This window comes from Periplaneta americana, chromosome 17 (assembly GCF_040183065.1).
Source record: "Periplaneta americana isolate PAMFEO1 chromosome 17, P.americana_PAMFEO1_priV1, whole genome shotgun sequence".
Classification (NCBI taxonomy): Eukaryota; Metazoa; Arthropoda; class Insecta; order Blattodea; family Blattidae; genus Periplaneta; species Periplaneta americana.
Genome location: NC_091133.1, coordinates 101,839,427 through 101,907,932, shown reverse-complemented (window position 1 = coordinate 101,907,932; position 68,506 = coordinate 101,839,427). Strand labels below are relative to the sequence as shown.

Below are 68,506 nucleotides of genomic sequence, written 5' to 3'. Positions count from 1 at the left end.
AAATATCTTTTAGAAAATGGGTACCATTATGTTCTTACTAGAGCATTTTCAAGTGATCCTGTTGAGTCGCTCTTTAGTACATTGCGCCGTATGTCCGGATCAAATGACATGTTGGATGCAAGGGCAGTGAACTTCAGTTTACAAAAGATATTGAAAACGGGTATTTTGTGCATGTCAAACTTTAGCAGTGTAGAGAACCATGCATCTGACATCACAGATGGACGACCTATTCAAGAACTAGATATGCCAGATACCGCTGCTGCACCATATAGTATTCCTGAGTCAGTTTTAAACATCTTGCAACAGCTACTAAACCAATCAGGTAAGCTATAGGCATATTCAATGACAATTAGTCATTTGATTTACTAGTAATTGTTACAGTGTTTCATTAAAATTTTATGTGGTTTTTATTATTTATTATTGCAATTTTTTTGTAAACCAGGAATGGATTTTTTTACAGACATACCATTACCAACAATGAGAACAGCAAGCTTGACATACATTGGTGGCTATATAGTACGAATAGTGGAAGAAAGGGCCTCCTGCATGGGATGCTTAGATTGTATAGCTGAAAACACTAATAGCTCTCCATTGATGAGTCTTATTGCAAATCAAGATTTAGGAGCTCTGCGATATCTGAAACCTACCCTTGTTTCAGTGTTATCAGTCATTCATCGTTTTGTTGAACGGGCAGTACCATTCATACCAAACAAGAATATATTAGAAAATTTGTGTTCGGAAATTGAGCTGTTACTGTGTAGATGCCCTCTCTTGCAATGCCCAATTTGTGACGAAGACGGCCAAAAACGACTTACTAATATCATTACTGTGAAATTTGTTAGGCCACTTCTAGATAACATTGCAGCAGCTTTAACTGAAAAGCTTGTTCCTTCGAAGAATGTGGCTTATAATCCACTGAGTCGCAAAATCTTGAAACTATGATTCTTGAATCTGCAATATCAAGTTGAATGTACCAGTGCAGTGAGTGAAATTATAAAACTTAGTGCAAGTTATGGTAAATATTTACCCTAAGTGATTATTTAGAAACATCGCAGTTTAGGCTAGGGGTGCTACTCAGCGAATGAACTACAAAATTACACCTCTGTCATCATGTTACTTAATCTAAACAGGTTACTATGTGTTATCTTCCCTGCTTTTAAACTCACGCTTTTACCATAATTAACAGAACTGAACATAATAACACTAATTATTTTCTTATTTATTATTTATAAGTGTTATTATTACTCTTTAATCATTTATTTTAATTCATGTTGAGTTTTTCTTCTGTAGACACCAGAGCTTGGCAGATAGCGTCGTGGCTGTGGTTATGTGATAGTGGCGGGAATCATTTACATTATATTTTGATTATCCTGTATTTTAAACATAAAAAAGTAATAATGTTGGAACAGTCAAATGCTTTCAAATTATTCAAATCACCGCCGTCTGGATTGCAATATACTGCCTGCTCTATGAGGTCCATTTTGCGTATATAGTCTGCTGAGAAATCTCCGCTGATGGCAGATCATACAACACCAACGAGTTAGAAAGAGAAAGATATAGAGTGGTCATTGCGCCGCCGTGTTTGAAGAAAATTGAACGACCGTCGGTAATGAACTTATGCGCCCAAAACAAAGTGGGCGTGGTGATAACTGACATTAGAATCGTCAGCTGTCTTACGCAACGAGTTAGAAAGAGAAAGATATAGAGTGGTCATTGCGCCGCCATGTTTGAAGAAAATTGAACGACCGTCGGTAATGAACTTATGCGCCCAAAACAAAGTGGGCGTGGTGATAACTGACATTAGAATCGTCAGCTGTCTTAATTTCGTTTGCATAAATCAGTTAAACTGAAGTGGAAAAACCTAGTAATTCGTCAAATACGTGCTAGGAACTTATTCTAAACTTATGTACGCTAAATTTAAAACACTTGATCTATTCCTAGAAGGATTGCTTAAAAGAATAACCTAAGCAAAATTGTCACGTATGACAAGAAGTCCTAGCAAATATACTGAAGAAAACGTTAATATTCCTAGGTTCTTTTAAATGCAACCTGCAAGATTGCCTATAAAATGAACGAGTATGATTCGGATGATTTTATTAAATTGTTTTCCCAGTCTCTACACGTTGCAAAACTATTTACTATACCATAAGATATAGAATGAAAGTAGACCCTATCTGTAGTAAACAATCTTTTCCTCCAAGCTTGTAACGTGGGTGAAACATGACAAAACACGCTTTCAGTTTTTTTTGTTACAGTAAAGTATAATTATTATCGAAATGTGAACGTGAGGCCAACAGCCGGCTGGTCTGTCTGAGCCTTTCAAGGGCTGTGGCACCACAGATAATTATTAGTGTATAATTGAGCACCCACGTACAATAATGGGGTAAGTAGTTACGAAATATATTCATACTTACCCCATTATTGCACGTGGGTGCTCAGTTATGTTCTTTCATGTCCTTCCAGTCAAAATACTAACAACAATACGATCTACCCCAGAGTTTTGCGTTATTTTGGGTGCGAGTGTCGAAATACAATTTTAATATTTCATTGCTATTACTAGGTTTGAAACGGAATTGTAGCGGTTTTATCCGTATTTAGTTTAACTTTATTACTAGTGAACCATTTATTTGATTAATCATTTGTCTTCGAAATAGGCCTACTTATTATAAGCTACAGCTCATCGTCTTTTTGTATAAGCAGTAAGGACAGAAGGAGCAGAAATAAAGGATGCCAGTGTCGAAATACAGTTTTAATATTGTATTGCTATTTGCTTTTCACTGGATCTGAAACGGAATTGTATTGGTTTTATCCGTATTTAGTTTAAGTACATTACCAGTGAACTATTTATTTTGTTTATGCCGGGCGTTGTTACACATTTATGCATGAAAAAAAATGCTGCTAATTAACAAAACTATGGACTTAACTTCATAAAATTTACATTAAATATGATATATCAGTTGTCTTTTTCCTTTTGACATTGCAGTTATATGCAGCACACACAACAGGCATATTTTTTCTTCGTTTTTTTTTTTTGTACTTCTTATCTCCGTTATACAACATTGTAAGCAGACGAATTTTTACAAAGGTGGGCGCTTAGCTCAGAACTGCCGTGTTTCGCGGTGACACCGCAAAGAGCGCTGTACAGGACAACATGGCCACTCTATAGTCTTCTCTTTCTAACTCGTTGGTCTTAAGCCTGGTTCATACTGTGCGTGTTTCTGTGATGGATTCCAAGGTGGCTATACTAAAAGCCAGGTTATGAACCGACTAAACCGGAAGCAACGTTCTGTTGGTCGCTTTCTGAGCTCTGTTGCCACATAGTGGGGCGAGATTCAAAGCGTGTTCAGCGTTTGTCACCGATATGTTTAAAATAACTACTGTATATAGTTCTCGATAACACTTTCTACAATATTAGTAATTAAAATTACTGTTTTTAAGAAAGCACGAGCTAATGACGCTGTTACGAAATGCGACTCGTAATGCACGTGGTACTGCAAGTGAACTGGCTACACTGTCTCCGTGATTCCGTTGCCAGATTTTCGTTAGCAGACGACATTTTCACGTGAGGTCCAATGAAAAGCTCCGTTCTCGTTCTCCCCTCCATCCCCCACACTCAACGTGTCATCACTGCACAGGCTACCCCTCTAACCCGCACTTTCCTCTCGCCATTCCAACTACTTCCTGTTTCGTCGGTTCATAACCTGGCTTTTAGTATAGCAGGCTGGGTGCCGTGGTGGCTGCGGTGATGGTTTTCGTTCACACGGAGCGAGCTGCCTTGCATGCTGGATCCAAAGAGTTTGAAGTATTACAAACTCTTTGGCTGGATCCCAGTTTGGAAGTTGGAGATGCCAAAGACGTTTTATAGTTTAACCTTACTTACTTACAAATGGCACAGTCTACTATATACAGCCACGAAGCTTAAGTTTTGAGGGTGCTAGAAACAATAGACTGTGACGGTACTATTTTGCATTGCCTGTAATGAGGCGATATTAGCGATCCTAGCTGTGAGCAACTACCTAATGTTTGCATATTTACTACGTATTGAGCTTCGCGACTGTATATACTAGACTGTGGTTTAACCGGAGATGCTGGCGCGGTACGATTTGTAAACATCAAATATGGAAGCTGTATGTGAAGCTGTACGAAGAAGACGTTTAGCAGCCTCTGCTGTTTTGCTAGCTTTGAACGCTGAGAAGACGGATCAAATTAAAAAGAGTAGAATGTGGAACCAAAATGGTTACTGCATATAAACATGTTTCTTCTCTGTACGCCTCAATTAAAGTTCTGACTTGATCTTTGGTCCAACCGTAGGAATTCATAATCAAAATTTTCGACTTGCTCTCTTAAGGTGAGAGGATGGTATTTTTCAAAACTTTTTTCCTATTTGATGTAAATTATTAATTTTTTGTATGTTGAGAGCTCATAGCTGTGGCAACTCAACCAAATAAAAATATTTTGAAAAAAAATATATATATTTGGGGGCCCAAATTTGAAAAAAAAAAAAAAAAAAACAATGCAGCATTGTATTAAAACCGATATATCTAAACCGTTTTTAAAGATAGATTCAAACAGTTTTTGCAATGTATTTGCAAAAGTATGTTCTACAAACTGTCTGTAACATAATTTTGATATTAGTCCCTACGTTGGTAAAAGGTAAAGGTATCCCCGTAACATGCCATGAAGTCACTTGGGGGCATGGAGGTAGAGCCCCATGCTTTCCATGTCCTCGGCACTAGAATGAGGTGGTGTGGTCGGCACCACGCTCTGACCGCCTTTTACCCCGGGAAAGACCCGGTACTCAATTTTATGGGAGGCTAAGTGACCCTCGGGGGCCGTTCTGAAAGTTTGGGAACGAGAAAAAATCCTGTCACCACCTGGGATCGAACCCCGGACCTTCCAGTCCGTAGCCAGCTGCTCTACCATTGGTAAAATAAACAATTAAAATTTAATAACAATTTTCTGATTTCCTTTCTTGCAGACAAACGCACGTATTTTTAAAATGAAATCAATTAACAAAATTCTGTTACAGAGAAAAGTTTCCTAATAGTCTAAGGAATGTGTGTTCTAAATATCATGCATGTATCTTTAATAGTTCAGAAATTATATTCATTTTGTCTGGCAATGTAGCAAAAAAATGAAGTTACTGGAAACCAATAAAAGCGGGCGTGTGATTTAAAAATCCATAGCGCAGGAAGTTTAAAAATGACGTCTCTACATCCGATAAGGGCACAAATACCCACAAAATGTTATGCAATGTATTCCACACATATGAAAGGGTATTTTAAAGAAAAAAAATAATTTTTTGAAAATTTAATTTACCGGAACAACTATAAAAGTGGGCGAGTGATTTAAAAATCCATAATGCAGGAAGTTTAAAAATGGCGATCCACACATATCACAGAGTATTTTAAAGAATATTTTTTTAATTTAGTAATTTTTCATCAAAAATACCATCCTCTCCCCTTAAAATAGTAGCTTCTGCAACCTTCCCGAGGTTAATCCACACTGTTACTTTCTCGCTCCCAAGGTCCCAGAACAGTCTAGATATACTGGGGACAGAACATCTAGAAGCTTGGAGACGGTTACTTTTACTGTCCGACCACCCCCTCCTCCCGCACTAGCAGGTATACGGTACCATTCAGCTGCAAAACATTTTCTGAACAGACGTTATTGTATTGTGAGAGCGCAGCTGGATCAGTGAAAGTAGATGGTCAACGTTTTCAGTTTGTAGTGCAACGAACAATTCTGCTGTGTGTGGGATCTTCTTTAGTGACGTCACTGAAGCCTCTAGTTGTTCTGTCTCCGGTATAACACTCATGATAAATAAGAAACTAACCATAAGTGGAAAACAACTAAAATTCTACATTAACAATAGTAAATGTTGCAACAAAGCAATTAAACAAGAAGTTTAAAACAACTAAAGTTCTATATTTGATTATTCTATCGTTAGAAATTAAGAAATACATAAAAAAAAGATTTAGCTGGAGAACAACTATTTTGGTGACACTGAACCAGCACAGAAGCACGCAGGAAAAATCCAGCAAGCTAGCCATCCACGGAGCCACCAGAGCGCATTATTAACGGTGAGTGACCACGCAGGCGACCCATCCGCGCAGCCACCTTGGAATCCATCACAGAAACACGCACCGTCTGAACCGGGCTTTAATTTCGAAATTGTTTTCCCAGTCTCTACACGTTGCAAAACTATTTACTATACAATAAGATATAGAATGAAAGTAGGCCCTATCTGTAGTAAACAACCTTTACCTCCAAGCTTGTAACGTGGGTGAAACATGACAAAACACGCTTTCAGTTTTTTGTTACAGTAAAGTATAATTATTATCGAAATGTGAACGTGAGGCCAACAGCCGGCTGGTTTGTCTGAGCCTTTCAAGGGCTGTGTATAATTGAGCACCCACGTACAATAATGGGGTAAGTAGTTACGAAATATATTCATACTTACCCCATTATTGCACGTGGGTGCTCAATTATGTTCTCTCATGTCCTTCCAGTAAAAATACTAACAACAATACGATCTATCCCAGAGTTTTGCGTTATTTTGGATGCGAGTGTCGAAATACAATTTTAATATTTCATTGCTATTACTAGGTTTGAAACGGAATTGTAGCGGTTTTATCCGTATTTAGTTTAACTTTATTACTAGTGAACCATTTATTTGATTAATCGTTTGTCTTCGAAATAGGCCTACTTCTTATAAGCTACAGCTCATCGTCTTCTTGTATAAGCAGTAAGGACAGAAGGAGCAGAAATAAAGGATGCCAGTGTCGAAATACAGTTTTAATATTGTATTGCTATTTGTTTTTTACTGGGTCTGAAACGGAATTGTATTGGTTTTACCCGTATTTAGTTTAAGTACACTACCAGTGAACCATTTATTTTGTTTATGCCGGGCGTTGTTACACATTTATGCATGAAAAAAAATGCTGCTAATTAACAAAACTATGGACTTAACTTCATAAAATTTACATTAAATATGATATATCAGTTGTCTTTTTCCTTTTGACATTGCAGTTATATGCAGCACACACAACAGGCATGTTTTTTCTTCGTTTTTTTTTTGTACTTCTTATCTCCGTTATACAACATTGTAAGCAGACGAATTTTTACAAAGGTGGGCGCTTAGCTCAGAACTGCCGTGTTTCGCGGTGGCACCGCAAAGAGCGCTGTACAGGACAACATGGCCACTCTATAGTCTTCTCTTTCTAACTCGTTGTACAACACCATACGCAACATTAGTTATAATGGAAACGTAAACGCATTCTGTTTAATAAACACGATTATTCTCAAGTTTTCCTTTAATTAAACTAGATATTATGTGTAAATGTATACCAGAGATAAAACCTTACCTGAAAAAAATTATATCCATCGCTTGAAGTCATAACTTCATAATTTTCTTGGACTGAGACTTTGAATAGCACACCGGTCGAAATGCACGCTGTGTTTTATTCCTTCCAATATTTGCTAGTAGTGGTCGTACAAACTTTGTTATTATAACCTGGATAACCATCTGTTAATGATTTGGCATACTGAAATTTAATAATGCTCAGTCTGAAAGAGGAAAATGCGCAAATGTGCGAATTGTTCTTGTTAGTTGAGAAGACTTCGTACAATATGGTACTGCGGTTTCAACGAACTCCTGCAAATGTTTTATTAAGGCAACAAAAGTCGATTTTAAATATCTAAGCCCTCCTTCGTCTTGGTCATTTATTGGCGTCGAAGTTTTAAGCATAGATAGGCCTATATCCCTAATAGACCAATCACAACTTACTTTCTCATCAATTACGCGTATTAAATGTCTGCAAATCGAAGCTTGGGAGACAGTTTCTAAATTCATGTCTATTCTGTAATTTGGTACTCTAAGCTTGTCCAAAAGAATCAAAACATGATCAGGAAGAACAAGGTCATTTTCGGTACCGGTATCTGTGTTACTATTCCCACCAGTTGGAAAGGTCTTTCCGCAATATACACTATCTCCAGTGACAATGGCTGCTTTGGAAGCTATTATAAGTCCTGATTTCAATATTCTTTTGATAGCTTATGCTGCTGTGTACGTACATTTGTTATATCATTACTACCACCTCCCATTCTAACTGTGCTAAAAGAACCTCTACTGGATCTCCAGAAAATCTTCTAGTGAGAACGTAGAAAAATCCATTTTTCACAAGATGTATGATACAATGAACTGAAGAGTTCACAGTGAACAGAAGTGCCTCTGTCGTCTCTTTGGCTAGCTCTTTCAATTTAGCCCGTTTCGATTCAGCCTGAATCCTTCTTATATATCCGACGAAGTATTCCTGTAGCCACTGCAGTCTTTCATCAGCTACAGAATAAAACTGCATGGAATTCGAGTTGCATTGCCTCATATCCTATGTTTTGTCACGTCATGCACAGTGAAAAATTTATATATTATACACTTCATGAAATGTACAGATGGGCCAACTTCTGAGAAGTCTGCATTGGTATTGATACGGGCATTGTTATTCATGAAGTCAACTGTGGCAGTTACTGCAGGGGAGAAAACTTGTACAGCCGTTAATACATTCATTTTTTTTTTTCGAAATTAGTAAGTTAAATGCTTAGTATAACACCAGGCTTTAATTTTTTTTTCTTGCAGTTCTCTCTATAGTCTTCTGAACGAAAATGAATACTACACACACGTGAGTAATCGGTTGGAACCCACCTGCTACCATTATAGACATTTTGTCTGGATATAGACGCCATCCACTTTTCCCTAAGTTCTTTTGCTGAGGAAATTTCATGATATTTTATTTCTTTTGAATGTGAACTTCCTTGTCTAGATTTACAAAGGAGAACACAACAATTCACCATTATTAAACATGAACACAGCAGCTATTTTATATCGAAAATTAATTTTATAACTACTGACTTAAACGAGTATTTAGCTTAGTCAGATGTAATCACTAACAATCGCCTCAACACTTTAACATCTGCAGATTAGAAATGATGCGGTATGGTGCAGTCACAGTCGCGCTCTAACGGAAAATTCTAGAAACATTGCTATACGTCGTTTCCCATGTTAAATTATTTGTTCATCTTGGTTATGACGGGAGTGCAGCATCATAAATGAACTACCTCTCAGCAATAAGTAAAAGTAATTAGGAACAGTCGGGAGATCACCCAAGATTTCGATACTATATCCAATAGTTGACGAATTTTAAAAAAATATATATGTTAAATTGTACCGAAGAGCAGGCAGTATTATTACAATCCAGACGGCGGTGATTCAAATGCTCTCACGCATCTGCGTAATTGCAAAGATAATATATATAATTCTATTCTCGTTGGACACAGGCAAGGAACATCGAGAATTTGTATCCAATCCTTCCAATCTTTATTACTGGCATTGGAGGTGTGACATTGGGTTATAAGATTTATAAATATAGTTGGTGTTGTGCTTGCTTGAGAATATGTCAAGGCTGATAAAGATTCTAAAGTAAAGTGCGGTGTCCCTAAAGTGCTTATGTTTTGCTACTGAAATACATAACCAAACAAGGTAACAGTTAAGTACTTTATTTTATGGATTGAATATACTTAAACATGTTCTTTGAAGTTTCAAGAAGACTGATTTTACGTTCAAGTTGTTCGTAAGTTGTTTTATTATTTAACTCAAGTGAAGTGAGCTGTAGTGGTAGGAAATAAATATACATCTCGTAGTTTTCCTTCACATAATGCTAAAAACTGCTTTTGCAGACTTCCTCAATGAGACATGAACGCAGCTGATGTGGGCATGAATGGAGAGGCTAGTGCCAGTAATGTGGAGCAGAACAGAGACAGCATAACTAACAGCCCCAAACATAACGACTGTGGAAAACACTGCAGTCTAGCTGTTGGTGGTGCTCGACCGAAAGTTAGAAATCTAGTCTGTAACATTCCTAATGGTATCAATCCTCTCTTGGCTGAAGATGCAGCGAAAGTGAACAACAATGTACTGCCCCCAGAAAGTTTGGACTCAGATTTGGACGATTCTAACGCGTCAGGTTCAGGATGTGTTAATAAGCTGCACAATGGAATGAACTTGAATTGTACAAACGGCGTGGAAAATACAAATGGCATAGATTCATACTTGCGCAACAATGTTAATTGCCATGCCACTGTGGATAAGTGCCCATTAAAGGTTAGGAGCTGCTCAAACAAAGACAACAACTTGGACGTATCAACTAAATCCAATGGCTGCTACCGATCAGAACCGCAACATGGGGGTGTCGTCGGTTGGTGGGAAGAGACAGATTCTCCCAGTGAATCGGAGAATGAAGGCGAAGATGCCCTTTCGGCAGACGAGTGCTGCATCTATACTTACAAGGGCGACCAAATGGCCGACCTTCCTAGTTCGTTCTTTACGCTGGACGTGTTAGCACGCTGTGGTGACCAGGGTCCCAGTGGGGAAGGGGCGCGCAGGGAGGACGGTGATGAACACGGGAGGGATGGGGAGCGCAACGGTGGGGGCTCGTCTCCGGAGATGGATTTTCTAGAGATGGACTTCGACCCAGGTCCATCATGTGGCCAGGACTCCGAGGACGATTCTGACTGCTGTGATATTCAGGACGAAGAGGCCACTGTCGCTGTGTACCCAGGGCACAACGTCCCCGAGCCCAAGCCGGACACGTCTGACGGCGGGGCGGAAGCCTCTGGTCACAACGATTTGAGTGCCGCATCGCGCAATGCGCCTGCCTCTGCCCCCAGCCCAGACAGCACTCCCGAAGAGAACCCCCCAGTCCAGCAGCCCGCTTGGGCCCTTGCCCCCAGCCGGAGTGGCGACGCGAATCTGGTGCACCGCGATTCGTGGGGACACCACAGTACGAGCGGTGACCTGTGCTCTCCTGGAGAGGCCTCGGAAATGGACTGCGACACATGGGGCGAGACCCTCGTGATGTGGAACGCGGGCAACTTGCGCGTGCAGAGCGAGGGTGGCAAATACAACCTGCACTCCGCTCTCTACCACTGCATCATGGCCAAGCGCCTTGTGCTGGACAAGCAGGCGTCCCTGCCTGAAGGCGATGAATCCAATGTGGTGAGTGTGTCACTGTATCTACTTAACTTCATCATCATCATTGGCATTACGGCCCTTATAGTTTAGCCTTAGTCTCCCTCAGAACATCCGACCAATCACTTCTGTCTAATGCTCGTGTTCTCCATCTTCTAATTCCAACTTTTGTTAGGTCAGCCATCTCAATTTAGGTCGTCCGACTTTCCTTCTTCCTACTGGCAATGCATCTAGTAGAGCTTTGGGTGTGCGATTGTTCTCCATCCTGGCTACGTGTCCCAGCCACTCTAACCTTCTGAATTTTATGTCAACAATAATGTTGATATCTTTATATAATTCATATAACTCAGCATTTGTTTTGATTCGCCAAAACCCTTGCTCATAAGTAGGCCCAAAAATTTTCCGTAATACTTTCCTTTCCCAGGCATTTAAGATCTTTATTGCCCTTTCAGATAGAGTCCAGGTTTCACTTCCATGTACTACTATTGGTTTAATAATAGTTTTATATATTCTTATTTTAGCTTTTCTTGAGATACACCCGGACTTCATAGTTTTATTCAGTGCCCAAAGACCTCGATTCCCAGCTGCAATCTTCTCTTTTATATCAGTCATAACATCATTATTGTCTTTCACCATGGAACTCAGATACTTAAAACAGGAAACTCTATCAAAATTAGTATATCTACTTAACTTACCTATATTTTTTATTGCTTATTTATCATTTCACTATTAATTAGATTAGTAATCTTGGTAAATAACTAATATATCGTTGTATGAGTAATGACTCGACAGATCAGCTGATCAATACTTTCTTACAATTGCCTCAAGAGTTTGATTCATAGCTTCAGGAAGTTTTGTAATAGATGATGTGGCTGAATATAGTTTCTCGAATTCTTTAGTTGCTGTAGAATTAGAATACTTAGAATACAAACAGAGAGATTAGGTTAGCCCTGGACACTTGAATCCCGATGATTTCGTTGTGCCCATCACCTTTATGTTCTGCGTCTGAGCTGTAAAACACTGAGATGTGAAGTGAGGGATTGAATGAGATTCACCGAACAGGAAGAGTCATATAGGCTACTTTATGTGGTAAATTAAGCTATTGTATACATTTATCCATAAATGCTGACCTAGTTTTGATTTACTCGATATTTTGTGTAACACGTCGCATCAACATGCTTTGAAATAATATACTACAATGGTCACAAAGAAAAATGAAACTTCTGACATTTCTAGTAAAGCACATGGAATATACAGAGCCAGAGCATGATGTTGCAACTAAACAGCATTCCCTCTTCAGGCAGTCAGCTACAGGTTGGATGGGTGTAAAAGCAGGGAAATAAGTGTGAAGGAAAATTAGGGAATATATCTATGTGGCAACATCGTGTCCAATTCGTCTGTGGCACCAGAAAGATGAGTAATGTATCCAGTTCCCATTGGGCAGTTGAAAGAGAGTTAAAAAGTATACGTTACGGAGCTGTCAAAAGTTGCTCCTTTCCCAGTGAGAAGCTGGCCAATGTCATAAGGAGTTAATTAAACAACCCAAAAATGTTAATGACTCTTTGTCTTGTACTTACTTATGATACCAAGCAATTGGTATCTTTTAATGTTTTATTTATTACTAGCCATACCTGTGCGCTCCGCTGCACCTGTTAGAATTAAATATAAAGTAATTACATAATTAAAATAGGACGTTTGATCCAGGGAACAACTTTTACAACAGCACAAGATAATCTGCTTCGCTCATTACCCAATTTTTTTTGCATTGCATTTATTGCATATATATTTAACACGATTCAATTGAGCATAGTTAAAATTTGAATTATAAAATAATGGATTGCTAACCTAACGTACTATTACTGCATACTAAATCAATACACTATCGTTATTCGTTAATTCTCTGAGATTAAAATGAGTGTACATAAATATTATTTTAAGAAATACAGAAAACGAATGTACAAAATAGCCTATCAAATTTTCTGTGCATAAGAATCTATTTTAATCTTACCTGTCCTCGATTTACTCAGACATTACTGTAATAACATTATAGCATTATGTCCATCTAGAGAAACTACACTTTCCAATGGTGAAATAATAATTAATTATACAAATCGGTTAATTTAGCTTCTGATATTACTTCATACAAACACAGAAACATTCTCTGTAGGCTATGTTTAATAGCTTTCGATTGTTGATGTCCAAGGCTCCTGTTTCGATTGTTGTTGTCCAATGCCCCTTATAGACGAAGTCATTTGTTCTTAATTCATTGCACCGTCTTAGATGGCGTTATTTTAATTTTAAAACTCATTTATCTCATTAAATATCAGTCCTATAAAAATTTTGTAAAGAATAAAACTTATCGGAAATCATTTTTAAAGAAACTTTTGTTATGTAACATTTTTCACAAAAATCAATAAGCGAGATATTTCGATTTATTTAATTCAGGCCCCCTTATAACCCCCCTTTTAAAGAAAGTATTTTGAATGCCATATAGCCTAAAATCTAAGTTACACGAACTTAATTTATATTCCAATTTTCATATAAATCGGTTCAGCTATTATCGCGTGAAAAGGTAACAAACATACAGACAGACGTACAAACAAAAATTTCAAAAATACGATTTTCGGTTTCAGGGTGGTTAATTATATATGTTAGGACCAATTATTTTTGGAAAATCGAAAATTACCAGAAAAATTTCGGCTACAGATTTATTATTAGTATAGATTACCGGTAATTATGTTATGTTATGTTTTCTTTTAGTCTTCACAAGTTGACATGTTCTGAGTGGTGTGGTTTTACTGTTTTTTTTTTTTAAATGACAGGACATATATTTAGGAATGAAATCATTGAAAAAAAAAAAAGTAGCACACAATGAATGGCTTATGCGTATTTAGGCTATTTTGATGTTGAACAATTTAAATAAAACAGGTAAATGGCACACTATTTTTGTATTTGGTGTAACAAACCACTGTAACTTAACAGACAGAGACTAAATATTTAACTACAAAATTTGAAAAGATAGAATCCATACAGGCCTACTTTACATCTAGATTTTTACTACCACTAAATTCTATGTTCAGTGCATTTATGTATTTATTCACACTACAATGGGTATATACCCGGTGGCAGTGGTAACTAATTACACTCAATAAAGACAATAATAAACACAATTAATAATGTGGGTCATGCTTTGATTAAAATATATAGACTATGTGTATATTTGGTAATTATGTGCCCTGGACTTCTATAGCGGGAAGTTGGCCTGGCTGGTGCTTACTACATAATTACTGGTACTATATTTATGAAAAGCTTTCATTTCACTCTGTAAAACCAATACTGTTGCCAAGAAGGGTGGTTCCTCATACAAAATCGACTTTCATGCCTCAAACTGTTCCAAAATAAAATAATGTAATACCGGTATCTCTAATTACACAGATCCTTTTTTTTCCTTTGTCTTCATATTTTCTACATTTCCCACACAGTTTAAGCTAGCTTTGACCACTGTTTTATTCAGTGTTAAAATTTATTGATCTTTTGCCATTTCTGAGCTCTCGAAAGTTACAGTTGGAGTTTCCAGCAAAGAGTTCTATTCTGTACATATGTCACTTAAGGATACAGTAGGCTTGTCACAGTCCCGAAGCTAGTTCTTTTCAGGACTGAGTCCTGCATAATGTCTTTAAAAATATTTTACTCTTATGTGATATTTCTACTTTCTGTACTGTACTATTCTGTATTGCTCTATTAGCATCTTGTCAACAATTTTATTCGCTTCGATAAAAAGAGAGTTGTGAAATGAAGTTTGTATTGTCTTTGCTCCTCTTACAGTAGGTATAGGATGATGTTGTCATTCAACTTTGGATGTAGATTACAAAATACTGAATGTAATATCAGATAGACTATGATACTATCATCGCATGATATGTAGGCTGCTGTTTCTGTTTTACAAACTTGTGTAGGATGCTGTAGGCCTACTGTTTACACTCATAGCAAAAAAAGCGTGAAACACTTCAGTTTTTTAATTTAATTTTAAGGTATGGTTGTATGTCTGCGAGTAGAAAACAATTACATTTTTAATTGTTAATTAAACGAAATGCCAGTAAAATGTCGGTGTATTACTGTGGTAGACCTAACCAAAATATTTTCGGTAGGTATAGTTATCAATAGCATTAAATTATGATAAAAAATAAGAAAATCTGCTTTGCTTTTTTTTTTTCTAGTGAGTATAAAAAGAATAAATAGGCCTATTTCAATATCGGCTGTACAGCCCTAAATATGAGAGATTTTAAATCTCCCTCCTGAAGAAATTTGTGGGTTAGGCATATATTCTTTACTTCCATATCGTGTATCAGAAATTGTTACAATTCGAAAGTAATGCTGTCCAGTATTTGATGTTGAAACTATCCACCTCACTGATAACAAATTTCGGGATTCTTTTATTATAGGATATCGCTTAATTTTCGTCAAGTTTCACAAACGATTCTGACGTCACAACATGGCCGACATAAACCAACACAACGAGTAAATAAAACTCACTGAGATATCACCTCAACTAACCCACTAACCTTCTCACATACGTCGACCACATGACATCACCCCATTCTCCAATCTAGCCAACATATATTCTCATAAACACACTACCGATATCCTATAGTCATATAGACCCCAAATTTCACTTCGTTTTGTTTACTTTTTGGATTATTTTGTAAGTTTTAGAGCAAAAAACCTAATTAACGTAGAGCCATCTTTACAGCTTACTCTGACATTTGTAAAGTAAACTAGAACACTATGTGATTTTGTTTTATAATATTTATAACAATTTGTGTCTCCCTCCATTATGTAGAGAAAATATCCAGAAACTAAAACACATTTGAACAAAACTGGATTCTTCAGATTTTGAGTAAATGATGTGGTGCACTTTCTGTAGGAAGGACGGCATGATGGCAGTCCAGACAGAGCGCTGTTCCCCTTGGAGCGGATAATGATTTGGTCAGAGCAAGAGGCCTGTGTTAAGCAAGTGACGCAGATATCCACATCAGCTTGTGGTGCCACTGCTGTTATAAATGTCCTGGTAAGATTCGTATTTATTTATTCGTCATTTCGAGGCCTAGGGGTTCATTTCTCTTTCCTTCCTCCTCTTTCTACTTTTCTGTTCCTAGTGCTGACCTGCTATGGCACTAAAATCGTCCTCCAGTGGCTTAAGGAGGGAAAGCTGGTGATCAACAAGATCTCCCAGCTAGGTCCAATGGACCCGTCGACCAACAGCAGGTGTAGTCCTCCAGACATTCTGGGGGTTGTGTGTGAATGAAGTAGCCACCAAAACGTTAAAATATGGTGTTCACTTAAATCGGCTACAACTTGCCATTTAACAAATCTGTGCTTCAGTGGCTAGTTATGATAATATCTTTGAAAAATATTGGAGTGCAAGAGGTCAAATGACTTTATTGTCAAATGCCTGGCATTAGAAAACAACAACAACATTTATTCGTCATACCTACTTACAGTCTATAGTTTATTGCACAATACAACTTTTTGCAAGTGACTGCATACTCTGTGAGAATTGTTTTCAAGTTGCAGTCTCTTGATACATCTTGTTGTTTAGTCAACTGTCCGAAGACAGGTCTGAACCTCACAAGTGATACCAAGAAACACCACTTATGAGGGAAGGAAAGGGAATCTCTTCTCGTCTCTTGTCTTCTCTTAGCTCACTTCTTTCTTCTTCTGTAAAATGCTTTCTTAGCTCTATTATGTTTACTTTTCTATTTGTGTACGATAATAATGCCAATGTAACAATTTGAAGGCACTGGATAACAATTGAATGTACAAAGCACTCACGTCTAGCCATGTTGCCATATTTAGCCTATTTTCATGTCAAGGAAATGCTCAGTGCATAAGAAAGAGTAGCATCTCTGCAATATGATCCAAAATAAGTGCTAAGGAAATGCTCATTACTTAAGTGTTTTCTCATTTTATAAATGACTATTAATTCGACCCTACATCACAGTTGTTCTCTTCCTGTGAGAACTTCAGAATCCTTTTCCAGTACAAAAATTTGTTTTTGTCTAAAATAATTATCCTTTCTTCTAGAAGATTAGAAGCAGCTGTCTAAAAAATAGGGAAGTGTTGTGATCATGTAATAGTGCCATTTGCCTTATTGTTTTCAGCTGGCGTGTAACCTCCCATTTTCATTGGATCGAGTCAAGGAAGGAGTTAACACGAGGTTGCGAGCTGAGACAGCCCCACTCCCCGAATATCTCTTCTCTCGGTCAATGGCAGGGGCCTCCCATGTAGATTTGATTCGTGGCCTGGAACTTGCCTCAGATGGCTTGTTGTATGGACGGTTCTTCTCCATGTACCCAGAACGTTTTGTTTCTGTGACTCGTTGGCTTTCATATTGGATGAAGAAAGGTAACTTCTGTTAGATTTATGACTTTTGCAATATATTTGGATACAATGAGCTTGACGATATAAGACTGATGTGGAACCTGTATTACCAAAACCTCAGGATAAATCAGTAACAAAACATAGTTGAAAAGCCATAATTTCTATTTTTCAAGATGATTTTTTGTTCTTTCTATAAAGTAAAGAATATTATTGACCTTATCAAAGTTAGGAGATATCTAAATACTTAGAAGGTCAAAATACAACGGTGTTCATAAGTAAAGATTAAAAATAGTGGAGATAATTATTACAGTTGTCTGAACACTATTTATTGATAAAATAAATAAAATAAATGAAATTGGTTAGGAACCATACATATTTCGGGGGCTGTGCCCCCCCCATCTTCAGTGGTTGTATCACGACTGCAACAAGAGAATGGAATGTATAAAGATCTTGAATATACTACAAAATTATAAAATTTATAAAATACAAAGTCTAAGACAACATCGTTGAAAAGTAAAATGATCCAATGTGTTGAATTGAAATTTCATTATAAACTTAATTAAGAATAAATTTGAAGAATAGTTATTAAATATTTTTAAATGATGTCTTATGGAAGGAATATATATAATACAATTCTGATAATACAATGTATAAAACTTAAGTAATACTGATAGTGACCCTAGAATAATGTTAAAATATCAAAATATTATAGAATATGAATGACAAGATGTGAATGTTATTCATTCCAAAATACCTGAAATTAAAAATTAACATCAATGAAGTTAAAAACTGATGTTAAAAAATTTTTTAAAAGAAGTTTCAAGAATAGAACATATGTTCTTATACTATAAGTACAATAAGAAATACATTAGAAGAATGGACATTACTACAATTTAGATGCTGAACTCACCTACGGTGTAGATGTTCTACCGCGTGTCGTATCTTAAAGAGGACTGACTATGCTGAAGAGCAAGACCAAGAATAAGTAACCAATACTACGTTGATCTTTTTAGCAGAAACATTTTATAAAAGTGAGATTCCTTTTATTTAAACATATTATAGATTTCCGATGGGTGAACAAGAAGTACAATGAAAGTACTATCAGACTGTTCAGTTTTAGTAAGAGATAGTGCATATTAATGTATTAATATAGACACATCCTGCCAGAGCCACATCTCATAATAGACATACCAGTTAAGCACGTAATAATGTTACCTTTATTCAGAGGGAGCGCTTTAAATGTTCAGTCATTTTTTCTTTGTATGTGTGTGTGTATTCCCAGGTGGTGACAGGATTTTTTCTCGTTGCCAAACTTTCAGAACGGCCCCGAGGTTCACTCAGCCTCCTATAAAATTGAGTACCGGGTCTTTCCCGGGGGTAAAAGGCGGTCAGAGCGTGGTGCCGACCACACCACCTCATTCTAGTGCCGAGGTCATGGAAAGCATGGGGCTCTACCTCCATGTCCTCCAAGTGCCTTCATGGCATGTTACGGGGAAACCTTTTTTTTTTAACTTTATGTGTGTGTGTATTTCTACCCAAGGGCAGATCATTCACTGCAAACCCAGCATTCTCCAGTGTTCCTTCTTTTCCGTCTTTCCGCATATGATCCATATATCTTAATGTTTTTATCATCTCATATTTTCTTCTACCCCGAACTTTTCTCTCTTTCACCATTTCTTTAGTAGACCGTTTCTTCTTGGCTATTGACCCAGCCATTTCCTTTTTCTCCACACACTTGACATCCCTCTTGACACCCACTTGACATCCCAAAGACAAGGCTAATAGCCTAATAGTCCTTGTTGAGTGGAAGTTTATTAAAATGTATCGGGAGCTAGAATGGTTGGAATATTTAAGCAGCTTGACTGTCAGATGCTAATTTCGAAATTGAATTGTGAAAGAACTTGCTAATTGTGGAGTTGTTTGCAGGTGCTATTCCCATAGCAACACTGAATCTGCAGAATGGCATTGCACCAGGAAACCCAGTGCCTGATGCTTGGCATCATCAGATGGTGTTTGGTGTGGGTCCACGGGGCATCTATCTCACAAACCCTGTGGAATGTGTGAGTGAGGCAGCTCTTTGGCCGCAGCTATCCAGTCCCTCAGTGCTGCTGGTACGACGGAATGACATCCTCAGTAGATGGAATGAACACACCAACCTGCGACCCCTCATGACGCATCGAGACCAGCGCTGGAAATACATGAATGTATTAGGTATGATCTACTTATTTCTTTCTCTGTCTGTACCTTTCTGTGTTCTCAGCTTTCTGTGTTTCATTTACAATGTTGGTGAAATATTGCCTTCTTTTTCGGAATGCTTCAAAATTTTAGTTGATTCTATACAATATTAATATGTTTACATTGGTTGCATTTTCTATATTCTAGCTTTTCTATCAAAAAAATTTGTGCACAGGCAGAAAATATGCCAAGAACCACTTTTTTTTTTGCATGTGTTTTTCCGTGAAACTTCTAAATTAGCTTTTTTGGGGAGGCGAGGGGGCATCATAATCCTCCCTTCGTGTTTCGTGCTGTGAGACAAATGAAGGAGAGACAAGAAGCTGAAGGGGGGAAAAAGAGCAAGAAAGATAGAGAGAAGGGAAGAAAATTAAGTTAGTGCACTTGCACATTTGTGAAAAATACTTTTGAACCTACAACATTTTACCCATAGTCTACATGGCAATTTATGCTATATTTGTTTCATTTGTTCACTTTTCAAAATACATGTTCACTTTGCTTACAACAAAACACTATCACTGTAAAATAATTCTAACTAGAAAATAAAGACGTGTTCTGGAGCCATCCACGAACCCAAGAAATAAACATGAAAAAAATCAATATATAATTAAATACTTAAAAGGTCAAAATACAACAGTGTTCATAAGTGAAGATTAAAAATAATGGAGATAATTATTACAGTTGTCTGAACACTATTTAATCGATATATAATTACTAAAATAATCAAGGATAGCATATCTAGGTTACTGGAACATTTCGAAATATATGGATGTAGATATTAACAATAAAAGATGGTATGGGGTCAGAAAAGACCCCAGATAAGTGTCGAGGTTTAAATCTTCTTATTCCTTCTTTACCATGCCATTGATCTTCCCTTTTGTAAAATCCATTCCTAACTCTTCATCTATACATCTGTAATAGTGACTGAACGACCTGACCACTTTGCATCAGTTAGACCAGTAGTTAGCATGGGTATTTTCAAACTTTTCAGTCTACTCATAATAGAGATGCTTTAATAACAGCAAATCTTTAAAAAATTAAATGATTAGGAAAACATAGTCGTTGATTAATTAGAGGAGCAATGCAACTAATAGGTCATCAGTCTCTTATCGAATTGTTTGTTGTTTAGTCAACTGTCTGAAGACATGTTTGAACCTAAGTGACACCAATAAGGCATCACTTATGAGGCAATTAAACCAAAAGATAATGCAGCAGGAAATATTAACTAGAAAAGCATGCTATTATTCAATACGAAAAAATTGTTGGGACTTTCATTTGGCATTTGGGAGCAAAGAAATTTTATAGTTAACTTTAAGTCTCAGGAAAGCTTTCTCTCTAAAGTACATGAAATGAAGAAAAAGATAAATCTCCCAACAAGTAAAGAAAATCTGATTCATAAAACTAAACCTACACAAGCAATAGAAATAGAGTATTACCTGGACCTGGTTGAAGATACCAAAAAAGTGACACTTTCTAAGATGTCCTAAAATTGCTATAATTGGAAACTATTCATGGTGAGTTCTCTGACAATGATTGGCTTCATATTTTGGATCCGTAATGTCCAACCATATTGAAGCATGTGCTGATGCTAGGGTTGCCAGGTCTCCCTATTTTATCCACATTTTCGCCAGTCTCCTATCTCGAGTATTTGATAATATTTTCTCCAGTAATTTATTTATTTATTTGTTTATTTATTTATCTATTTATTTAAATGGTAAAAATTTTTTTTATCTAATGCCACCAGGTTGTGTTTTCGACATTTCTGGTCAAATGGTAAATATAAATAGTGCTGTAATGCTATGAAAGCTGTTCTAATTACATATTTTTAAATGCAATCTACAATGACAAATTCTTATTAATTTTCAACCCATTTTGTTAAATGAAATTTCAATTTATTGTAAAAGTTTCTGAATGAATACAAAGCAAGTAAGTATGAATAGTGCTATGAAATTCATTTTGAATTGCTTTTGCATACAGTTATACTGTATATAATATCTTCCTAAAGGTAAAACATGTCGATAATGCCTTGATAGAACGATTTTGGTTATTATTTCCAAAATCTCCCATATTTTCAGTTTTAAAATCTGGCAACCCTAGCTGGTGCTATGATGCTATATGTCTACTTTCTCGTTTTATAAATGCTTAGGTTATGGAGGCTATGGGACAACAGATTTTGGTGAAGTTGAATCATCTATTTCACACTTCAAAATCTGTTGTACTGGATCTGTTATTTTCAACAAGCTGTTATATTCAGTGATTCTAAAGCAGCTACTACTGATATAACAACCAGTGTGTCACCTAATAGTATATTATGCAACGAGCCTATAATGGTAGTAATTAAGACGCGAGTATGTTTATGAAACGAGTGCAAGCGAGTTTCATAATTTTCATACGAGCGTCTTAATTACCATTATAGGCAAGTTTCATACGACTTTTTATGCTCGACTATATATCTAACTTGAAATTATTCATAAATATTCATGTTATTCTTATCTGACTGGGGAGCGGAACTGACCTTGTGCAATATCTCGTAAATTGTGAGATGTGCGCAGACGCGAAAGTATTGATTTTTTCCCGAGAAACAAAAGTCATTGACCTTGATATAATCTAGAGAGTAAAATAAACATTAATCTTTATATAATCTTGAAATTGATTTAGACATTGAAAAACGAGATGACAAATCGTGGACATTTGTTCGCCCATTCTTGAACATTTCGCACCATTTGCTCACATTTCTTTCATTCATTACAGTATCACCATACACCTCTTTCAATTGCCGGTAAATTTCTGCAGGTTTCAAATGTCGGGCATTCAAAAATCGAATCACACTCCTCACCTCACAGTCGGCGGGATTATCAATCACGTCGTTCATTTTGAAGTAACACAAAATGCACAATGGCGACTTGTTGCAACCAGTACTCACAACATTATGAGAACACATGTTAAGGAAGCCAGTTGACCTTCAAACAAGGAAGAGGAGTCAGCTGCGCGGCGGGTATGCGCGAACGGTCGTTATTTCCTGGATCCCCCTCGTACATAGAAAGCAATGAGTCTTACCAACTTCTCCTGTAAGCCCAAGAAAGCAATGAGTCTTACCAACTTCTCCTGTAAGCCCAAGATTAGTACACCTGATACACTTTCTGCCCATTCTGATCATTCTTCCTCTTCCGTGCAATTGTCATCGACAGGCATGCTTTGCCAACAAGTCACATGAAACCCTATAATTCCCACCTCTCTGCCATCTTTCCATTTCCTGCGAAATGCAAGTGTGGAACCTTGTTATAAATGTAAAATGTGGGACTGGTTTGTGGGTTACAGGTCAGGTGGTGAACATGGTGAGAGAGTCAACATGTGCCCGCATGCAGACACAGGGCTGGGTGGTGACACAGCATGTGTCTATTCCAGCCTGCTACAGTTCAGGCATCACTCTTGTCATCCGGCGGGAGTCCCCATCGTATGAAGAGCTGAAGAGTGCCCCCGAGTTGCCCCTCTTGCAGCAACAACAGCAGCAGCAGCAGCATTAACTCCTACTCACCTTTTGTGCAACCCCTTTATCCATATCTGTGCACAGTATTAAGCCCGGTTCAGACGGTGCGTGTTTCTGTGATGGATTCCAAGGTGGCTACATGGATGGGTATCTTGCTGGATTTCGAGGGTAGGTTCCTTGCTATTTTTCGTGATGGTTTGCAGGCTGGAAACCAAAGATGATCATATAATATCACCTCTGAAACCATGTCGCCATGTTCGTTGTTTTCCAACTAAACTTGTTTTTTTCTATATTCTTTAGTTTCTAAGAAACAACAACTATATCGGACTTTAGCTGTTTTGCACTTATGGCATAATTACTTTATTACGACATTTACTACTGTTAATGTAGGACTTTAGTTGTTTTCTGCTCACGGTTTAGTTTCTTTTTGACCATGAGTGTTGGCAACAGATAAAACAGCAGATGATTTTCCAATTTGAACTGTGAAAAGAGCCAGCTCCGTGTGAACAACTACCGTCACCGTAGCCAACACGGGAGCCAGCAAGTGACCACGCAGGGCAGACATCAGCGTAGCCACCTTGGAATCCATCACAGAAACTTGCACCGTCTGAACCAGGCTTTAGTGACATTGACATCGAATCCTAAAGGAGAATCTAGTTGCTGCATTCTCCACTAGTTTTATACTACATTAGGTAAATGCCCCTTTCAATATTCAGTTTCTATATCCTTTTGAGCACACTGTTTTTTTCTCTCTTTCTCTTTTTCTCTTAACTTTCTGTTCGAATTAGATGGTGCTTTTCTACATACTGAAATTAAACCATGTTCTATTAGACAGTAGGAACAGTGGTTCATTGATGTTTGAATTTATTTGGACATTGTCTATCATCCAGAATTTACATTAATGGGAAGAAGAATATATTTCAGAACAGGTTTTAATACACTTATGAAAATAAACCCAGCATTCATAGATACAACTATCTTGTTGTGTTTTATTGTCTGGTGGTGAACAACAATTCTTGAGGTAACAGTTCAAAATACGACTTTCCTATTCATCTTGATTACACAACTTTTAACACTGTATCACTTCGGAATATGTATGATAAGACTTTCCTGTGTTAAATTTCAACGTACCTTGTTTACATGTTTCGACCTATTTATGGGTCATTTTCAGAACTGGTCGTTGTTGGTCTTGGCACCACTTGTTCTGTTTCCTGTGAGGGTATGTTCCTGTGGTATAGTGTAGAGTCAAAGAGTGTGTATGTTTTGAAGTTGAGTTGTGTGTTGAGAATTTCTTTGGGGTGTGTTTTTGTGTGTCTGTATATTTCATATTGTTCTAGTGTTAGTTTCTGGCTACTACACATCCAACCAAAAACCCAGAAACTAAACACACTAGAACAATATGAAATATACAGACACACAAAAACACACCCAAAAGAAATTCTCAACACACAACTCAACTTCAAAACACACACACCATAGGAACACACCCTCACAGTAAACAGAACAAGTGGTGCCAAGACCAACAACGACCAGTTCTGAAGATGACCCATAAATAGGTCGAAACATGTAAACAAGGTATGTTGAAATTTAACACAGGAAAGTCTTACCATACATATTCCGAAGACTTTCCTGTAATTTTTGCACACCTTACAGTAATAACCTTTTCTAGATACAGCTTTCTAATGAAGAGGACCTGGCAACTCTTTGTGTCTTTAGGCAGAGTTTCTGAGATATTTTTTCCATTATTTTTTATAATTTCTTGTGGTAATGTAAATTAATATTCGTCTGAATTCCTTACATCTTGAATGAAGAAAAGGAATGTGCAGTGAAAGTTATTGGGAATTATGAAAAGAAATGGATACTGAATTATTTTGAGTTTCTTCATAACATATACGAAAAAAATACCTGTCTGTCCCTTCATTTTTTGCTACTGTTTTTGTAAATATGTGACTATTCACAATGCAGTCATTTAGTTGTAAACATAGCAGTGAAAAATTACAATGTTGATAGCTCCAAGTCCTTATAGTTACAACTGTAATTAAGAAAGCAAATTAACATATGTAATTTTTTTTCTAAGTAGCCAGCGACATTGCTGTCAGAAGTGTACATGCCACTAATTATATTGAAAGAAAATGCTCCATTTTTATTATTTTGGTCCACGGTAAAATACTAAATTTTACTCCATTTGTAGTGTATTTTTGATCCAAGGGAAATACTCATGTTTAGGAAAATATTAGTCTTTTATTTACTGATTTATAGTATAATTTTTTGGTCCACGAAAAATACCCTTTTTGTTGTCGAACCATCGGATCTATGTCCCTTCAGCGCTGTCGTCGTTCTTGGAAAAGTTAACGCCTTTACTCACCCCATTCCACCCGTTTCTCTCCCACTACGTCAAACAGCAGACCACGAACCTTGCCGAATAGGGATGTTGCCAAACTTCCGTCAAACAGTATCATGTCTCTTGAATATTGCTTATAATACTGTAAGGTTAATTATTACTTATTCATAATTTAATTTAAGTAGGTCTAATGACGCTGATTGACTTATGCAAAATGCTATTACTTGCTTAATAATATTTCTTTCACCACTCCGTGCTACAGTATTCATGTTGAGTTGACAACACTAGACTGCAAGTGCAAATAAACTGTCCCGCAAGAAGGCTCAAAATTGTTAGTGGGGGAGAGAAAGAGAGAGGGATAGAAAAGAGAGAAATAGGAATACAGGGAGAGAAGTGAATTGCCGAGGCTGAAAAGGAATTAAGGTTCAGTTCGCATATCTTACAGGGGCACAGATCCGATGGTCGGCCTATAACACAAGAAAAGCCTAAATGTTACCTCGTTTGTACACTTTAACCTGTACATTGAAATTTTCATAGTGAAGATAAACTAAGTTTAAGTATAAAATTAAGAATTCAGCCAATCACAAAACAGAAGTGACACAGTAATTGAAGATCGTGAATTGAATAGACATGCATAGAAAAATACAAGTACTACCAACATGGTTCTGTTTTATGAAAGATGAATAAAATTGTTCTCCTTCAAGAAAATAGCCCCAGACGGTACATGGCAGTGATGACTCTTCTACTCCATGACAAAGAATGTAAACAAGATATATTGCCTTGGCAATAAGATACAATCTACTCCTCTCAGTTATTCCATCTATTGATAATATTATTGAAGAATCTAGTTTTCATATAAAATTTCACATTCTGAATACTCATATTTCCTTTCTAATTTTATTGCCTAAGTAAGAATGTATAAGTTTGTATTGTGAATGAGTCCCTTAAGAAAAGACAACATATATAGTTTTTTAACCTCTTCCTAACGAAAATTTTCACAAACTTTTCTCCATTAAAGACGGATAGGCGGTTTAAATGTCCTAGCTGTATGGTCGACTTACTTCTAGAGTCTCGTAAGTTCAGTTTTTCCCGAATGCTGAAATCTACATATATTTTCGAAGTACGTCTTCTGATAATGCCTTGTAAGTCTACAAATTCTTTTATATGTTATAACAAATGCATACATAATATGCCTCTTGTAGAATGTTGGATTTGCAGTGAAAGAACTGCCCTTGGACAGAACACTATGAATGAATGAATGAATGAATGAATGAATATGCTTTTCTTAATTTTATGAAAGATACTCTAATTTTAAATCATCACTGATTCAAAATCTTTCCACGGATATAGAGAAATCCAATAAAATATTATTGTAATGACAAGATATTTCCAAAATGATTTTACTTCACATGTACATTAGTCTATTGTCTTTATGTTTCGGTATAACGAAATTTCATTGTGGAAAGCTAGGTCTTGTTTCTTTTAGAAATTACATTCTTCTCTAACATTTCGTTACTTCAAATCTATATCTTTGGCGAACAGGAGAAAGAAAATAGGTCATAATTAAATATTATTTTGCTATGAAAAATTCTTTTTAGAACTCATAACAACCTCCATCACCATCTTTTATTAAATTTTAAAAGCTAAAATATCTTTAATATTCCTTAAAAAAATAGTTCATATTATCAGTATGCCGGTGAAAATTTTTCAGCAGTAAACATCATAAAGTAAGAAAACATCTACTTCCTCCTCCCCCCCCCCCCCCACCCTCGCCACTTCCTTTTCATGATAGATATTTCAAAGGAAACCTTTGACTGTGTAATAATTGGATGGTTCAGGGAGAATGTAATTTCACGTATACAAATTTTGCTATAGTTTTGACTTCTTCCTGATCACGAGTGTCACAGACTTTTCTGCATTGAAGATGGAAAAGCTGTTTAAATGTCCTATCTGTGTTTGGTGTTGTCAAAATTCATCTTGGTGGGGGAGGGAGAAAATATTTTGACAGACCTACAAAATGCTAGAGAGAACAATTTTAAAATCAAACAGAAGCTTATGAAACTGGAACAGGCCAGTTTATGATATCTTAATTTATTTTTGTTTATATGTCGACAAGGAAATGGTTGTTTTGTCACATATAGTAAGTAAGCAATGAAACATGTGTTTGCTTTTTATTAGTCCTGGGATATTACAATAATTTTTGCAGTCTATAATTATAATTAACCTCTTCTGGTTCTTTTTTTTTTTTTTTTTTTGGTAATCTTTCTTAAGCTGGTGGTCTAGTGAGACTTAATATTTTGTGTGGTGAAAAAGTGGGATAATTTGTACGTGTTGAGGTTACAAATCTGAAGCATACTATTAAAAATTATTAAAATCCCCTGAAACAGCTCTCTTCATAGATCGAAATCCTGAAAAAGTTTGCTTTGATACTAAAATTATGGCAATCACGAACAGTGTAACAAAAATAGCATTTTGCATTTGGTCTGTCGATTACCTCACAAAACTACTCATTTACCATCATGTTCTAGTTTTGTTGTTTCAGTATTGCCTTACTATAGTAGAATTAATGTTTCTTTCGACTTCTGACAGCTCGCTAGCTCTGTAACTTACAGATCTGCTGTCATAACAGTGTTGCCAACTTGCTGCTACTGCTAGGAGCCAGTCAGTCATTTACATGTGATATGTTCGAAAATGCGGCAGCATTGCCTGCAAGCTTGGACAAAGAGAGCAGGAGGCACCAGATCTTCATTGGCAACTTTCAAGGTTAACCTTGGTTGCCATGATGACAACTTGTAACCTATACGGCTAGCAAGCTATCAGAAATCGAAAGAAACGTTAATTCTACTATAATAGTTTTGTTTTCTTCTTGTTCAGCGACTAGTCTGTCACTTGTGATAATTTTCACACAAGTGGAACCAAAGTAGATTTTGGCTGTAATGTGTTGATGGACAATGTTCAAATTTATTGCAATATCATTTGGGAGTAATCTGTTCAAGAGTCCTATCAGAATATTAAATTCTGTTACCGTGCATTACTGGTTGTGTCTTGCAGAAATAGTTGAAGCGTATGAAGGCTCAAACTATTTTTTTTAATACAGAAGTTTCTTGCATGTTGGATTCTGGTACTGAAATGAATGAAGACTGCAAATAACACGTCCTGAATTTAAGAAGGCAGGGTGAACACTTAAAATAGATATAGATGATTAGAATTGTAACTAGGAAATAAAGATTATTTCTAAACAAACATGTTAAATACTAGATTTTGTGTTAAAATATAGACCTGCCATCTATCCAGAAAGTATTGCACCTGGAAAAATGTGCCCTCTGTGGGCATGACAGTGAACCACAGTATTGTGAAGAAATCCGAAAAAAAATGCAGGTTCTTTGAAGTTGTTTTTATAAATAGTAGTTTTTTAGTTTTCATAAGATAGTGAAATCTTGATCAGAGTTAGTGCTTCTTTTCTTCTCCATCATCATATTCATCATTATGTATGGGTCATTCGAAAATTATATTATTTTAATTAAGCTCAAAGCTTATTTATTCACAATTGATATATAGTGAAACCTCATTTATTCGGACTAACTGGAACCGGAAGTCATCCGGATTAATGAAAATCTGGATAATCTGGAAATAAAAGAGAAAAAAGATGGAATACACATTTATACTGTACTATATGTCCCTACTTACATTTATTTCCATCAAAAGCAAATTATGAAACACTGTATGCACTTAAATGTTGTTAGCTTTATTAAAATAATTAGTAATTTTCTTTTGCGTTAATTTCAAATGACAGTTACGTGCAGCACGATTGCGCAGGTGTTTTACAACCATGAGTTCGGTTGATGTTGTTTCAGTCTGGTGTTCCAAAAAAGCCAAAACTTTGTCCATCTGACAAGCAAACATTCTGATGGGGGCAGATAAAAAAGTTAAATTTTTTTCTTCCACCATGTTAATAAAGTCAAAAGAAGTGCTTATACAAATTTTGGCCACTCGACCGCAATTACGAAGGCCGTAAAAAAATAAGTTCGCCAGGGGCTGCTAACAGAAAAAAAAACAGTTTCATTGGACAAATTTATTGGAACGGACACAGCAATTGTTGAGCTATTTTTCAACATATTTTCCATCGGAAATGAGACATTTCTCATATCATAGGATCAACAGAGAGAGGTGCAGACGCAGTCAAACGCTCGTTGCTATCTGAGGCGGCTGACTTCTACGACACAAAAATTGATCCCATGGTATGACAAATGTCTCAATTCCAGTGAGGGATATGTTGACGAATAGTGCAACAATTGCTGTATCTGTTTCAGTAAATATTTCTATGCAATTGTGCTTTTTCTATAAACGGCCCCAGGGAAAATCACTTTCTGGACGGCCTCGTAATTGCGGTCGAGTGGCCAAAATTTGTGTAAGCACTTCTTTTGACATTATTAACATGGTGGAAGAAAAAAATTTAATTTTTTATCTGCCCCCATCAGAACATTTGCTTGTGAGTTGTTGCCTCGGTATGAGACATAACCTCTTCCAGTTGTACACCAGCCTTGTTTTCGGACCCACCATCACTATCGTCATCTATATTTGCAGAGGAACAAGCAGGTATAATTCTATCATCCGTAACTTGTAGCCACCATCATTATCTATTTCTAACCAGGCATTTATGTCAGATCTACATCTGAACATCCAGAAATGTTCGCAAATGTTTGAATAAAGTCAAGCATCGACATCATCGCAAACTTCTGCATTTGAAGCACAAATTTCATTAATAGAATCTGAAATAGCAGTCATATCTTTTTCCAACACTTCTTAATTGTCAACTCAGCAACATGATCCCAAGCAGATGCAACCATGTAAATAACGTCTTTCACATTCACTGATTTCAAATGCGAAATCACACCATTTTCCCCCTTTCCTTCAATCAGCTTGCTCAGTAGCTGCTCTTGTACACATGCTTGATGTTCTCCAACATGCCTTGATCTGTCAGCTGCAACAGTGCCGTAACATTAGGCGGTAAAAATTTAACTTTAATGTTGCCACTGATCAGTTCTACACCAGGATGTGGCAGGGTATTATCAATTAACAGTATGACTTTCAAAGGTAAGCCTTCGTTACAAAATATTACACTTGACACAAAGTCTTATAGAACCAATTTTTTAAAATTACACTGTTCATCCAGGCACTTCTTTGTGATTTATAATCATAAGTAACTGGCAGTGATTTTCCTATTAAAATAAGAGGCAACTTATGTCTCCCATATGCATTACTGCAAGCCATTACTGATAGCCTTTTGCCGAGCCGTCTTACTGGGTAGCATCCGATGAAGTCCAGTTTCATCGGCATTATACAGGGTGTTTAAAAAATACGGGGCATAATTTCAGGTATGTATTTCCCACATGTAGACAATCAAAATAGTTCATTACAACATGTGTCCGGAAATGCTTCATTTCCGAGTTATGGCCTACACAACATTGAAATTCACCGGAACGTTTTTCTTTCCGCAGGTCGTTGTCATTACAGAAGATGTTCAAAATGTCCACCTCCTGCTTGAATACAGACCTCACATCGATGTCTCATTGACCTGCGAACACGATCCCAAACTCCAGGAGTATTGCGTATGTCCTCAGATATGATAAGGATACAATTGATACTCTTTCAACAGTCTCCAGACAGTCGTATGAGGAACATTGACTTGTAACGCTACCCTTCGTGTGCTGATAGAAGGAGTCATGTTCACAGCCTCCAGAATCTCCTCCTGTACTTCTGGAGTTGTAGATCTTGGTCGTCTCCTTCCCAAACCAGGAGAGTTAAATTTTCCATACTCGCACAGACGGTAATGGAGACGTACAAATGTCTTCCGATCTGGACATTGTCGCTGTGGGTACCTCTCCTGGTACAAACGACGAGCCAGCGCAGCATTGCCGTCCGCCTTACCGTACATGAAATGTATCTCTGCCAGCTCTTGATTTGAATACATGTCGCACAGTCTAACGCCTACACAACACTGAATGTAACCTTCGCCTCGGAATGAACTGTCAGAGTGCCCTCTTAATGTCTCCTTTGACGACAACGACCTGCGGAAAGAAAAACGTTCCGGTGAATTTCAATGTTGTGAAGGCCATAACTCGGAAATGAAGCGTTTCCGGACACATGTTGTAATGAACTATTTTGATTGCCTACATGTGGGAAATACATACCTGAAATTATGCCCCGTATTTTTGAAACACTCTGTATACTTGACAAATAATATTGGAGAAGAAAAATTCATTCCAGTACCAGACCGAATTTTTCTTCTCCAATATTAATTGTTACTATAACAGATATATTCTGTAGGAGCAAAAAAATAATTTTTATAAAATTATATACTTGATCTGATTTTAGGTTTTCATAGGAAATCATTTTTTCGAAAACGTTCATGAATTCCAACCTGGGCCCATAGTAGATATATTCTGTAGTACCAATAAAATAATAATCTTTATAAAATTATATACTTGAGCTGATTTTAGGTTTTCAGAGGAAATCATTTCTTCGAAAACATTCATGAATTTCAACCTGAGCCCAGCCCACGGGCTGGTTCAGGCCTAGGCTCATGGGCTTGTTGGGTTCGAGTTGAGCTCGGGTCTTAAAGAAACACAAATAAATTTTTATCCTCGAATTATATGCTGAGTAAATAAGTAATACGAAGATTTTAACGCCTGCACAATTAGATGTCCATCTGACACCCATCCAGAACAGTGGACTACCGTTATTGTAAATTATTGTTTAGTTCAATTTCGTAACGGCATTTACCTTGTCTCTACTCTGCCGTACCCAGAGCATTGATGATTATTTGTTTTATTGGCAGGCTGGTAGATTACTTTTTCTCATGTTCCTACTGAGTGGTATCTCTCGCAGCTGTTCCTGATCCCTGTGACCTCTGGCCTCTATTTTATCTGCTGGGCTTCGGGTTTCTGTTTGGGCTTGGGTGATAATTATAAGCTGATCTCTGTTCAGGTTCGGATCCATTTCAGATCAGGCCGGGCCTAAGAATTTTGTCCCGTGCAGACCTCTATTATGTAAGTTAACCATTTGGGCAGCCATGTGACAACAAACACCGTCGTGAAGCACAGTGGGCTGGATATTCAGGAGATATTGGCACTTCTGACACATTGCTGGTCGTAAATGGTGTTCGAAAAAGTGACTATAATAAGCAGCATCCACACGCATTCCAACTGGAAGAGGATGAGCGATTAATACATTTTCATAATCAAAACGTAATTTTGAGGGCATGCTGCTCTTGTTTACATTTTCTTGTCATTAGGGAGCTGCAGATAAATCTTAGTCTTACAGTCACTGCATATATATATATATATATATATATATATAGTGAGGGTCACATAACAGTTCCTAAACATCAAATATTGTCGTCTTGTCAGTGTTGCCAATTGTTACTAGATATCACATGATCCATCGTACTAAATGACTTATTTACTTACTGTACTTTATGTTGGAAGGTTATTCTAAATAATTCAATAATTTGTAACATATTTTCGTAGGCAAAAACTATACGAGAAAGGAATCAACATGTCAAGTATTTTGTCTGGCAGTACGAAATTCATTGGTTTGACTAAACCATTGACTCACAGACCTAACCTAAAAATGTATTTTGTTTGACCACATGAAATTATTGGTACCGGTACTAGCTCCGAAAACTTACCTGACTGTAGTCTTGAATTATAATCACAACACAACACATAAAATAACTATTATGCATTAATATTAATACTGATATTAATAAATTATTAATACCGGTATGTTCAAATTTCATTAGTTTTCAGTAACAGGTTCCGAAATCTAGTACAATTTCAATTTCATGGAACTCCAGTACCGACAAATATTGTCGATATTTGTCTCAGCTGCCAACATACTAGTTACAAAATCACTACTGTTTGTAGTATTTGTCAGTATCGAAATTCGAAACGAAGTTGGCAAAAGAAAATTCAACCTGCAAACTAGAAAATCGCCATAATCCACTAGCATATGTAGTAATGGGGGGAAAATGGTTAGGTTTCACGCTTAGGGTATGAAGTAAGCTGACCCGGACTATATAGTATGTTATTATAAATGCAATTATTAGCTTATAACTTGCAGATAACACATATCAGACATCATTCCATCTCATACTACCAGCTTAGATTAGTCACTGCTAGGGGAGCTGAATACTAGCAGTGTTGCCATAATTTTTCGAATGACCTATATAATCATAATCACCAAAAACAGCAGCAAAGGTTAGACTTTAAGCCTGTTCTGACTTAAAATTATATTGTTCAATTTTGTAAGAGGTTTAGTAGGTTTCTGAATCTTCAGTTTGAAATATCATAATTTTAGGTGGTTCCTTTCATTTTCCATTCTGTGAATATATATACAAGAAATTTTCTTGTAATCCGTCATTTTTTATATTGTCTTATTGTCTGTTTTAATACAGTAGTCTGTGTCCAGTGACAGTTCCTAAATGATTCATCTCTGTCACTTCCATTTCTTGTAATTTTTTTTTTTAAGTGCACAGGTGGACTGAAACAGTATAAACCTTGTGGTAGTTTGTCATTGTATTTTTTCTCATTCTGTTAACAGCCCCCTTATTGTGCTACAGTTACATTGAACTTAGTGTATATATTTTTAATTCTGCTGCATGTTAGAAACGTTCTGAATAGTAATTAAAATCCATATGCTGATCAAGTTTCTAAGTTATATTCTGCAGCAAATGGTCAAAAGTTTCGAAATTAACTTTGGTAATTAACAGTGCCTTCAATTTGCCAACCTTAAATTGTATTGTCCCCAATGTTCCTATATATATTTTTTTTCATTCTGACAAAGAATTTCTGTAGGAGCACTAATTCCAGGCAGGGATAAGCCATATTTCACAACTTTTGCAATGTTTCTGAATAACAAATGTTGAAAAGAGAAATGGTAGAACATTCTGCCCATCTTGTATAGATTTCCTTTTCCTCTCGATTCCATTGAGTGACTTTGCATTAGCAAATTGTTTCACATAAACAAATTCACTGAACATGTCTTTGTCATCAGTGTTGGAATCGCCAGAAATGTTTGTAGTGATATGTAAACACATTTCAAATAATATTCCATTTTGGGACATTGTTCAGCAAGATTCTTTTTTGCATTATCCAACAAAACAGGACTAATATGCATCCCAACAAGAACTATGAAGGTCTGGGCACATTATTTAAGAATGAAATTTATTAATAATTTATATTAAATGTGAATTAGCACTTTTATAAATGAACTGTCTTGAAGAAGGTGCCATACTCGTATGTTATTGAAATAACCGGAATTTGTCAAAAGTATGTGGCACACTGTCTTTCATTTCTAGAAGAAGTAGATCGATCTAGTTTATGTGTCATTACATCCGTGTTACTTTCTGCCTACTTACTTCTTTGTGTAGAGAGATATTTGCCCGGAATGGTTACAAATCGATCAATTTTCTGTTACTGATGTGTTTTTGAGGGGAGACTCCACTGAAAATCATGAAAAATTTCCAAAAAAATTTTATTGGCTATTTCACGTCTTTAGAATGTATATTTTTATACCCCAAATGGATTTAATTAAATTATAATTACAAATATGTATAATTTTTTTATAAATTAAAACTGTAGAGGGGCGTGGCATTTAAAGAGCTGTTAAAATTATTTTTTCATCAAAGAATTCTTTTTGTACAAATTTCTGATTACAAATCTAGTAACTTTTTGTTCTAAAGTTGTTTCCCTGAAGTTACTAAATGAATATAGCGGAAGAGAATTTTAATAGGTATGTGTTACATAAATATTCATTTTTCTTTCAAATCCATTTTTCCATTAAGTTTATTTTTGTTCATTTAACCCCAATTTTTTTACGCCAAATATTAATCAATCTGGATGAAATTTTTACTGCAAGTACTTATGAGGTAACTGCATGCGTCTTTGCATTTCTTTTGTAAGAAATGCTGCTAGTTTATTTTCTTTTTTTTTTTTTTTTTTTTTTTTCATAAATTATAGAAAAAATAACATTTTCAAAATTTCGAAAAAAAACTTCAAAGTGAATAAATGAGAATGCATAGAAATGTTTCTCTATGTCTTGTGAATGTAACCAAAAAAAAAAAAAGAAAGTTTAAACATTGAGATCTTCTACTAAAAACTTGGGTTTGAAAATATTTATAAAAAAATCAAAAGCCATAAACATTTGGAAGTTCAAAATTTGGATTTTGTTAATCCTTTACATTGTAAACATGCTCTCAAAATTTGGTTGAAGAACAAATGATTATGAAAAAAGTTGTCATTTTTAGTGGAATGTCCCTTAAGCAGTAATCTAATTTGACAGAAAAAACATTTTGTCCTTGTCATCTTCCTGTAGCCTGTAGTAGATGTTAATTACCTATCTTTGTTTGTTTGTTTCTTTCGTATTCTTTCTTCTTCTCCCCCCTCCCCCTCTTGTTTTTTAGCTTCATATTTTATCCACTCTAAATATAACCAAACTATACTACTGTCTAATGCTTAAGCATACAACCACATTCAGTTTTCATATTTGCAGCTGAACTAGTTACCCATGTATCTTATAAGTTGTAACAAATATAAATAGTGAACATAAATGTTAAATGAATATACACAAAATATTTTGGAAATGCTTTTCATGAGCACCATCTGATTTTGCTTTAACACTTCAGCTGCTTTCCTCAACTTCCTAGTTAATCTTTATACTTCTGTGAAATAAAATAATATCTTATGCTGTTGGGTCAAGATTTCACTATGGTAATGTTTCTTTTCTACACAAGTTTGTATCTTGTCATTAGTGTCTTTCAATTTATGGCAACTCAGAGAAGAGCAAAATGACTGAACTGAAAACACACAACATGTTGAACAGAGTTACTATTTTGAATTAATGTGTGTAACAATGGTTGTATTGGAGATAAACTGACTTATATACCCCAGAAGGTAGCCTAGCTTATATAGCTTTCTTGTATATTTTATTTTGTCTTCTCCTTGAATTTTGGAATGAAAAGATGTCGTAATGAATACGTCACTTACCTTGGAATTTTAGATACTGTGGAGGATACAGCAGTGTGCTGTGAGAGAGGGGTTAGTTAATAATGGAATATTACATAGACCTCAACTGTATATTGTAATGTCGGATATTGTTCCAGATAGCATCAGTGAAATTTCTTGAAGCTGAGACCAAAGATCAAGAATGACTTCTGCAGATTAAAAGCTGTATTTTATTTCGTTTTCTTTTTAATTACAGGAAAAGAAAATCTTTCACACATTTTCTAAATGTTAACCACGAAAATTTTTGGGAAAAACTCTGATTGGACGTTTTAATTCCCGTTTACAAATGATTGAAACTTGCTTCCCTTTCTAGTTCAGGAAGTTCCTCGTGTTCCTTCTTTCCTGAGTTAAAATTAAAGAATACTCAATCTTTAAATCAGGCATGTCAAAAATCAGACACTGAAAGTGCAGTGTATGTGCGGGGAACGCCGGTCTGTGCAGATTGCGTCATTCAGTGTTGCTCTTACCAGTTCTTAGCGGGAGGGATGTACAAGAATCTATTCTGTGCTTCTAGTGTTCAATTAAATTGAGATTTGGACATTATAAACATACTTAGCAGAAGGAAAAAACACAATTATTGTCAGTGTCTATATTTGACAATAATTGTAACACAAGAAACAATAGACTTACTCACTTACAATTCACAATGCAGTCGTTTGTAAAGAATAATTTATTTACATGATTTGTATACAGTATTTGAAGAAAATATAAATACTGCAGTAATTTCGAAACAACAAAAAACGAACACAATATTTCATTTTACGTAATAGGTACTGATTATTTCAAAGTAATACTCTTTCATTGTTCCTCAAGCATTATTGGGACCATTGGTGCACAAATGCTAAGAAAGAAAATATTTTACTCCCAATTACATGCAATAGGACATTGTGAGGCTTTTACACTGGAATCATTTCCTTGCTGTATATTAATATAAATTCACATTATTATTAATAAATTGGATAAATTAAGCTTGAATTTAAATTTATATATAGTTTATTTGTAAAACGTTGAGAGCAAGTATTAGCAAGTTGGGAGCGTTACTGAATTGAGTTAAAAGAGTACTTCACAAGCTGTGAAGTGAGGACATTTTCTTTATGTCAGGTTTAAAGATTTATTAACGAGTATATTAGATAATATAGTAACGTGAGGTGGAAAATTCGCCATTATGTATTATTTTTCCAGAAAATTTTTCCGCCTTACAAATAGTTGCTTTCTTCCTTCCCTTACAACCTCAAGAGTCACATGTATTCCTCACTATATTCTCATCACTTATCAGCTTATCAAATAAAAGTTGTAAGTCGTCTAACCATTGATGGCTGTGTTAGTACAGACTCCAAAACAACATCATTGTCATGTTTGCCTTGCCGTGAGAGTACTAATTAAGAAATAAGAGCAGGCGAATATCATATTTTGAGAACTTTACTAATATGATTTAAATTCTCATATCACTATTAGGTCCACATGATATGATGAAAGCCTTTCATTTTAAAATAATTACTATTGGCTGAGGAAAACATCATAACAGTTATGTTATATGATTCATGATTTCTATTCTTCATTATATCTGTGGACTCCTCACTTTATTTTTCATAACGCATTCACAATCACAGCTCAATGAGCACCCGTACTGATCTGTGTTACTGAAACAAAAGCTGATCTGCTACTATAGGTACTGAACAGCCCTGTCGCGTTCCCCTCCAAGCCGATTCACTCCCTCCAGGTAGGGGAATAGGAACTGCACATTGCACGCAGACCAGTGCACAATGTGCAGGGTTTTGACATGCCTGCTTTAAATGAAGAAGAGGAGTGAAAAAACGCTTTTTTATTATTGAAGTCATTTAAATCAGGATTAGTCAGGTAGATTTAGGCATATATAGTTGCTTTTCTTTCGTTTATTTGGCCAGAATTTGACCAGTCCAATCACATCATCTCCTTAATTACTCACCATTGCTTTCTTTTCCTTCTCCTCTTGAGACTTTTTCGTTGAACTTTTTACATTATGTTGTATTGTAGAGAATTGAAACCTTTTTCTATGAGATAGGTTAAAGAAAGAATAATATTCCTGATGTAGAAACATTAATGGGATCTGCGTTAATTTGAGTGCAGAGGGATGCATCAGCTTCTTAAAAGAGGGAATTCTGAAGCCCAGAAGTTTGTGGTTATAAGCATATTGATGGAAGTGAAGGCATAGCCATTTTTGAACTCTGTATATGAAGTACTTTCTTTAATTATAATAGTTTTGACAGGAAAAAAAAATTTAATTTAGTTCATGAGAATGTTTTTCTATTTAATAAAATAAAAAATGAAAGGGTTTAATCATTAAAATTAAGAATTCCCACAGTTACCGTGTAACATTACATGCATATTTTGTTTGCAAATGCATTTGTGAAACCTTTGATTGCCATTAGTATATAAAAATTGCATGTTTACTATGATTTATTTTCTTGTGCAAATATGATACATTAAATTTTGTTTATTTCAGAGTGAATTACAGAAATGTATGTATGTACATATAGTGAAAATGCATCACTAAATTAATATATTTTGTACATTGATAAAAATCAATTTCAAATTCATTCATAGACTATGAAGGTCTCTTATTAATAATTGTTAATTTGTAGTGTAAACATCACTATTTATTAAGGAGAATAATGTAATGTAATGTAAAATTTGGTATAAAATTGATGATAGTATTTATTGAGAGTACACATTGGCTTATGAATGATGGTGGCCACTCAAACTAGGTCTGAGCCTTGTGCTTGTTCGATTTGCCGTGGGGTCACATATCAGATACATTGTCATCAAGGTGCTGTGTCTAAGCAAATGTGTCATTTGTGAGAGGGAGAAAGTAAAGTTCTCTCTGTGGTGTAGTTATTTGGTATTTTTTTTTTATCATCTGCTGTACATCTATTAGACTTTACTTTCTCCACTGAAGTGTGTATGAATCCTTGTCATCTATTCCCTCTTGAATTAGACAGTGTAAAAACAATATTTTTTCAGCAGCCGTGCAGTGTGTTTTATTACAGAGGAACAAAGTGTAAATAATTGTGAAAGCTGATGTTGGAGACGAGTGTAGGGAGCTTACCATATCTAGTTGTTTTACATGTTGACATAGTCGGCAGGAGTAGACTTCGAAGTATTGAGCAGGGTTAGTATTTACACTTCTTAATTAGAAAGTGATGGAGAAAAGCTCTGTCTTGTGTGTAAAACAGGAAAGATTTATTTACGATAATAAATATATACTTAAAAAAGAGTAACTATTGTTTTTATGAAACAAAATACCTTCATTTTTGAGTTGAGCAATGTTGGCATGCAGATATTCTGTGCTTAATGTGAGTTGTGTGAGTTGAAGGGGGAAGAAAAATCGGCAGACACACAATATAGATCAGTGGTACTTATTATGTAGTCCATGGGACACATTCGGCTCTTAAACACATTTATTGCAGTTCCCCCCTCCCCCCCGTTGTTGGTAACTCTATAGCATCTAGTAGATGCTTTATGGTTGTGCTAACAAATAGATGCTTTATGGTTGTGCTAACAGATGGAGTTACTTGTCAATAATGTGATGCTGAAACGTGTGTTCAGGTTACTGCCCAGCGACAGTCCTGATGTATTTTTATATTTTGTGATGGTTGGTTAATTAATATTAACCCGGCACACTCACATTCATACAAATTTCCAGACTCTAGACACCCAGGTAATTATTCTTCATCATAATCATCAACAACAAGATTTGGCCTGTTTCGTCTCAGAAGTTGTCTTCCCAATGACGCCTAGGTCTGCCAATATCACGCACCCCTGTTGGGCGATATTGCAGAACCTGTTTTACTGATCTTTCATCCTGCATCCGGGATATATGTTCCTTCCACTGAACTTGATTTTCTTCAATTCTCTTATTCAAACAAAAAATATTCAGATGTGCTCTTATATCTTCACTTCTAATGTGATCTCTAAGAGCACAGCCAGCAACATATCTTAAGAATCTCATTTCAGCTGTCTCTACTATTCTTTTATCACTTCTGTTCATGGCCCAAGTCTCTGCTCCATAAGTCAATACTGGTACTGCCATTGTTTTATAACATTTTAAAACCGTGTCTCTTCGTGTTTTGTTTTTTAATGTTCGTTTTATGGTGCCACATATACTTTGAAATTTATGCACCTTTTGTTTCAGATCTCTCTCCTCATCGAAAGATATATCACACCCCAAATAATTAAAATGTCACACCTGTTCTAATACCATATACTTGAGGATAATTTTGGAACGTATCTGATATTTCCCAATAAAGGCCATGACCTTCGTTTTTTCATGAGAAACATTTAGATTGTACTTGGACATTGTTTTGTTTAGCTGAAAGACAGCTAGCTGCAGTTTGTCCTCCTTATCAGCAAAGACTACTTGGTCATCGGCAAATAGAATAGTATTTAAAATCGTCGATCCTACTTTAAAATCATACTTCAACTGCGCTTGCCATTCGGCTATTGCTGCGTCTAAATAAATATTAAAAAGTGTAGGCGACAATAGGCAGCCCTGTCTTACTCCTAAATTGACAATTTCTTTTTTGGCATTTAAAATATTTTTAAGATTTCCTTTATCTATACTGATAACCGTCCCTTCATACATTTGCTTTATCATTTCCACTAAATGTTGTGGGTATCCTTTATGTAATAAAATGTCCCATAGCTTTTCTCGTAGTACCTTATCAAAAGCGGTGGCCGGGTAGCTCAGTTGGTAGAGCAGCTGGCTACGGACTGGAAGGTCCAGGGTTCGATCCCAGGTGGTGACAGGATTTTTTCTCGTTGCCAAACTTTCAGAACGGCCCCGAGGTTCACTCAGCCTGCTATAAAATTGAGTACCGGGTCTTTCCCGGGGGTAAAAGGCGGTCAGAGCATGGTGCCAACCACACCACCTCATTCTAGTGCCGAGGTCATGGAAAGCATGGAGCTCTACCTCCATGCCCCCTAAGTGCCTTCATGGCATGTTACGGGGATACCTTTACCTTTTTTACCTTATCAAAAGCTTTTATATAGTCTACGAATAGCAGGTGTGTCTCTTGATTAAATTCTCTTCTTTTCTGAATTATTTGCTTTACTATGAATATGCAGTCTGTACATACTCGTCCTCTTCGGAATCCATGTTGTTCGTTATTTAATATTTAATTTATTTATTTTCTTCTTCAAGAAAAATTCACCGAGAGCCGAACCCGGGACCTCCAGATCTGTAAGCCAGCATGCTGATCAACAGACCACGGAGGCAGTCTTTGCAGCTCTTGAACTAATATTACTATTCTTTTTCTGAGAATTATTTTTTAATTGCTGTAATAATGTGTAACTGGATAAAGCTTTGGTTACCCTCCATCGTCACTGCCAGTGAAGGTGTTCAACAGTGACACGTATTTGTTTTCTTTAAAAAGAATCAGTGTTATGTCTCATGTGATTATTATGTCTTTGCATGGAATTCTCGTCTCTATTTATAAGTGTCGGTTCTTAAGAAAATGGCTCCAGTTATGTATTTCAAAATTAAAAGGGAAGAAACTTCACAGTCAAATCAAAGAACTTATAAATAATGTACTGGTGTTTATGTCTAAAGAAGCTTCTCAAGGACTTGAAATTTCTCTATACAAAGTTCAAGAGCGAGTGACTTTAGCTACAGACGTGCCCCACAATAAGTGTCCAAAACATTGTGACAGAAACGAGAAAAATAGAGTGGCAATGGTACATCTTTCGAAATACCAGATAAGAAAAATTTAAATTAAAACTAGACTCATTTGATAGAAGTATAATGCGAAGGATAATGTATGATTTTTATATGACCGAGAAATGTGTTCCAATAGTCACTGCTTTAATAATGGAACTGAAAGATGCAATTGGCTTTAATAGGGACAATACTAGTGTTAGAACTCTGCTAAAAAAAACTTGAAATTTCTCGGAAGAAAGTGAAAACAAATAGGTCACTATTTGTTGAAAAATACGATATTAGGCAAAAAACCAAGGCGAATTTCTAATTATCGAGCTGAGAGAAGAAATATTGTATCTCATTTCCTTGCTTTTCGTGAGAAAAAGCGAGTTTTCGTAAAGTCTAGGATCAGTGACCTTACGAAAACTCGCATTTTCTCTGTGACGAGTAAGGAAGTGCACGGAAATGAGATGTATAAGCTCTCCTTCCCTGCTGCCTACCTCTTCTACCTCGATGGAGTGATCCTGTCTGCTCATACCTCTCCACAGGCCCCTCTTTCACAGGAACTTTTCACCCTTATTTCGGTGTGAAATTGATGTTGGCACCCAATTTTTCTTTTACTTACAGTATACATGACTCTACTAGAAGCCAAGTACGTAAATACATGTGAAGAGTGGAAATGGCAAAGATTGTAAGTGCCATCTTTGTGTATTGTACATTTTTTTATTCATCATGCTCCTTGTGCCATTGTGAATAACCTGTGCAAGTTTCATGAACCTAAGGCCTTTACTAGTAGTTCAAGCATTCACCATTGGTGCATGTTCTAACTCCGGATTCCTTTGCTATGTTCCATATGCCATCTCCAGATGTATTATCTTTAATTTGTACTATGCACAGCTCCTACAACTTTCAGCTTAAGAAGCTGTGACCTTGATTTTGATCTTATTGAGGAGAGAAAGAGAGTCTGCAAGGTATACCTTCCAAGAGATTGCATCACGTTGTGGTCCCTTTCAAGATCATGGAGATGGAAACTTATCCTAAAATATGCTGCAGATTCTGTCATTACGACCTCGAAATGTGAGATCTCAAAATTAAGTATGATTCGTGTAACCAACGAGTTACCAGGAAAGTTTCTTACCAAGAAGATTCACAGGAACCTAGAGGAGTGGAACATTATGAGGAAAAGAAAACGTCCTACGAAGATAAACACTTTTCTGCACATACTCCCACAACCTATGTTATTGGTTGCTGAAACAACAGATCTGAAAAACATGATACCATTTCTACCAGACTATGCAAAGTTTTTTATTTTTAAGAACTTTGCAGAAACTGAGTATCGGAACAGTAATCCTAAAACTAAAATAAGACTTTTTTTTAAGTCTGCATGAACTTATATTACCACCCCTTTGTGGTGTACATGTTCAATGTTGTAATGCGTATCTACAAAAACATGGCACTTGGGACACTATGGATGAGATGGACAAGGTACTTAGAACGTTCTATCATCATCATCCTTCACGAATTAGGCCTCTGTAGACCTGTTTCGGCCCCATCTAGCAGTCTTCTAAAAGGTCTTCCTGGTCGACGATGTCCTCTAGGTTTATACTGCATCATAATTTTTGGGATTCTTGAATTTTCCATTCTTCTTACATGATCTAGCCAATTGAATTTGTATCTGCTGATTTTTTCTTCTACTGACTCTATTTCTAATTATTCTAAAATTTCTTCATTCCTTTTTCGGTCTAAAAGAGTATATCCTGCTGTCCTCCTGAAAAATTTCATTTCCGTTGCTTTGATTCTGTTCATGTCTTTTTTCTTTATGTCCAAATCTCGCTTCATATAAAAGGGAGGGTAATGCTAGTGTATTATATATTTTTATTCTGTAGATATTTGTACTAATTTAGCTTTTAATGTATTGTTTATTATTCCTAGAATTTGTGAAAATTTAGTAATTTTCTTGTTCATATCTTTTTCATTTTGATAAGATATTTCACAACCCAGATAATTGAATTTCGTTTAACCGTTGACTTGCAGAACGTTCTATAAGTTTCATTTTTTATATTCTATACTACATTGCAATTACTATCAAGGAGGTGTGTTTAAGTCTCGTACTAATATGTATTTTGTATAAATATGTGTCTGTTTTGAACAAAATGTCAAGTGCAGAAATTGAAAAGTTTTTGTCTCCTGTGAAATTTTCTGAATTGCACTTACAACTTTTGCCATTTCCACTCTTCATATATATATCTTAACATAGTAACGCAATTGTAAATAAATACTAATTTCGGAATCATTCAAAACTGCTGGCCAGCCTTCATTATAACCTCTAGTCGTAATACTACTGGTAAGTTTCAAATCACAGAGAAGGAAACATAGTTTCAGTATATTTCGAAGCTTGTGTGGTTGTGATTACACGTCCTCAGGTGTGTGAACTGTCTTCAATGTCACTCTTGCTAGCAGCTTTCATTGTCCCAAGAGTCTGCTCCTCATCTGTAGTGTTTCCAGCATCTTCTCTTGGCGCACTGGCTGCTGCCCTTAGGGTTTCTTTGGTCACCAACTTCACCGGTGTTTCTGTTCGTTCACCTTTTGTAGAAGTAGTAGGGGTTGACTCCTGAGGATCACAAAGAGAGAAGTAGGTTTATGGGAAAAGGAGCTAGTAAACAGGAAAAGTGATCAGATCATGCCCATGTCAGTTTTATGATGTAGAAATATTTTGTATGAAACAAAGTTATTAAAACCAAAACAATCACTGAAACAAAACAAATTTCGAAGCATAGCTGTAGCCTACTATGCTGCAAGCTTTTACATGTAGAACTACATATGGGACTGCATAGTAAATGGAATCTATGAGTATTGTTGTTGTTTTCTAATGCCAGGCATTTGACAATAAATGACCTCTTGCACTCCAATATTTTTCAAAGATATTATCATGACCAGCCACTGAAGCACAGATTTTGAGGTGTTCCGAATCCATTTCTTGGTTTGAGTTGCACAATGGGCAGTTAGGGGACTGATATATTCCAATTCTATGCAGGTGTTTGGCCAAACAATCATGGCCTGTTGCCAATCTAAATGCAGCTACAGACGATTTTCGTGGTAAATCGGGAATTAACTGTGGATTTTGATGCAGGGAGTTCCATTTTTTCCCTTATGATTGTGTTATCAAATTTTGTTTGTTGAAGTCTAAGTATGTAGATTTAATAAGTCTTTTCACAGAGTAATATGTAGATTTAGTAACAGATCTGTAAGTAGCACTGCCGCCCTTCTTTGCTAGTGCATCCGCATTCTCGTTTCCCAGGATTCCACAATGGGATGGTATCCATTGGAATACAATTCTTTTATTCAGTGATATTAATTGAGAGAGCATTTTAGTTATTTCTACTGTTTGAGATGAAGGTGTGTGTTTAGAGACTATTGATAGAATAGCTGTTTTGGAGTCTGAAAATATAACTGCATTCTTAAATGTATTGATATGAAATAGAAGATTCCTGAGACTTTCACCTATTGCAACGATTTCTCCATCAAAACTTGTTGTTCCATATCCAAGAGATCTATAAAGTGAGAAGAGACAGCACTTAACACCTGCACCGGCACCTTGTTCTCTGGAGATCAAGTGTAGATTATACATTTAACCCTTAGAAGCCGGAAGACTTATACCACTATTGCACGAAAATGTCTAACTCTCAACCAGGGCTTCGTATATCTGCATAATTGGGTAAATTCGTGTTGGGTTCGTTAGCCGAGTGGTTTAAGACGCATAAGATATGTCCGGCCAGCATATCGTGCCTAAGATCGCAGGTTAGCATCCTGGCCTGTGGTAAAGGATGGGGAGTCCCATGTAAAACAGTTGATGTAATGGTACACATGAAACCTGACGGGGTTTCAGTTGATTGAATTGAAATTAATTTGCTCCTTTTTTAAGAGAAAAAAAAATTACCATATTTTTTTATTGTTTTAATGAAGTGCAATGCCCTATGTCATATGAAATTAAAGAATATCAACGTATTTTATATGTAACATAAATTTATAAGATATTATATCACGTCATGCCCATAATACTAGCTGGCTACTACAATGGACGCACTGCTCCTAAGGGTTAATTTCTTCCTAGTCTTAGATACAGTTTCTATAGGTATAGCTGGAGTCAAAAATATATATAAGAACAACAAAAATGACCATCTTCGTCTATAAGAAATGGGCCACGGACCTATATGCCCTTCCCCATATATATTCCACCCTTATTATAAACGATGTATGCCCTAGTTCAGATAATATAAGTAGTCTATTAAATATACGAGGTCACTCAATAAGTCGCAAATTGAAAGGACAGGGACCTCTCAAATTGCAGATTAGATTTCACGGCGCTTCTTCCGACGGCCTTCACATGCTTTGTCATCGAACAACAGTTGACGGCGTCTTGCCATCCTAACGGCAAACACCAGCCAACTCCTCCTCGCCCCGTTCCGTGATCACTTGATCAATCTCAGCCCCCCTCGCGTATGTGGTACCTAAGAGGTTACGTCCAATTTCGGCTTCCCCTTCAAAATTTTCTAGAGCTCCTTCAGAGGAGCAGCGTAACCCGGAGTGAGACTAGTGGCCAACAGGCTTGGAGCTCACATATTTAGTTTTGTACAGCCCCCAACCCCTTGCAAGGACGCGTTTTGCGTACCTTTTAAATTTTCCTCCCAATTCTCCTTCGATTTTTCGACCATCTTCGTAGTCTAGTGGTCAGAGTTTCTGGCCACAGTTCATAGGGTCCCAGGTTCGATTCCCGGTTAGGGGACGGGTTTTTTCCTGAAAAATATTTTTATCGTATAGCATATAGCAGAAGGACAGTGTTTTACACATACTAATTTTCATTATTGTACAATATACAATAATGGAGGAAAAAAATGTTGAATATTTCCAAAATTTTACTCGTTTAATAGAAAAAGGAGCATCTTCTGCGGACCTTTGGAAAAAGAACTAAGGCAGAGACTAGTGAAGTGCTTTGTTCGAAGTATTAGACCTATATCGCGTGAAACAGAAATACGGACGTTACGACGCGAAATGAAGAGAAATGACTAGAAGCATTTGAAATATGGATATAGAGAAGAATTGAGCTTGTGAAATGACAGACAAAATAAGAAATGAAAGAGCGGCTGAAACTGATCAAGAAAAGAATAACTGGCTAAGAAGAAACTGGGTCCACGGCTGTGGAGTAACGGTTAGCACATCTGACCTGAAACTAGCGGACCTGGACTCAAATCCCGGTTGGGAAAAGTTACCTGCATGAGGTTCTTACCGGTATTTTCCCCCAGCCCATTAAGAGCAAATACTGAGTAACTTTCGGCGCTGGACCCTGGACTCATTCCGTTGGCATTATCACCTTCATATTACTCAGACGCTAGATAACCTTAGCACTTGATACTTACTTACTTACTGGCTTTTAAGGAACCCGGAGGTTTATTGCCGCCCTCACATAAGCCCGCCATTGGTCACTATCCTGAGCAAGATTAATCCAGTCTCTATAATCATATCCCACCTCCCTCAAATTCATTTTAATATTATCTTCCCACCTACGTCTCGGCCTCCCCAAAGATCTTTTTCCCTCCGGCCTCCCAACTAACACTCTATATGCATTTCTGGATTCGCCCATACGTGCTACATGCCCTGCCCATCTCAAACGTCTGGATTTAATGTTCCTAATTATGTCAGGTGAAGAATACAATGCGTGCAGTTCTGTGTTGTGTAACTTTCTCCATTGTCCCTAACTTTATCCCTCTCAGCGCCAAATATTTTCCTAAACACCTTATTCTCAAACAGCCTTAACCTATGTTCCTCTCTCAAAGTCAGAGTCCAAATTTCACAACCATACAGAACAACCGGTAATATAACTGTTTTATAAATTCTAACTTTCAGATTTTTTGACAGCAGACTGGATGATAGGAGCTTCTCAACCGAATAATAACACGCATTTCCCATATTTATTCTGTGTTTAATTTCCTCCCGAATATAATTTATGTTTGTTACTGTTGCTCCCAGGTATTTGAATTTTTCCACCTCTTCAAAAGATAAATTTCCAATTTTTATATTTCCATTTCGTACAATATTCTCGTCACGAGACATAATCAAATACTTTGTCTTTTCGGGATTTACTTCCAAACCTATCTCTTTACTTGCTTCAAGTAAAATTCCCGTGTTTTCCCTTATCGTTTGTGGATTTTCTCCTAACATATTCACGTCAGCAGTTGATACAGCATCGTAAAATAACCAATTAAAAACTGTCCACTAAAGGATGCACTGGAAGGAATGGTGAACGGGAGAAACGTTCGGCGCAGAAGGAGATTTCAAATGATAGACAACAACATGATCGTATGCGAAGGTTTGGAAGGTTGGAGAATGCTTGGTTTGCAGTGAAGGACCCGTCCTTGAACAGAAAACTATGAATAAATGAACGTGGTGAAAGGGCTTAATTCTTTGAAAACAATTTAACTAGATTTTTAGCATGCCGTATCAAAACGTCATTAACTGAAATAAATAAAGACTACTGGTGATACTCATACCGATTCGGAGCCGCTAGAAGACGATCTTGCACTGGTCTTGGTTGTCTTGGTGATTTGCATCCAAGGGTCACTACGGATGGCAGGGAGGAGCAGTCGAACGCGCTGGGGTGCTAGGATCCGCGAGATGAGTGATCTGCAAGCTGCGGACACCCTGGGTTCCCGAGGGAATGTCACTTTGCTCTGGACTTGCTGCAAGCACAAAAATGACTTTGACAGTGGATACTTTGAAGAAAAACAACTGTGACAGTAGTACTAACAAATCTACCAATTAGATCAGGTCCAAGACATATACAAGATGCAATCAAATATTTCCGAACTGTATTTGTATTTATCATCGTCATCGTCCTTGCAGGTATTAGGCCTAGTGGCCTGTTACGGTCTCCGTCCATCTTTTCAGGAGGCGTCCCAAAGATCGTCTTCCATGTGGTATATAGCGGAGAATTTGTCTTGGGAGTCTGGAACGGTCCATTCTATTGGCATGGTTAATCCATTTTTGCCTATAGTGGTTGAGATGTTCATAAATAGGTGTAATTTTCAATTCTTTTGTAATTAGTTCATTCCTTTTGTGGTCAAGCAAGCTGTAGCCGGCAGTCCTCCTTAGAAAACTCATTTCCGCAGTTGTTAGGCGTTGAACATCTGAGTTTCGGACAGTCCAGGCCTCACTACCATACATGAGGACAGGTCTTCTAGAACTTTATATGCTTTTAACCTGGTATGTTTTTGGGTTTTCGTGGTTGTAAAACCTGGTTGATAGTTCTTAAGGCTCCATTAAAATGTTGAATATTTTCAGATATATGTATTTATTGTACCGTTAAACATACATTCGCATATCACTGAAGGTCATTGCTTCCATGCATGTTGAGTCAGTCAGTCAAACAGCGTCAGATTGTCTTTAAGAACTGAGCTTCTACATACACATGATTTTGTGCAAACATGACAAGGATCTATTGCGGTCTTTCCTGGAATCTTTCCATATAAGCCTTATGATTAGTCTTCTTCTTTGCCTTTAAAGTGATGCATTTAGCATAAATTCCAGGCGTTTCCCTGGTTCTAAATAACTTCTCCGTTTCCTATGTCCTGTCTGTTGTCTACATTCAGGGCAGTCCGGAAACTTATTGATTGCCCCTTGTAACATTTGGAGTAAGTAGTAAAACTTTATTGTGCATATCAGTGCAGGCACAGATCCGCTCTTTCTAAAAGTAGCGGCTTTGTGAAAGTTTTCAAAAACTTCACGGCAACCGTAGGATCTGATTTCAATTTTCAGTTTTACATTATCCTAAGTATCAGAGATGGCTGCAAACTCATAGACGTGCAAGAACATGTGTTCGAAAGAAAGTAAAGATGGACAAAAATTGGGCGTAAATTTTTTTTCTGGAGCCCTCCTCCCACATTCACGACACGTGAATCTCGGCTTTACTTCCTAACTGAAAGAAGCCATGTTACGGATTTGTATCACTAATGATTTGTTAAATTTGTTATATGAGCAACTTTTTTAACTTTCCTTAAATGAAACTATTATGGTATTTTTCTATTTTATCTTTTTTAATGATAGTGATTTATTGATATTAGTTCACAAAAGTACAAAACTTAATAATTTAACAAAAATATCTATATACTAAAGTAGTTATACATAATAAATATACAATTTCCTAACCTAATTAATTTATCGCAAATCTCAATAATTTATTGGTTCAAACTTGCACTTACGTCTGGTTTTAGTGCATGTTTAAACCAATCGTAATAACCATTAAGACTTTAAACCTTATTTACAGTATCTGCTCCTTTTCGCAATTTACTACCATAAATATTTTTAATACTTTTTTTTTTATTTTAACTCTACAATAAACAACTGTACATCAATCTTTCCTGTTGCTCTATTTATCTAGTAATCTTTGTTAATGACTAGTTTCGGCATAATTTCTGTATCCTCAGATTCCTATTGGGTCCTGCGTTTGTTTCCGGGTTCTTTTTGTTGTACGTTTGTGGAGTTGTGTTTATGATTATTACTGTTGTGTCAAAAAGGGTGTGCGTTGTGTATTGAGGATGTGTTGTGCATATGTCTTTGTATGTCTCCATATTTCGTATTGTTCTAATGTGTTTAGTTTCTGGTTTGATGTTTAGGATTTTCAGAAATGTTTCTATGTTGCTATAGTTGCGGTTGGTGTTGGTGATGTGTTCTGCGTATGTGGAAGTGTTGTGTGATTTGGTTATGTCTGTGATGTTTTCCTTGTATCGTGTTTGAAAAAATCTCCCAGTTTGTCTGATGTAGAAGTCGTTACAACTATTACATGTTAATTTGTGAACTCCTGCTAGGTTGTATTTGTTTGTTTGTCTTGTTTGTGTGTTGAGACGAGACAAACATTCAAGTATAACCTAACAAGAATTTACAAGCTACAAGTCGTGCTAAAGACGTTGCTTTGTTAATTGCTCAATAGGATATATACGGAACTGTTAACCGGTATCTGTTAATTGTATGGGCTAGTATAACGTATAGCTTATTAGTTGTATTAAGTTATTATTAACTTTCGTAATGATCACATAGTGTCTGTTGAGTGGTGTCTTAACAATTCTGAAGTTATTTTCAATTTATTTAAGTACAGTGGAATCCCGATTATCCGTCATCCTATTAACCGATTGTCGGATTATCCAACTGTATTTCTTTCGCTTTTTTTTTACTACAGAAATATATGAAGTTCTGTACATTATACTAGCACGTTATTTTTTTTCGAAAGAGGTTTATTATAAGTCTTTGCCCTTACATAGTATGATCTATTGTTCAAGTTGTTGTACTGCAGAACTTCTATATAAAATGTCTTCCACGAGTATCAAAAGAAATCGTGTTGTACTAAGTATCAAAAAGTGCAAACAGAGTGGTTTGTGGAACGAGAAACTGTGGCGTATCTTAGAATATGGGATTGGATTCACAACTGTTTGCAATTTAATAAAAATCAAGGATAAAATGAATGAAGCACCAGTACGTAAATCTACAACATGAGATGTCCTCTCTACCTATCTTCCAATAGAACAGCCATTATAAGGAGTTTTCTTGCAACTTAACAATCAGACTTAAATCAGTGAAGTTCTGATCCATTACCTAGCGTATTCAATAAAAAACCATAGAGGAGCTTACGAGATTGTAAGCAGTATTAATTAAATTTACGAAAATCTTTTATGGCACGGATTATCCGATTTTTTCGATTAACCGTTCAGTCCATCCCCTTCATTACCAAGGATAATAGAGGTTCCACTGTACGTATTTTCTCCCAAGTGTGGTGTGTGAGGACAGCGAATAGAGATTATAAAGAATGGACACTTCGCGTCGGGACCTTTGATGTATGTATGTATGTATGTATATATGTATGTATTTATTTATTTATTAACACTGCAATTGGGTATACACCCGGTGGCAGTGATATATAATATACAATAATTACAATTACATGAAATAAAATAAAATAAACCTAAATTAAATAAAATAAAATAAACGTAAATCTATAAATAGTAGATGCAATAAATCTAGCACTGTAATTAAAAACTATTCTTAATAACGCCTACGATAAGCAAAAGCAAATCTAACTTATAAGTACTTCTATTTCACCCAACTATTGTAGCCGGACTGATTTCAATAACCTTCAAGCCAGCTAGAGCGTGAGATTCTGCTTTCTCCCTAGAGTTGGCGCTGACATCACACCAGCTAGCAGTCGACACAGCGGAAATATAACATATATAATTAATACATCTAGGTACATTATGTACTCAAATAAAATAAATTGGATCCATAAAATAATAAATCCGTCATTAACTGTAATGTCTAGACTCTAGAGTTCCTTTATAATGAGAGTTGAGACGTTGATCCCAACAACAATTAAAATACGTAATGATTTGATAGCGCTGAAAATGGAAAAACAAAACTCTCATGAGAAGTAAAACCATATACCTATATTATATTATATACAAATATTAAACGAATTTGATACATAATTTTATAATGTATTATAATATTATATTATTTTATAATATAATTTATTATATCTGAAATATAAAAAGTTATTATTACAACTAGTTCGTCACTGAGAAATAAGGAAAAGCTGTTAACTTGAATTTATTTGAAGCAAAGCGTTACTGGATTATGCAATAAGGTAGGCGATGTTTGAATCCTGTGTCTCAACTCTATTCTCAATTATTATCTTAGCCTATGCTCGATTACACTAACCTCTAGCGCTTGAAAATAGAACTAAACGCTGGCGCACAGAGAAACAAAACACAGGAAAATTCGCTCAGTGTCCATTCTTTATAATCCCTATTCGCTGGTGAGGATATCGAAGTTTCACAGAACTTACTTTCAGTACCAGTTTTCTTGTCGGTAATGCTGTATTTTCACACTTTCATAGGAAAAGTAATTTTTATTAACGTAAAATTAATATAGCCACCTCTGTACTGTTAAAGATGTGTTTTCTAGAATCAAGTTGATAATACTGACCTTGAGCAGTTGGTTGTAGTTTGTGTCGTCGAAGGGCAGGCGTCCGTAAACGATAGCGTACAGCACGACTCCCATGGACCAGATGTCGGACAACTGCGGCTGGTATGGTATTCCACGCAGAATCTCGGGTGATGCGTATGCGTAACTGCCACAGAACGTGTCACTCAAGGGGGGCGTTCCGTTCTTTGGACGCATGTGTCCCCTCGCGAAACCGAAGTCCGAGAGCTTGATATTGTACTTACTGTCCATCAGCAGGTTCTCGCACTTGATGTCCCTGAAGCACAGTTTTTATTGTAACTCATATTTTTCTGGAAAAACTCTGTTATACAAAATTTTATGAGGGACAGTTGTATTATGCTGCAAACTTTTAAACTACGTCTGGGGCTCCATAGTAAGTGAAAGCGATAATTATTGTATATTATCCATTTATATTGTGTCATTATTCTTACAGTTTCTACTGCGTGTTCATTTCAAAGTGTGTCATGGCTCGCTGTATGCCGTCATGTGGCTAGTCGATGAGCCTAGAGAATTCAATCTTCCTACACTTCCGCAGAGGTGTATTACCTGTGTGCCAGAGAAATTTCCTAGAAAGTACGGCGTTCATTCTGAAAAGTACTTACCGATACGTACGGTAACGTCGGTAGTGGCAGGAATGTGAACTGTTTGGAAACATGTACTGAGGTGAGTTTTTTTCTTACTGTCGGGATATGTGGAGAGGGTTAAGACGATTACTTAGCCTACGTATTTGTTGACATTAACTTCGACGGTCAACATGGACACGGAGCATTTGATTTGTGTTGTGGAATATTGCCGTACGCAACCGATGATAACAAATACCCTGCGCACGACTTGCCCGCGCAAAACACAGTTCGAAAGAGGTTATGGTAGCACACAGACTGTACAGGCCGCCATCTGTTGCTACGACGTTCAAGTTATACCATACACGTTCTCAAGTTCAGATTGAACGCCTTGATTAATAGGCAACTTCTCTGACATAAAAGCGGAAACTCGCTTCAAATCGCTGACTCACAATAGTGACGTCATGACACACTTTGAAATGAACACCCAGTACAGGTATGAGAGTCGTGCACAACCGGTTACGAAAAATAGAAATTATACAGAGCTTTCATTTCAAAACTTCCTAGTCTAAATAACTAATTATTTAAATGGAATTTAATTTAAACAAAAAAAAGACACGTCAATTTAGATATTGAGGAGGAAGTCTGAAACCAGGCTTAATTGCATTTTAGATTTCACCCCCACCCATACCGCAGCCACCCCACTTTGAAATTTCAAATGGCACCCCTATATTTTTATACTTAAATATGAAAAGCATTTAATTGTTTAAACACCTCATTCATTTATTTCACATCTTTTGCCTGGCAATCTGACAAGAAATAGTTTATTTTGCACTAAATCAAGTGTTCAAAATGTGCTCCATTGTTGGTTAAACAGTAATACAATCCATTTTGGAACTCCTCGCGAACGTTTTGGTGTGTTTTCTTACTAATCCGATTACATTCTTGGGTTATTCTATTTTTTAGTTCTTGAATATTCTCGGGCGGAGATTTCAAATGATCCCATAGGAAGAAGTGAAGCGGCTTCAGGTCTGGAGATCTCGCCGGCCATTCTACAGCACCTCCCTTACCAATCCATTTTGCAGGAACTCTTCTATTCAGCCATTGTCGCACAGGTACTGCATAGTGTGGGGGAGCTCCGTCCTGTTGAAAATGCTATTTTTTTTTTTCGTCCAACACCAGGTTTCCTTCATTGACTTGGTTCTCTAGCGACAGGGTGATAAGTGGACCAGTTATATTTTGTAATATGTTCAGATACAATTCTCCAGTTCAGGTTTTCTTCAATGAAAATCAGTCCAACAATATCATCCCCAAAAATTCCAGCCCACACATTGATCTTCTGAGGAAACTGGGTATTATCTTCACGAAACACATGAGGATTTTCAATGTCCCAGTTCCTATAATTGTGTTTGTTGACAAACCCATTTAAGAAAAAAGTCGCGTCATCACTAAAGCAAATATTTTGTGTCAGATTTGTATCATCTTCAATTCTCTGAGACATCTGTTCGTCTTCGCTGAGGTGACTTTGTATTTTGTAGGGAAAAATTTGTTCATTTTCAGCATTTGATGTTTGGAACCAACCGAAATGTTAGTTACAGTAGCTATTTTCGGAATGGAGGTGGTGGGTTCATTAATGAAATGACCTAGTAGACCTATTTCAATCTGCGAAGTTTTCTAGGTTACTTTATTGCACACAGAACCACTTTCTTCATATTTCCGTATTAGATCTGTGACATATCGGTGACTTACGTTTTTCTCACGATGCCTCTCGTTGAAAGCTCTAGTAGTTCTATGAGCACAACGGTTTTCAGCTCCATAACTAAATATGATTTCTGTTCTCTCTTGAAGGATATACACCATTTTACAATAATTTAATAGGCCTATACGAACACAAATATTACAAGAAATGTTCAATGGTATTTGTAGGTTCAAAAGTCTTATAAAGTACATATATTAGTGCTAAGGACGAGAATCGAACCAGAGATCTTATGATTTATATTCAGTAATGCTGACCACTAGATCTCGAAGCAGTATATTATAGAATCTGCTTATTATGACCAATCGTTATTTTTAATGGGGTAGCATTTATAGATAACATCGTCTGTTGTATATGCAACCAGCAGAACGTTGGTGTATCTAAAGTTGCATTGTATTCTACGAATGCTGCTATTGTGCGTACGTTTGGATATGTCGCATCCCGGTTCTCCCAGACGTTTCCGCAAGTTCCTCTGTAAAGGCTAGTGGCTGGGGTGTTTTTTTTACATGGTTATTTAACGATGTCCACACCTGTGGAGTAACGGTTAGAGCGTCTGGCCGCGAAACCAGGTTGCCCGGATTCGATTCCCGGTCGGGGCAAGTTACCTGGTTTAGGTTTTTCCGGGGTTTTCCCTCAACCCAATATGAGCAAATGCTGGGTAACTTTCGGTGCTGGACCCCGGACTCATTTCAACGGCATTATGACCTTCATCACATTTAGACGCTAAATAACCTGAGATGTTGATAAAGCGTCGTAAAATAACCTACTAACCTACTACTATTTAACGACGCTGTATCAACTACGAGGTTATTTGGCGTTGATGAATTTGGTGATAGCGAGATGATATTTGGCGAGATGAGGCCGAGGATTCGCCATAGATTACCTGACATTTGCCTTACGGTTGGGGAAAACCTCGGAAAAACCCAACCAGATAATCAGCCCAAGCGGGAATCGCAGCTTTACAATAGACTTGGTAATACCTATGGACGACGCCTCGTTCGTGACAATAGGCGACGGCGTCCACCAGCTGGTTGAACCACAACCTGCCGCGATCTTCGTCGATGTACGTGTCACGGCGAATGACGTCCAGCAGGCTACCGTTCTCCGCTAATTCCATAACGATGTACACCCTGCAAGCAAGACGACCTCAAAGATTACTTACAATAATTCCAAGAGAGATTCAAACACGAACTCAAGAGCAGTTTCATAGCACGACTATAGTGAGGGTCACATAAGAACAGTTCCTAAACAGCAAATATTGTCGTCTTGTCAGTGTTGCCAACTGTTACCAGATATCACATGATCCTACGTACTAAATGACTTAATTACTTACTTTACTTTATGCTGGAAGGTTATTCTAAATAATTCAATAACTTGTAACATATTTTCGTAGGCAAACTATATGACAAAGGAATTAACATGTCAAGTATTTTGTCTGGCAATACGAAATTCATTGGTTTGACTAAACAATTGATTCACGAGACCTAACCTAAAAATGTATTTTGTTTGACAACATGAAATTATTAGTACTAACTCGAAAAACTTACCTGACTATAGTCTTGAATTATAACCGCAATGCATCACATAAAATAACTATTATTATTAATATTAATACTGATATTAATTAATTATTGGTATGTTCAGATTTCACTAGCTTCCAGTAATCGGCTCAGAAATCTAGTACAATTTTAATTTCTTGGAACTCCAGACTGACAAATATTGTCGACATTTGCCTCAGCTGCCAACATACCAGTTACAAAATCACTACCATTTGTAATATTCGTCAATGTCGAAATTCGAAACGAAGTTGGCAAAAGAAAATTCAACCTGCAAACTAGAAAATCACCACAATCCACTAACATATGTAGTAATGGGGGAAAAATGGTTAGGTTTCACCCTTAGGGTATGAAGTAAGCTGATCCGGACTATACTAATCGTTAACCCATCGACCACGCCGGTTCTTGCATCGCGCATGATGTCATTATTTCACATCCACTAACTGATAAATCGCGAAACGTGACAGAGGGATAAGCCATTTTACACTTCAAGATTATCCTAAAATAATATGCTAGAACAATGCTATACAGACTTTAAAAGTGTCTAATATTTTAAGAGATGGTACAACTTATCAAATGTTAAATGTTAAATGTTATGTTTTATTTAACGACGCTCGCAACTGCAGAGGTTATATCAGCGTCGCCGGATGTGCCGGAATTTTGCCCCGCAGGAGTTCTTTTACATGCCAGTAAATCTACTGACATGAGCCTGTCGCATTTAAGCACACTTAAATGCCATCGACCTGGCCCGGGATCGAACCCGCAACCTTGGGCATAGAAGGCTAGCGCCATACCACCTCGCCAACCAGGTCGACTAGAACTTATCAAAACAACTAAAAAAGACTAATAAAGATGTGTCCTAAAATTAATATCTTCCGAGCTATCGTAACGTGACTTGTCCATAGCATATGTTCGATGTAAAGTCCATTGTCTTCCGATCATTTAGCAACTGAGTTAATGTCACATTGAAGTGATTGACAGTCAGTACTACTTTTGATTGTACGAAAAATTTTTAAATTGTCGGCAAATAATAGACAGTCAGAAGTTATTATTTTACATATATCATCTATGAATATAATAAATAGGAGAGGTCCTAAAGTAGATCCCTGCGGGACTCCACAATTTATATTATAAGAATAAGAATGTATATTAAACAATCTTATGCATTATTACTTAAATAATTTTCGAACCAGTTTACGTATCTTACAGAAAGACCAATATTTCCTAACTTTTAAAGTAGGATATAGTGCGGAACTACATCAAAAGCTTTACTGAAATCTTTGTTTTTCACATAAAAGGATATATATTTGTGGATAATGGTTTCAAAAATTTTTGAAAAGTTATTTAGGATCGATATAGGTCTGTAGTTTCTGACATCGTTTCTTTTTCCATTTTTAAATATAGGAATAATTGCAGCTTGTTTCCATAGTGAGGGAAATTCGCCATTTTTCAAACTAAAATTAAATATGTGGGCTAAAAGAGGAATAAATATATCAGAGCATCCTTTAATAATAATAATAATAATAATAATAATAATAATAATAATAATAATAATAATAATAATAATAATAATAAATTTTGTTCCAGTAATTTCGATGCCGATTTTCGCAGTATAAAAATGTATTTTAAAAAACTTCTGGAAGGGATACACAACATGTCTTTCCAAAAAAAAATTCCCCTCTCCTCAAGCATAAAGTGAAATGCCGTCACTGTCTGGGATGAAGATAATGCATCGTGTAAACATACTGCATAAGAGTCCAATCAAAGGTCCACTGCTGCGGGGAAGGAGGAAAAGATTAAATAATGGCGTAAGATAGGCCTACACCCTGTCAGGAGAATGAAAGCGGCAAGAGAACAAACCTAAAAAAGTAGTGGATCTACCTGGTCCGCGGATATTTCTTTGTGCAATACCGGAGTATAAAACTGTGAGAGAGATTGTCTGTTGTTTTGAACAACCGAGTAAACATTAGAAAGCGTTGTTACGTCACTTACTCAGCTAAGGCATTTGAATGCTATCTGGAGCCGCTTTCCCACCGGAAGCAGAAATCGATTCCTGTTACCGCACATCTCGGAGCTGCTCGACATTATCGCGCACGTTTTTGTTCCTTCTCTCCATTATCGAGGCGTTACGTATTTCATTCCACAGCGAAAATAATCCATCGTTTCAAGTACAGCACTATGAGCTGTCGAAGTCGTCCTTAGACATCAGACAACTTGAAGACGAGGACTGGACGAAAAGTTAGAATTTACAAAACAGTTAGATCATACTAATCCTAATTATCAACATAATATGCGAGACGTCCAGGAGGAAAATATACTATTTCGATGACTCACTGTTCCAAGTCCATTTTACTATTTTATTTTTTCAGGAAAGCTATTCCGTTCGGAAAATAGATGAGTAAAGTCGTCCGAAGTACTGTATACTATTTATTCTTCTTGAATACAATGAATGATTAAGCGTTTTCCTCGACTGTCTTCACAGTTGCTGACTGAATATTTTCATGTTATAGCCAACATCTCGTTTTCCTGGTGATTTATATGGAGTGACCAAAGTCCCGGAAATCTGGATTCGTCCTGGTTTTTAGATGCTTATTCAGGTGTCCCGGAAAGTGACTACCGGGACGCTTAGGCTATTTTGTAAAGCAGACTTCAAGTTGATACATTGGCTGCCATAATTCAAGTGGTCTATAAATTTGAAATATACTGTATAAGAAATATGATAGTCAACTATACTGTACGTTTCTGAAAATAAATTCTAAAAGTTGAAGTATATCTGAAAAATACCCTTAGTTGAAGCCATCAGCATCACAAACCCTGTATTTGTATAATAAAGTAATAATGAGTTTCAATTTTAATACTTATAGTAAAATTGTTTTCTGAGGAAAAAGCCGTCATTTACAGACACTATCATTTTTTTCTACAAATAAATAAGTAAGTATTAATAAAGGTAAAAGAAAAGGTAAAGATAGCCTCTTCACATGCAATGAAGACACTTGAGGGGCATGGAGTTAGAGTGCCATGCTTTCTTGACTTCGGCACTAGAATGAGGTGGTGTAGTGGGCACCAGGTTCCGATCGCCTTTTACCCCCGGAAAAGACTCGGTATCCCGGCTGAGTGAACCTCGAGGCCGTTCTGGAACTTTGGCAACGAGAAAATCCCGTCGCCACCCGGGATCGAATCCGGACCTTCCAGTCCGTAGTCCGCTACTGTACCAACTGAGGAGCTACTCGGCAACCAATAGGCCTAATAATAATAATAATAATAATAATAATAATAATAATAATAATAATAATAGATTTGCTTTTTTTTACCAATCTCATCTTTATGTTACAAGCTGTTTCCTAAATGGTTCAATAATTTACGAAATCGATGGCCGAGAACCAGACTGTTCTAAGTCCAAATTTTTATAGGAAAGAAATCTGTGTTTCATTGACTTCCATGTCCTTGTCAGCAAGCATAAATCGAACAAAATTATAATATTCCTCTCCATAAGGTTGCTATAAAGCTATTCCAAATTGTTCCATGAAGCTTTGAATGTCAGGAGCTTAAAATAGCTCCCCTGAAAAAATAAAATAGTAAAATGGACTTGGAACAGTGAGCCATCGAAATGGTATATTTTCCTCCTGGACATCTCGCATATTATGTTGATAATTAGGATTAGTATGATCTAACTGTTTTGTAAATTCTAACTTTAAGTTTTTTTGATAGCAGACTGGATGACAAAAGCAATCTTCTCATTGCAACCTTTTGAAATAGACTGAAACTTTTCATTAGATCTAAGTCCGTCAGTGCGTTTAAACCATTAACAATTGTGTCAACAGACGTAGTAAGACTTGCCATAGTATGTTTCTTCTCTGGAAAGACTTGCTGAAGAGTTCAAAAATATCAGTTACATGTGTATAGTATAGATTGGGTTATTTTACGACGCTGTATCAACATCTAGGTTATCTAGCGTCTGAACGACATGAAGGTGATAATGCCGGTGAAACGAGTCCGGGGTCCAGCACCGAAAGTTACCCAGAATTTGCTCGTATTGGGTTGAGGGAAAACCCCGGAAAAAACCTCAACCAGGTAACTTGCCCTGACCGGGATTCGAACCCGGGCCACCTAGTTTCGCGGCCAGACGCGCTGACCGTTACTCCACAGGTGTGGACTCAGTTACATGTGTCCCCATCAACAAACCAAGATATGTCCCTCCACTTTCAAATACAGTGAATAGATCACTGATTTCTTCGTAACCTTCTTCTCACAGTTTACTCAATGCTTCAAAGACCAAATTATACTTTTTCATAATGTTAACTCTGTGTCCTTCGGAAGATCTATCTTGTGGGACATAGAAGTTTGATCCACAGTATTTTCAACTGGTCCCTAGACTACTTCTCATGGATGTGGGTGAATACAGATTTAACTTTTGTAAAATAGGATTTTCAACTGATTGGTTCATTCCATAACACATTTTACTGTTCCAGATGAACTACATCTTTCCTTCTTGACTATGTTTCAGCAATGAGCAGTGCAACGCACATAACTAATCAAAGGCTGTTTGTCAATATTATTATGATAGACTGAACGCTTTATTGAACCCATTCATGTTTCCGACCCATTCATAAGCCTGTATTTCAAGATTTGTCAATGGTAGTTGTAGTCTAAATTATATCAGCACCACAAATGAGTGGTTGAAGCAATTTGATAAAATCCAATAAAACGAGGTTACGATGTACTGCCCTATTCAAATCAGCGTGTCTCCATTTCAAAACGTATTTTTCATCTTTTTCCTGAGTAAATTAGTTTTCCTCAGAACTATTTTTTGGAAAATTATTGGGGAAGAACGGGTCCCCTTGCCTTCCCTAGCCGTGACGCCCATGCTCATAAATATCAAATTCTAAGAGGAAACGTTTATAAATGCAATACTATGGGATTTAACATAAAATATGGACTAAAACTATAAAAATGGACGTAGGTCTAATATGCAAGATGAATCTCTAAAATGTGCTTTATTAAAGCTAAAATCTTAAAAACACGCATTATGCATGGATTTATCCATAAAAAAAGGCCAAAACATTCAAATATGCACGGGAAAAGTATACTGGTATTTCGACTCACTAACAAGCAAACATTCTGGTGGGGGCAGATAAAAAAATTAAACTTTTTTCTTTCACCAGATTAATAATGTCAAGAGAAGTGCTTATATAAATTTTGGCCACTCCACCGCAATTGCGAGAGCCGTAAAAAACTAAGTTCGCAAGGGGCCGTTAACAGAAAGACTACAGACTTCTACGACACAGGGGTACAAAAATTGATCCCATGGTATGACAAAAAAAGTCTCAATTCCAGTGGGAGATATGTTGACAAATAGCACAACAATTGCTATATCTGTTTCAGTAAATATTTCCTTGCAATTGTTCTTTTTTTTCTGTAAATTGCCGTAGCAAAATCACTTTCTGGACAGCCTCGTAATTGCGGTCGAGTGGACAAAATTTGTATAAGCACTTCTTTTGACATTTTTAACATGGCGGTAGGAAAAAAATTAACTTTTTTCTTATCTGCCCCCATCAGAATGTTTGCTTGTAAGCCATGAAACGGATATTTACTCGTAGAAAGTTTGAGAAGTGTAACAAGCTTATACAGGGACATCATTTTATTTTTACTAACATTTTTAATATTAACCTGGCTATACCTTTAGAGAACCGGAAACATAGTTTGCTATCCCCTTCCACGACTGGAGTTCGATGATACTGACGTAATATACAAACATATCACTTTACTAGGTATAGGAGGGAACAAAAGTAGTTCATCCATTTACGTAAACTAGAAAATATCGCGATTTTGAGTTTGATAATTTTCATTAGGTTTTTGTTTAATTGAAATACAGTACAGTATTAACAATGAGTGTTTTTACTCACGAACCGAGCTATCCATTCGGACGTATTTATTATGCAGTGTATATTATACTGTCTAAAACACATTAGCGTACATTATAGGGAATGAATTTAAATTGAAAAATAATCATAATATGGATATTTAAACACATTTTTGAAAATGGTGGCCGTTCACTTCGATACAGGCTTCAGTTCTAATGTGCATATTATCGCACTATAGACTATTGTACGTAATTCCAATTACCAGGTTCGTACTTCGTATCAGTAACTCATGTTGAAATAATTCTGTACCTACTCTATAAAAGAGACCTTACATACTGTAAATTCAATCTTCACTTCTGCCCGATCCGAAAAGATAAAATTACTCAGACATTCTATCAACTGTCCGTCCAAGTGGTTACGTCGCAGCGCCGTAGAAAGGGGGAAATCACGTGACAGTTAATTACTTAACGAGGCCCTTTTATTCAAGTTATTTTAACAATTGTATGGGTTTAATATTACGTAGACGTCCAATTTCTAACAGAAATTAATGTTCTCAGAAAAGAGCTAAGACAGCCCAGCCACTAGCATTTACAGAGGCGAAAGAAGCAGGTGGGGGAAACCGGGATGCGACGTAGGCAAATGGAAAATGATGCAATATTGAAAGCTCTTTCTTTACTGGAAAACGCGAACATATTTTTGGAACGTACTGTTCACTATGATCGTAAGGCTACTATAACTGTATATGCTGTCTTGGTTCTGTGTGGAGGACGGTTGAACTTCATTAGTAGAAGGGGTGGGACTCAAGTACATTCAAAAACTCAGGTACAATAAAAATTGAAGTATAAATAAAATGATGTCCCTGTATAAAACATGCATTTGCATGGAAATCCTGTCTTTAATGATCAGAAATCTTCTTGGTTGTCGTGGGAACTCACCTGTGCGTAGTCTCGATGGCCTGGAGGAATCGAATGAGGTTGGGATGCTTGAGGCCTTTGACCACTTCAATCTCGCGAGGAAGGAACTTTTTCAGGTAATCGGGAGGCGCCTGGAACTTGGACACGATCTTGATTGCCACATCACAGCCATGCCTCTCAGAGCCCGCCACCTGCATTTAACGTCCAGAGACGGATTAGATGGTGAACACGTACCCATGACGGAAGAAAAATGTACCTTTTTAATAAAAGGATTCTTCTGTGACTTTGATATGTGGCTGCGACGGATTAATAGTGTATATATTATTTTAATGTACCGAAGTACATAATGATGTTTCCATGCAGATATTCTGCGTCATCGTACGATGAAAGAGTAGTGGAACGGAGAAAATTCTCTCCGGCACCGGGATTTGAACCCGGGTTTTCAGCTCTACGTGCTGATGCTTTATCCACTACTCGGATCGAATCGTCTCAGTTTAAGTTCCACCTCTTGGCTTCCCTCTAGTAGCCTTCCCTCTGCACTACGTCATAGATGTCTATGAACGTAGGACAAATTCCACATATTATGTGCGGAGGTGCACTCGTATTAGTGACTGATTGGCCGGGATAAGCGCCGTCTTAAATCACAAAGTGATTTACGCACATCAAATATATTATTTTAATGTGCCGAAGTACATACGAAGTTTCCATGCAGACATTCTGCGTCATCGTACGATGAAAGAGTAGTGGAACGGAGATTAATAGTGAATTGTAAAGGTCACTCCGAAATATTGCGGCAATTTTATGGCGATAACAAAGCAATGGGGGAAATAACAAAAACAAGGGTTGTAGGCCTACCCAGAAAGTATATCTGTCACAATGTCGTCTTCAGGGTTGGGAAATTACACGTAAAAATTAATTTCTACAAGAAGCGTAAAATACGTGTAAAATGCGTAATTTATGTCATAAATGTAAAAAAATTTAATAAATTGAAAACTTGCTATAATACATTAAATAAAGTGTCAAGTTGTTACTCGAGCTGCCAAGCTACCAGCATGCATTTAACTTACTTACTATCTTACAAATGGCTTTTAAGGAACCCGAAGGTTCATTGCCGCCCTCACATAAGCCCGCCATCGGTCCCTATCCTGTGCAAGATTAGTCCATCTCTCTCATCATATCCCACCTCCCTCAAAACCATTTTAATATTATCCTCCCATCTACGTCTCGGCCTCCCCAAAGGTCTTTTTCTCTCAGGCCTCCCAACTAACACTCTATATGCATTTCTGGATTCGGCCATACGTGCTACATGCCTTGCCCATCTCAAACGTCTGGATTTAATGTTCCTAATTATGTCAGGTGAAGAATACAATGCGTGCAGTTCTGTGTTGTGTAACTTTCTCCATTCTCCTGTAACTTCATTCCTCTTAGCCCCAAATATTTTCCTAAGCACCTTATTCTCAAAGACCCTTAATCTATGTTCCTCTCTCAAAGTGAGAGTCCAAGTTTCACGACCGGTAATATAACTGTTTTATAAATCCTAACTTTCAGATTTTTTGACAGCAGACTAGATGACAAAAGCTTCTCAACCGAATAATAACCGGCATTTCCCATGATATAAGCTACCAGCATATATTACGTGAGGTAATTCATTCGAGCTCTTCATTAAGTCTTCATTTCCTCTGACCTTTGAAACGATACGTCTAGTTCGGCATGTTGCTTAACTGCTCGCCGCGCCGATATAGATTCCTGAGTTCAGTCATCAACGACTACCGACAAAGGCATGTCCCTTTTGTCATTGTGTTTACCATGGTTCGCACCTGCATCTCTTTTGTCTGTATTTTTTTACTACTTATATCATTGTGGTACTGAATAGTGTCTTTGTGCGTAATGCCGACAAAACTAATTTTATTACCTCAACTAGTCGTTCTCTTGTGAAAATTGATGTATTTTATAGATTAAACTGATGCACAAAGACCGAAAAATTGTGTTTGTAATAAAGTTCTTGCTAAAGTTTTTTCCCATTTACGACTACAAAATGGAAGGATGATAAGAATATAATACAGCAAATGTTACAAAAAACGAACTTTTCATATAATTCAACAATTGTAGTTAATTTTACAAGAAGATTTTGTTATATAAATAAATACTTAAATACGACATATTAAAGTGGAAAATACAGGTTAAATATAGGAATATATAAAATGAAAGAGTAAGTTCTCAATATAATTATATGACGTAATAAATATGTAATTCGATCCCCGGCGCCGGAGCGAATTTTTCTCCTCTAATATTAATTGTTACCATAGCAGATGTATTCTGTAGGACCAAAAAATAATAATCTTTAGGTAGATTCTTCGAGGAACAGTACATATTACTGTACAGATTACTGTGAATATTACTGTGGAATCCCTGCCACCAAGTCGCTCAACTGAGTGCGCTCCTTGTAAAATGGCAGTTGACTTAATATAAAATGTCAGCATACATGCCCAACTTGAAGTCAGGCCACAAAGGGAAAAACACTGAAGGAGAGGGGTTCGATCCGGTGCTCTGGATTGAACTTCGGCATAACTCAATGGTGAGAGCGCTTGGTACGTAGAACCAAGGACCTAGGTTCGATCCCGGGCGCCGGAGTGAATTTTTCTCCTCTAATATTAATTGTTACCATAACAGATGTATTCTGTAGGACCAAAAAATAATAATCTTCATGTAGATTAATTATATTAATTAATATGTAATACATTGGTTGGGTCACTGACTGAGAAGAAACTGCGGAAGGATACACTTGAAGGAATGGTGAAAGGGAGAAAAGTTCGGGACAGAAGAAAATATCAGATGATAGACGACATTTAGATATATGGGTCATATGCGGAGATTAAGAGAAAGACAGAAAATAGGAAAGTTGTAGAATGCTGGGTTTGCAGTGAAAGACCTGAATTTGGGCAAAAAAAAAACTATGAATGAATGCTCTTCTTATACACTCAATGATTTTCTTCTAAGAAACCGAATGTGGATGAAAGGTGTTCCTTATTTCCCATCTCAAAATCTGGCAACCCTAATAACCACAGGAAAAAGGTTCCTTATAAATTCGACAATTATACTTCCAACATCAGCAGAACTTCCTGTGTGCTACTTTCTCCATTATAACAGCCCAAAATAATTTAAGAAACGGATAGTCCATTATTCTTGTCAGCAATTTTAGGACCACTGGAATAGCAGCTATCGCTGAAGGTTACCTTGACATGGGCATACGATCCGGATCCGATGCTGCGTCCCAGTTCATAGCCGTGAGACTGCAGTACAGTCAACTTCTTCTGGGGCATAGGAGCCTCGGCGTCGTCCTCCGTCTTAGAGCTCGACGCTTTCTCGTCCTGAGACTTGGAGCTCAACGCTTCCGCGACGTTGGTTATGCTGGTGTGCTCGGCCGCCATGTCGGGGACAACGGTATCGGCTGCAGTCGACGCCGTTGCTTTATCTGCTTCCAGTTCATGCTTCTTAAGAGTCATGCTATCATCACATTTCAAAGGTAGTGACAGTCATCCGGCTTTTGCAAGACATGAAACAATATTCTTTGCGGATGTCTACGAGCTTCTGCTACTTATTTCGGAATTTGTGCTGAAACTAGACATAAATTTTCGTACATGATATCGGTGGCCAAGACATGTAGGTAACCTTGGTTACACATTCTTCCTTTGTTGCATCTTCAATTGTTTTGCTGGAAAGAACCCAACAAAGACTCTGGTTTGTTCTAGTTAAAAGCTGTTTTTGTCGCGTACTGCTACACAACGTGCGTGAAGACAGTGGACAAAAAGGATTTGGTATTTAATCCCTCCTTCAAAATTCAAAAGAAATCAAACAAAATAATACAGCATAAAAAATACAATAAACTATAATAAAATTATTTTATATGCATTTATTTATGCACTCTTTCACATATCGCATATGTTGAATCTGCAGGTATATCAGTAAGCCGTTGAGTTTATGTTTCAGATGTCATGTATTATACAGAGTGATTTATATAGAACTGACACATTTCTTTCTTTAATTATTTCGTTGTAAATTCATTCAATGACCCAATTTTAGCACCAAATTAAGCAGAATGTTCTGGAGTTTCGATTCCTTGTCACTAGATTCGCAGATGTTTATGTTTTATTCCTATTGTTGGCAGCACTGACCCAATTTTAGCACCAAATTAAGCAAATGTTCTGGAGCTTCGATTCCTTGTCACTAGATGCGCAGATGTTTATGTTTTATTCCTATTGTTGACAGCACTAGATGCGCAGATGTTTATGTTTTATTCCTATTGTTGGCAGCTGTTTTCGACAGTTTGTGTCAACGTGAAAATGCAGTACACATTAAATCAACGACTCTTCCTTGTGAAGCAATACTGGATTACGAATTCAATTACAGCTACTCAAAGGGCATACCAGAGAGAATTTGGTGGAGTTTGTTGAGCAACTGGACGATGTAGAGCTGAGTCAAGGATATTTTCAGCAAGATGGCGCTACATGCCATACATCAATGAATCCATGGAACTAATTGCAAGTTTCTTTGACGACCGAATAATTTTCAGGAACCTGTGGCCACCGAGATCTCCGGATTTGACAACGCCGGA

General features: G+C 36.7%; 2 protein-coding genes across 2 annotated transcripts; one reads left to right on the top strand and one right to left on the bottom strand.

Moving 5' to 3' along the window:
• Window positions 1–9,398: 9,398 nt before the first annotated feature.
• On the top strand, window positions 9,399–23,304 carry LOC138693152 (uncharacterized). The gene is made up of 6 exons (XM_069816839.1): window positions 9,399–9,535; window positions 9,733–11,050; window positions 15,948–16,091; window positions 17,185–17,428; window positions 19,331–19,615; window positions 22,955–23,304. Exons 2-6 carry the CDS (start codon window positions 9,749–9,751, stop codon window positions 23,158–23,160), a joined length of 2,181 nt encoding a protein of 726 aa, XP_069672940.1. The 5' UTR covers window positions 9,399–9,535; window positions 9,733–9,748; the 3' UTR covers window positions 23,161–23,304.
• Window positions 23,305–39,512: 16,208 nt separating this feature from the next.
• On the bottom strand, window positions 39,513–67,544 carry LOC138692990 (testis-specific serine/threonine-protein kinase 3-like). The gene is made up of 6 exons (XM_069816465.1): window positions 67,128–67,544; window positions 63,916–64,085; window positions 56,544–56,693; window positions 53,230–53,503; window positions 48,750–48,938; window positions 39,513–44,815 (listed from the first exon to the last, which is right to left on the bottom strand). The coding sequence occupies exons 1-6, from the start codon at window positions 67,395–67,397 to the stop codon at window positions 44,624–44,626; spliced, it is 1,245 nt and encodes a 414-aa protein (XP_069672566.1). The 5' UTR covers window positions 67,398–67,544; the 3' UTR covers window positions 39,513–44,623.
• Window positions 67,545–68,506: the final 962 nt, after the last annotated feature.

Bases quoted from the DNA above. Each gene is read 5' to 3' on its own strand.
- LOC138693152 (XM_069816839.1), top strand. From the start codon at position 9,749: ATGAACGCAGCTGATGTGGGCATGAATGGAGAGGCTAGTGCCAGTAAT. The intron at 16,092-17,184 runs GTAAGATTCGTA...TATTGTTTTCAG, and splicing joins CTGCTGTTATAAATGTCCTG to CTGGCGTGTAACCTCCCATT. The intron at 19,616-22,954 runs GTATGATCTACT...TGTGGGTTACAG, and splicing joins GAAATACATGAATGTATTAG to GTCAGGTGGTGAACATGGTG.
- LOC138692990 (XM_069816465.1), bottom strand. From the start codon at position 67,397: ATGACTCTTAAGAAGCATGAACTGGAAGCAGATAAAGCAACGGCGTCG. The intron at 48,939-53,229 runs GTCAGTATTATC...TTGTGCTTGCAG, and splicing joins ACTACAACCAACTGCTCAAG to CAAGTCCAGAGCAAAGTGAC. The intron at 44,816-48,749 runs GTATGAGTATCA...TGTGATCCTCAG, and splicing joins CTTCTAGCGGCTCCGAATCG to GAGTCAACCCCTACTACTTC.